Source organism: Anolis carolinensis, chromosome 4 (genome assembly GCF_035594765.1).
Source record: "Anolis carolinensis isolate JA03-04 chromosome 4, rAnoCar3.1.pri, whole genome shotgun sequence".
Lineage (NCBI taxonomy): Eukaryota > Metazoa > Chordata > Lepidosauria > Squamata > Dactyloidae > Anolis > Anolis carolinensis.
Window position 1 is genome coordinate 38,943,200 of NC_085844.1, and position 72,089 is coordinate 39,015,288.

The window sequence follows — 72,089 nt, forward strand, 5'->3', positions numbered from 1 at the left end:
TAGACTTTGGCTATTATTGCTCACCTCGGACCCAAATTATTATTATTATTCTGCCAAATTAGGCTCTGTGTAAATAATTGTGATGACTCATGGGCCTTGTAGTCCTGTTCCTAGTACTATTGTGGCAGACGAAGAGGAAAACATGGGGTTTTCGCCGGTCCAGCAAGAGCCGGAGTCTCTTCACCTGCAGGATGTTGATGTTTGTCCTCAAGAATTCAGCCAAACAGGCCTTGGGCAGAACTCCCCGACGTTTCTCAGAAAATAATCTTATTCCAGAGAAAGGGGAGTCAGGGAGGCCCAACGGAGGAGTTTACGCTTAGCTGCCAAACATCAAGCCGATTAGGTCTGCTTCCCTTGGGAAATTCTAAGGAGTCACACATCTGGACAGAGTTGGGTTTCGTTTCCCGTTCTCTAGGGAAAGAGTTCTGTTGGCGGGAAAACGAGACCCAATATAGGTGTTTAGCGCAAGGGATTCTTTGCGGAGTCAATTGATCAGCTTGAGGAGAGAGATCGCGTGTGGACTTCGTAATCCCAGTTCCTTGCTTCCCGGATCAAGCTTCAAGCCTTGCCCTGTCTCACGGTTTTACCACGGACTCTGTTTCATGCTTCATGTTTGCCTCGTTTTCAGTCAAGGATCTAGCCAAGAATCAAGTTTATTTCCAGCCTTGTTGTCAAGCTTCATTGGACTTTAAAGACTCTGTTATTTCCCCACACTATTGCTTGGCAAAGTGTGTGTTTCGGTCAAGTGGATTAAAACTTTGAACTCTAATATCTTATATTGGACAATACATTTCTGGACTATATTTGACCTCATCTGAAAGGTCTGCTTCTGAACTATATTCTTCACTTGTTTTTATTGATTTTATATATTTCTTTAATAAAGATATTAGATAGAGACTGGCCTCTGTGTAAGGTTATTGGTGCTCTGCAGCCAGGGTCCTGACAATAATATATATCCTTCAAGTGATTCTGCTTGAGTCCATAAGCAAAACCAGATGAAAGAGCAACAATTTGATGGAATAAGGAGAGCCAGTGAACTCTGAAGCAGTCGTCCCATATGAAAATATAGTCCTTAGGGGGGAAAAACTAAAGGAAAACCATGACAGAGAGTGTGTACAAGCATGCATATGGTGGTGGTGGGATTTGGAGCTTGTATCTCAACATAGTGATGGATTTGCCCTGGGTTGTAGTCTATACTTTACAGGAACTATCCTGTCTGAAAATGGATTCACCTCTTTGAATGGTTTCTTTAGAGTTCAGATTAAAATCCAAAATGGATTTGCCATTCCTTGGCACTGAAGCTGTGATGGACTACTGCTTCAAAGCAGGTTAACTATCCCTGAGTCCACTGAGACCTACCTCTGTGCACATTTTCTGCTCCCCTGAGAAAGCCCCCTAGTAGTTTAAAATACTTTTAGGAGAAGAATTGGGTCTGACCAAACAGCTGCTTGTTTGAAGTTGTCAAAACACCTTTCTCCAAGACTTATTTTACCAGCCTCCTCAATCTGGTGAATGGCAATGAAACTGATTGATGATAATCCTTAGTTTTACAGTACATGACCTTTCTGCCAATACTGGGGCATATAATTGCTCACACATGTAAATGTTTTCAATATAAAAATGATTTCATACAACAAGTCAACAATCACATCAAGTTAAACTATAAACATTATTAAAACAACTTTAAACACTTTAAAAGGATAAAAAGCCGTTATTAAACAGTTTAGTCTAAAGCAATGCTGTGCCTTCTTAGAGGTCCTTTTTAAAGAAAACCTTCAGTTTTCAAAGCTTATTGGAAATTTTAAAAAGTTATCATGCACAGGATGAAAGCAAGCAAGGAGAACTTCAAGAGTCATGGGGAAGCCCAAGCTCATGTGTCCATGAATTATGCAATTGCCTGTGAAAGTGGTGGGACTGAAAGAAATGCCTCCCCTCACCATAGCACTGAACCATGGCAGTTAAAGTGGTGCCAAACTGCATTAATTCTATAGTGTAGATGCACCCTAAGAAAGTACATTTTCCAAGGTCTACATCAGGATGAGGAAGAACAGTCTGCTTTAAACTGCGAGGAAAGATATCATTGGTTAACTGTTTCCTGAATGGCAGTTGGAGCTCTGAATTACATTTCGATTTTCCACCACTAAGGTCAATGAACAGAGTTAATATGAAATAAACCCTTATTAAAACATGCTTAGAGAGAGTTAGTGCTGTCCCAGCTCTGGGCCCTTCTACTCCTCATTGGAATGTAAACAAATCAGCATGCCTGACTCTTAATCCCTCTCTGTACAGATCAGAGACCAGGCACCATGTCACCAAGTGGAAAATAAAGCTGGATCATCTCCAAAGTTCATGAATTCATAAATGCAGGCAGGCTTGGCACGTGGGTGAGGGGACTAATTCTGCTTAAAATTATCTTTTGTAACTGATTTGCTGTAACTTCATCTTTACACAAAAAGATTGAAAGGGGTTGTGTCAAGATGTAATATTGCTAGAGAAAAGCTTTAATTTGTGGGAATGCTGGAACTACATAAAGTAAATTCTTCTGAGGGGATGTAAGTCTTCTGCTGATCTCTTTTCGTGCCTTTAAACTACATGTTTGGACCACAAAGGTATAATTTCTCTCCAACTTATTTATTCAAGAACTTTATGAATGTTTTTATACCTCATTTCATGTTTTAAAAATAAAGCAGTTTGCGATAAGAAGAGACACCTTAGAAAAGACAACTAAAGCATTTCAATTATACAAAAAAAGCCATTATTAAACCAGTATGTTAAGAACTAGGACAACTAATAAAGTCAGGAAAAATGCTTAGAAAATGTTCTAATGAAGCCATCCTTGAACATATACTCAGAACAGAAAATAATGAAATTGATCAATACCATTTTAGGTAAGAATGAACATAGAACAATTACACAATTGTAATTCTAGAAAAAATAAAGTCCCAAACACAATTAAACATACACAGGCTTAAAGGCCTTTCCCTTGCAAACAATCTTAACTTTGCTCATGAAATCAGTCAGATGAAATCAATTAGGCTTTGGAGTCAGAGAATTGCAGCTCATGAAATCAATCAGGCTTTGGAGTCAGAGAATTTCAGATCAGGAAAGGAGCTGTTCCGTTCTCATTTTAACATCTCCACAAAAGCAGTCTAAATAATCAGTCAATGCCCCAAAAGATACCTGATGTATAACATGCCTATATACATCCAATATACATTGTTCATATTAAAGCTCTTATCACAGTAGGCACATGAAGTGGAAGCTAACAGTCAAGGTCTATTGTATTTAATTGGTATTATTATTATTATTATTATTATTATTATTATTATTATTATTATTATTATTATTATAGGTGTTCACCTGTGGTTGAGTTTTATTTTCTTCCAAAAGTAGAGTCTTGATGCCACCATCAGTAAGTGAATGTAGAGAACTATTCTGGATGCACATGGTTTTTCACAGTGAGGACATAGTTTTCTAGATGGAAGGCAGTCATGACAGGGGTTTGGTTGAGGCACTTTCCTCTTCACATGTTTTTCCCTTTCAGCCTCTAATCATGCCTCTTCAAAATCCATGGCACCATTGGTAACAGCTGATCTCCATATTTCACCATCAAACAGTTCTGAATATTAGGACGTTCTTCCAATGTTTAAGTGGAATCTCTTTTTCTGCAATTTGAACCAAGTTCAAGAGGAGTCTGACATACATGAGAAAAAAATCAAGGAAAGAAGTTCACACTGCCAACATTTGGGAGAGCAGAGATCATTCTGAGTGCATGGCCACTGGCCAACATCGGCTACTTACTAAATCTCAGTAACATTTCTGAAAAAGTCAATCCGAGTTATTTCTAGTTGGGAAGACCCCTGAATGCTATGTAAATGCAAAGATGTGAGGTTAAATTAGGTATTGTTGTTATTTTTTTCCTCGTATTAGTAACATCCCCTCCCAGACATAAATATAGAGCTAGCTGCAAGCTGTTGCATACTCTTGTTATATTAGATGCACAGCCCTAGCTTTTCCACTCTCCAGATATTCTGTAAGAATTATAAATTGTTCCTTGACTTAATAGCATGATGACTAGTGCACTCAAATTCTAAGCAATCTCCTCCAATTTCCAAATACTGTATTAATAACTTGCTTATTGTGTTGTCGAAGGCTTTCATGGCCAGAATCACAGGGTTGTTGTGTGTTTTCCGGGCTGTATGGTTCCAGAAGTATTCTCTCCTGACATTTTGCCCACATCTATGGCAGGCATCCTCAGAATTGTGAGGTATATTATACCTCACAACCTTGAGGATGCCTGCCATAGATGTGGTCGAAATGTTGGGAGAGAATACTTCTGCAACATGGCCATACAGCCCGGAAAACACACAACAACCCAATTTGTTTCTTCTTTGTTAAACCTGATCTGATATGAACCTACTTCATATTTCTTCATACATTTCTTAGGTAAGGAATTATGAAGCCTTCAGGGCTCTAAATTTGGAATGACAATAAGTTTACATAAGAGATTGCATAATCCTCAATAGCAACACAATAAAATTATTGTTCCTCCCATTGACCAGAGAAGTTATGAAAGGTCCTGAAACAATAGCAACATGGAAAAAAGAAAAATATGATTATATCTCATATACAGTTGACAAAGGAATTTTCATGATGACTGAAAGAGATTTATATTTTTCTGACATGATTTGCTGATCATGTAAAATGTATGAGGTTTCTATTGTAACTGTTGTGTAGCAGACTGAATACAACAATACTATGATATGGTGTCAAGAAGTGCTTCTGTCTGTCGTCAGCCTTCTCTAATGCAAACATAATTTGTTGGGTGACTCCAACATCTGCTTATGGGAAAAAGGAAAGAACACTGATCTAAAATGAAAGCTGAAACTACAATGTCTATCATCAAATGAAGTACATTTCCGAATCCAAGAAGGAAAGAATGGTTTGCCCTGATGGCCATTAATTGCCATTTCTTAGGTTCTTATCTTAATTTTATTTTCATTAATGGTATACTTTTGTAGCAGATTGCATTTCAATTTTTAACCGAGTAGTTTATTTGTGAAAATACAATGAATTATGATAGGTATCACAATGTAAATACAGATATATTGCTAATGTGCTAACATTTTGCACTCTAATAAGGAGTAAAATGAGGACACTTAAGTTCTTTTGCTTGCATAAGACATTTCAGTTCTAACAACCCATACTGTTTTTACTGTAACATCAGACTTATTTTTAAATTCGGCAAAATACTTCAGCTTTTGTACACTTTATTATAACAGCAAACCTTTTTCTCCCTCAAGAAACCTTTTTAGGGAGTTATCTGGCTTTGCTGGCAAACCAGTTTGCTTATGTTGGAAGATACTTATTTACTTTTGCTATGCACATTAAGAAGGCTATTTTTGCTGTTTACACAAAGTGTGTAGTTAGATGATATTTTCCCTGAGATTGCCAAAGAACCAATATCAAATGTAAATTAGATTGCTTACATGTTTTATGTTTTTAAGGAAGGAATGCCCTCGGCAATAGAAAGAAAAGAGGAAACAATTCAGACTAATCCTTACACTCAGGGTGTTTGGTTATGCCAATTTTCAAGCATTATATAACTGGTCCCAAGAGAGAATGAAAGCTTTTTTGAGCAACAGAATCCATGGGGACAAAAACCCGTTATGATAACCTTGTATTGAAGGGATCTTACTCCTTTTTTCATCAGGGCATTTGGATTTGCTTTTGTTCAGAAAAACAATATTTTTGTTATGCAAAATATTCCCTGTGGATTTATTAATTTGTAAGAATGAAGTTATTGATCTGTATTTTTCCTTGTTAACTTTGGCAGCTACCCATTTAAGACATGGAAGCAGCATAAATGATGACATAATAGAACTCTTCACATGGCCCAGGGGGGCTGTGCCATTGCAGCAGCAGTCGCCGGGGAAAGTGAAGGTGTGGGGTGTGCCTCGTGGCTCCCCATGCTCCCTCCCTCCTTCCCCATCATATGGTGGGGACAGGACAGGACACGTTGGCACCCTTTTCCTGTCCCCATCATATGAGAAAAAGGGTGGCAACACACATCTAATTACATGTTTTAATATTTTATATTGTATTTTAATACTTTTTTTTAATTGATTGTACTGTTTTTGATAACTATGTTGTAGGCATTGAATTTTGCCAATTGTTGTAAGCTGCCCTGAGTCCCTTCGGGTGAGAAGGGCAGGGTATAAATGCTGGAAATAAATAAATAAATAAACAAGATGCATTGCCCCACCACCCTTTCCTCCATCAAATGGACAAAAGTGGAGGAAAGTGCAGGTAGCTCTGATGGAGCTACCCAAAATAACACTTTCATCCCTGTGGTGGGGGAGGAAGCTCCTTCTGATACTTCCCCTCCACTTTGGTAGGAATGTGGGCAGGGCCTGCTGAGCATCGTGTGATGGCACTTGGCAGCCCCCATCCAGGCCCCAGTCAAAAAGCAGCAAAATCGGGCCCCGAGTGAAGAGGTCCACAGTTTAAATATGGCAGTTAGCAGAGACTAGAAAATTAATCCTTGGATAAAAGAGTTCCCAGAATCTCCCAGATAGCAAAGCCACTGGACATAAATTCTGGAATATTTCAGCATGTCATAATTCTTAAATTAAAATGTTTTAATCTATTAGAATTCACTTCTCCATTACAGAATATTATGCCTAATTCAACATGTCAAAATTGTCTTCTACGTTTTCTTCTATATGTTTCATTATTACACAGCTGAATTCTCTAGCCCTCAGTCTTTCCTCAGTGCTCCTTCTTTCACTTTCTTGTCTCTGAACATCTCAGTTTATCAGTAAATAGTGTGGAAGAGATGGTTTCTCCAAAACAACAGATTTTAAGAAAATGACAGTCATCACACCAATCTCAGTATGAGAAATAACTAGGTCCATTTCCCTAAGATAGAAAATATACTCTTTGCTGACCAACCATGGAAATAACTAGGGTATGGCCACTTTATTTTAACTGTTAGCCTATTTAAGCCCTGGGAATAGTATAGAGCAGCTGTGGGAGCAGCTGGGACTAGTGGTCTCCTCAGACCTCATTTCCAGCTTCCCCTTATGAAAACACCTAAGCCCTGAAGGGAACCCAAAAGCTGAGTTGCTCCCTAGCTACTTTACAATGGAAGGCCAACTCCAAGGGTCTAGCCCTCAAGCCAGGGTTAGGGTGTTGTTGTGACTCAGCTTGGATCTAGGATTGAATCTGATGAGGAAAGAGGGATTCAGGTTCAGAATCGGTCTGAAAGGCCTGTAGTTTTGGAAGATGAGGAACAGAGGGTGCAAGTTCAGTTTCCCACAGAGAGGGCTAGAGTTGATGACCCTGAAACTACTGAAGCCAGCCAGGTGCAAACTGACATGGGAAGGGAGGATAGAAGGCTCCCAGCTTAATGATGAATCTCAGCTAAATAATGAGCAAGCTGACCTTGACAGGATGGGCTCCTTAGATAGAGCTGAGCGTTTGGAATTGAGGGTACGGCGTAGTGTAAGGATTGCAAACAGGTGGGGGGAGGTGCGAGGGCAGAGAAATGCTTTCATGTTTTGCAAAGAGTGTTAAAAGGGGTGCGTTTGGAGAAAAGCTTTGTCAAAGCAACTTTCTCACTACCGGAGAAGCAAGCTACAGTTTTTACTATCTATCTTTAATAAACTACAAAGACTCAAACCTGCTGGGGAGTTTGTGTGCTAGAGCAAGGTGAATTCAAGGCTGAGGTGCGACAGGTGTCCTCTTTCTCACCAACAAATCATGTGATTTAAAGAGACAGTTCCAGAGGTTTCCCTTTCACCAAAAGAGTGCCACAGATGTTCTCTGAATTCCAGATTCCCTCCCCCAAGTACCTGTCAAGTAACTGCCTATTTAGGGGTAGATCTTCACTAACTGGGACTGATCCAATGTGACAAACATAAAGTTGGCCCTAAAATGGTTTTGACCAAGAACCCCATGGCCATTGTGAAGGAAAAGGGAAGCCCTGACTGTCCAGTTGTGTTGAACCCAGTTTGGTACTGCTGGACAGCCACCTTTACCTCCTCACCCCTCTTCTTGTTATCTTGGCAGACAGCAGGCATCGCATGGGTAGCGTAAGTTGCTTGTCACCAGGAGCGATGTCAGCCAAATCGCCACATTTACATGGTGGAGGGAAGGAAGACAGATGGTGAAGGGGAAGGGGATGGTTGAAACAAGGAACTAAGGCAAAAAAGGGGGATGTGAAAATATTCCAAAGTAATTTGACACTAAAATATAGCATATGCCATGCCTGCTATCACTGTGGTATTGTAACAAGGCAGTCTTGATGAAAGATTTGATGCACTGCCAAGAGAGATGCTATAGAGATTAAATCAGATGACAGCATTGAAGACTAGACTACTTCTAGTAAGGTACAGTGAGCCCTTTGTATCCACTAGGTTTTGATTCCAAGACGCACTATAGATACTCAAATCTGTGTCCACTTATATAAACTGATGTAATAAAATGGTTTCCCTTATACTAAATGGCAAACAACTCAAACAAGTGACAGGAAGAAGCTGAGAATATGTGAAATGGCAAACGCCTACAGCATGGTATGAGAACACATTTGCTCAGTTTACAGTAAAATCAAGGTTGGCTTTTGGATTTTATAAAAAAAAATTCAAGGTATGATATGGATGCATAGACTGTGGATACAGAGGGCCATCAATATACATGTACAAATTGCAAAAAAAAAATGCAGTTCTTTGAGTTGCAAATGAATCTTCTTTGAAGCAGAGTAAGTGGCATATGCATTCGTGACATTTCTTAATATTCCACTTCTCTAATGGACACTGCAAAGGCTGTCAAGCCTGTAATAAGAATGTACGTTAAATTGAACTGAGACATGTGACTTGTCTAAGGCTTTATGGGTCAGTAACCACTTTGCTTGTTGTATCATTCTAAAATGCTCATCCATTCATAAGGTTCATCTGTAAAGGATTCTTCCCGTGTTTAATGAAAATCCCATCAGGCTCTGGAAAATGCTCTGGCCATTTGGCATTATCAAATGGATTGAATAAGACATGTTTTCCATAGTTGATTTAACAGGATTGAATACCGTTTCTTAATCCTAAATATTCCTTGTGCACACTAATGATCATTTTAAAGTTACCTTTCTTTTACCATTTTACAGTAGCACTGATATTACCAGAAGATCCTACATTCAGTTTATGATAAAGTGGACAAATACTTTCAAATGCCTTAAGAAAGTTCTCATGCTTTAACCTAGAGTTCAGTTGTGAAAGGCCCAATAGCTGCTTTTAGCCTAAAATCACTTGTTCATTAAAACACACATACACACACACACACACACATATGCAATTTAGCCCACAATTCATACTAGATTAATGAGAGAGGATCAGAGTATTCCACTAAACCATTTCTTTAGCTCTTGGATCAGTTATAGCTGTGCCAGGGTAGGCATATCGCCCCCAGTGCAGCAACTATTAAATTGGTCCACACAATAGAATCCTTTGTGCACTCAAGTGGATTTAATCCAGAACTGGAAACTAAGCCTTTTGCTTTTTTAAAAAGAATCCACAAAAATCATTTCTCTGTTTCTGTGCTTAATGTTGCTTGCTGCCCAGAAGATTTTGGAGCTGCCCTGAAACAATAATAGAATTGCTTATTCAGGAGGCAAGTGGTTCCAAAATAAATACAAATAAAACAAGAAACAGATGGATTTTCACAAATAATGAACAAAGGCTTCTTAGTCTAAAAAGCAAGTATTATTTAGTGAAACTGATCATTCTCATTCTCAGATTGCTTTATTTGTGAGACACTATATAGTTATTATATTAAAGAATAAAGAAACAGGGACACAAATGGAAGGTTAGAATGGAATTGGGTAAACCAGAAGTCATTCTTATTCACTCATATTAATGTGTAAAAATAACTGGCAATATCTTTCTATATTAGTGCTCCTTTTCAATATTCTGTTACAATCTACCAAGGAAGTGGGAACCTGTGCAAAGAAAAGGAACTTGATTATCATCTCCTAAGATAGTAGGAATCAAAATAGGGTCCATTTGAGTGAGTTGCTAAGCTTATACTTATACCTTTTCCTGAATAAATAAATGATCACTACTTATCTAACATGTTTCAGGATAAGGTAAGACCAAGGGAGAAAAAACTTTCTCTCCTTACTAACAGAAACCAAGTGGAGTAGAGAAAATAATTTTCAAGTACTGCCATGAGAATCCTGGAGAAATATGTGTGATACTTCCTGAGAGATTGCTTCAGGTTTCAGAGCGGCCTTGGTAAAGTACCCTAAATGGACCTACAGTCAACAGTGTTGTGCAGCTGCAGCATGGATCCCAAATGTAAGATACAGCTGGAACTGAGCAGAGGTTCAACAGCCCTTGTTTAAAGGGTTGTCCATAAAAAGAGAGTTGAAAGAGACTACCAGTCCATCTCTCGGTCCAACCCCCTGCCACATAGGAACACACAATCAAAGCTCTCCTGGTGGGTAGCCATCCAGGCTTTCTTTTAAAAACCTCCAAAGGAGACTCCAAAGGAGCTCCATTGCAGCTTGAATACATTGAATACTTCCTAATCTCCAGAAGAGCAGAAAATAAGCTGGCTCCATCTTCAATAAGATATTCTTTCGAATAATTAAATATGGCTATCATATCACCTTTTAACATTCTCTTCTTCAGTCTTAACATACCCAGCTTCCTAATTGAGGAACATCATTTCCACACATTTTACCATTTAGTTTGCCTTCCTTTGAACATGTTCCTGTTTTTCAATATCCTTCTTGAATTCTGTTGTCCAGAGCTAGACACAATATTCCAGATGAAGTCTAGATCAAGCGGACTAACACTTCCCTTGATTAGATACTGGGCTTGTGCAATATGAATAAACCTTGATTCATTTCGGTGTCCTGGATTCAGTGGGGGCTCCAACCTGTTTTGCAGGAGCCTCCTGAACTTGGGAGGACAGACATTCATTTTGAAGCTGAAAGATTCAGTTTCAACCTGTCCCATTGGCAGCAATGGGGGGAAGGGCTTCCCATGTTTAAGACAAGGACTAAGAAACCCTGCTTCCTGTGATCCTTTCCTTTCTGTATTATGAGGAGAGCCAGTTTTAAGATGAAGGCTTAAGAAACCCCGCTTCCTGCGATCCATACTGCTATTCCACAGCCTAGAATCACATTGCCTTTTTAGTTGTTTCATCACATCATTGATGCCTGTTCAGCTTGTGGTCTACTATGACTCCTAGATCCCTTTCACATGTACTATGGTCACGACAGCTGTCACCCATCCTATATCTATGCATTTCATTTATGTTTAGTGCCTTATGCTTCTTTCTGTTTAAATTCATTTTTTTAAGTTTCAGCACAACTCTGTTTAAGTCATTTGGATTCTGATTCTGTCCTCTGGAACATTATCTACCTCTCCTAATCTGGGATAATCTATAAATCTGATAATCATGCCCTCTATCCAAATCATTTATAACAGTGTTGTATAGCGCTGTGTCTAGGACAGTAACCTGTGGCACTCAACCAAATATTTATCTCTAGATTTAGAGACTAGTAAGCACCAATGAAAAATGTGGCATTGTCTAGCCATATTTTACTAGCTATTTTACTGACATCAAGGTATACTACATCCAAGGGATTCCCTCCATCTACCAGGCTTACTAAAAAGAGCTATCAAAAATGTTACCAAAAAGAGGTAAAATTCATCTGACACGACTTGTTTTTGAGAAACTCATATTGACTGTTACTGATCATGGCATTTCCTTCTTAATACTTACACACTGTCTGTTTAATGATCTGCTCTAGAACCTTTCCTAGTATTTTTTATTAAATTTTAAATTTTATTACATTCCAACAGTTAACAAAATTTTAGCGATGCATGTCTTATTTCAATATACATAATATCAAAAGTAACTAATGCTTAAATAGAACCTTTCCTAGTATTGATCTCAAGATGGACAGTAATTGTTTGGTTCTTCTTGTTACTCTGTAAAGATGTGGACATCATTGACCCTTCTGCGGTCTGCTGGGACTTCTCCTGTTCTCCAGGAGTTCTCAGAGATTGTCAGTCTGCAGCACTAGACCTGTACATAATACTCACTTTAATGCACAAGCCCATTAGGTGTGGAAACCGAGGGAGGTTCAGAAAAAGAAATAAGGAAGGAGAAAGAGGGAGTTCCAGAAAACAATTGAAAGAAGTGGGACTCTATCAGTTTTTCTTTTTTGGCTTGCTGGCTCCTGATAAATTGCTTCCAAAGCAATGCAGTGGTAGGCAGAATGGAAACCGAGGGCAGAAGCAGAGCCAGGTGTGTGGCCTAACTATGTTTGCTCTCTATGAGATAATTGTTTCATGAATTACTGTTTCTAGGGAACAAAGAAAATTGGTGAGATTATGGAAGGAGCTGAAATTCTGTGTTCATTTAGCCTGCCAAACCTGGTAGTTGGTTACATAATAAGATGTGCATGATGAGCTGCCTTAACCTGAGCTATAAATGTTGAATCTCTTTAAAAAGCACAGGCTCTCAACAGCAGAATCATTACATAATTCAGTTTCAGGTATTTCCAAGCTCTGCTGTATGATTTATATACTGCAGGGATAAAATTGAGATTTCTTACATGTAAAATATATTCTCTCCCATTGAATCACTGAACTTTCTTTTGTGTTGGTATTGGGGTGCAACTGTGCATGTGTGGAAGATGTATATGAGTGTAATATGCCAGTATATATTTATACAGAATCTGAAAAGGTTACTGTTTTGGACCACAGCTCCCAGAATTATAGAATTCCCAGAACAGGCTCAGGGAATTGTAGTCCAAAAATAATTACCAAACTCTGCATTAATTCCAGATTTAAAAAAGATTGTTTTTGTCATTTAATTGAATTTTATTTAAAAAAAAAATTTCTACAAAAAAAGATAACAATATTTGCCTAACTACATGAGGTAGTACATGTAGCACAACAAACTAATATTGTGATGCATATACATATCAATAGTATTTTGAAAGCAATTATAAAATTCAAATGAAAAAATACAAAAAAGAAAACACACACAACATATTTAGCAATTTTACAGCATGAGACAATACACCTTTTTCCTAATGTACCACAATATGGTAGAATTTATTGCAAAGGGCTATTTTACATAAATGAGATCAAATGAAATAATTGAGTTTGCATCATATCCTGCCCTGCAGGAATACATGCCAGATAAAGAAATTACGATTTGGGTTCTATGTTACACATTCATTTACAGTGCAGTTTCACTATTCACCGATATTATACATGGCAACATACATACTACGTGGTATTAATCCTACAAGCGATATCATGCTTGTAAAAATCATTTGTGGGAAATGACATCGCAAAAGGAAATATAATTTAGTTTATACTAAAGCTTTATCTAAATGTCAGTCCCAATAATGCCTGATACGCTTCTAAAATAAAACCACTCAGCTTTCGTGTCATCTTTTGTATTTCTTTAGGCAAATGATTATTTAGTAGCAAGTTAGTAACTATTGATTGTTTTTCCTTTTTTAAAACAAAAATGTATAGAAAAAAACAACCATAGCAATGAATATATTTTAAAATATCTATAAGCAGGGTTCCAAGATCTGTTCGAAGTTTTGTTTTCTTAAAGAGGTTGGGGGAGAGAGTTAAGACCCTATCATGGGTTTTCTTGGCAAGGTTTGCCTTTTCCTTCTTCTGAGACAGAAAGAGTGTGACTTGACCAAAGTCACCCAGTGGGTTTCAATGGCTGAGTGGGGATTTGAACCCAGAGTCCTACAGCACATCTGCACTGAACACTTAAGGTGAGGTAAATTCAGAAAAAGAGGAAGTGATTTTTGTATGGGGATGATTACATGCGAAGCTCTGAAACCAGGTGAAGATCTATGAGCACTGGAGAGGTTGCCTACAACGCGGTTCTATAATCAGCAGCCCTGTAGGATTTTTTTCAACTCCCTCCTTCCAAAGCCCATGTACAGAGCATCTTTCCCTTAATCGGATTCACCATGCAATGTGATTTATAACTATGCGCATTGATTATTACAGGCTTTATTTCAGAATATCTCCTGATTGTGTTTATATCAGTTTAAAAGCCCTTAATTTGCATTGTTGTATACATTCACATCATGCACCATTTAAACACCACATTTTTCAAGCTGCCTTCAATCCATGTGAAGTGGTCGTCAGTACAGATGTTCCCCAAGGCCAATGTTTAAACACCTACGTTATTCTAGCAGTAAAACTAGCAAACATGAATTTCTTTGGTTTTTTGTTCTGATAATTGTATAGTAACATCTGTCATTCCTTGCTTAAGGGCACCAGTGTTGTTTCCCAGTTTAAGCAACATAAACATACATACATACATATATATATATATATATATATATATATATATATATATATATATATATATTCTATCATACATATAACTTTACATTTAATATTAGTGGCATATATATAAAATATCATCATAATGTACTCAATTTTTTTAAAAAAATCTATGAAACATTTATGAACTTTGAACTGCATAGGAAATGTGCTAAGAAAATATAGCAATATTTAACACAGGATTCAAAACAAGTTACTTTTCATTGTAGTTCCTTATACGTGTTTTCCCATGTTTGATTTTACAGATTTTCCCCATGAACATTTACATGAAGTCAAACACTATTTTTCAGAAAATAGTAAATATCTTCTGTACAGCAATATTACACCTTTATACAAACTCAAGGAAGTAGATTAAATGGAATTTTCTTTCTCTTCTTCCAAAGAATCTTTTGATATTGTTTTTGCAAATTTTGTTGTTGCCTTTAAACCACAGCAAATACTCTGAATGCTTTACCTCCTGGAGGATTCTGTAAGCTGCAGAAGGAAATAAAGTGGAATATTGTTCATATAACTTAATTTATAAAATCCCAACCTCACAAAGCATCCTTTTTTTTAGCCATGAAATGATCCCTATAGTTAGACTATCTTGTTCAACTTTCTCTCAAGACCTCAGAAAATTTACTTTTTGATTACAGTGCCCTCTTACACAGGAAAAGTATCCTAGGATTTGTGGTGCTTGTATGGTCTTGTATTCCCATATGAGATAATAATAATAATAATATTAATAATAATAATAATAATAATAATAATAATAATAATAATAATAATAATAAAACTTTATTTATACCCCGCCACCATCTCCCCAACGGGGACTCGGGGCGGCTTACATGGGGCCATGCCCAAAACAATACAATGTAAACAGCATATAAAAGAACAGCACAACACAATACAATAAGCAATACAGTAAATAATATCCATTACAAAATAAAACAAGGAGACAATAAAAACAAGGGCAGGCCACATGAACATTAAGTTAAAACTCGGGGTGAGAAAGACATAAAAATAAAAACCACAGCGAACAGGGTCATAAGGGAGTGGGGTATTCTGGAGGATAGATATTAGGGGGAGAAACGGAAAAGAAATATAAAATGGTTACTCTCCAAAAGCACAGCGAAAGAGCCATGTTTTCAAGTCTTTCTTGAAGGCTGCTAGTGTGGGGGCTTGCCTAATCTCCACGGGCAGAGAATTCCACAGATAAGACATATAATTATGTGAAGCAGGATCTTTTTAATCGTAGCACCAAGAATGTGTAATTCCTTTCTGGCAATGTCTTTTTCTAGAGAAGTCTGTTATTCTAATCCACTTAAACTTTGAAAAAATATTAGACAAAATAGTTTTTATTTTAGAAGGCTTTCTGGAAAAAAACATATAATGCACTACTTGATAGGTTTTTATTATTTTGATAGTTTTCCTACTATTATTTTCCCACTATTTCTGCTTCATTTCTATTTTTAGCTTAGTTATAGTGTTTGTATCATTGCTACTTTATGTTACTTTAAAATATCTCAAATAAATACATCCACTATTTTTCTGTAACATGGCATGCTTAACTTCTTTGGAACGGGTTACTATGTTAACAAATGTCTTCTGATTCTTCCAAGAAAGTAATTGATAGATAAGTTGGTAGGTAGATAGATAGATAGATAGATAGATATCACAGCATAAAATTCTCCTCTACGATTTGGCAGTCATGATTGCATGCTAGGAAGCTATTATGTGCGCAAATTTCATCCAGTTCTGAGAAAAGAAAATAGCTATAGCCAAATTTGAATGTCCAGTTACAGTCAACAGTAGGCATGAATATTTGGATGTCCGACTATCAGGCCAGATTTGTGGTCCAAGTCAAAGTGTTGTGCTTCAAATAAAACTTAGCTTAAGAAAGCCACTTTCCAAGACTACATTTAATAGTTTGCATATGTACTTTCTAGATTATCTGGGCAGAAAGAGAAATTAAGTTTGAAATATATAAAGAAAATTAATGAATTTCTTTTATGAACTACCATTACCCTGTTTGTTACAGCATCATTGAACAAGAGAGTTGATTTATTCATAAGCAGCTTTTAGGGTTATAATTTTAAGTTACAGGAGACAGCTAGTTCTGGTACCACTGCAACTCTTCCTGGCAATTGCTACTGTTATGCAACACAGTCTGCTTAATTACCATGACAGATGGTCAAAGTACTTAAAAACGGAATGAAGGGCTGCAAAGAAAAGCAGGTGTATGCAAGTGGGTAGTAAACAATTTTCATTAAAAGTTGTGCTTTATACCTTTCTGAAAAAATGCCGTTTTGAGAGGAAGCAATGTACATTCTTCTTTTATCCACTGGCATGACATCAACAAAGCCCCCTTCATTGCGGATTACTCCAGCATGTATAGCTGCCCGGCAGATGCTAGATACCTGAACATTTGAAAGAGATTTTTTTTAATGGCAGACCTGCACTGGCTGAACTTCAGTAATCATTGGCTGTACTAATGCCACAAAATAAGCCAAATCAATCCTGCTTGAAACTTGCCAAGCAAATAACACAACAAGTAATGAAACTTCATCCATGTCTCTCCAGGGATAAGCCATGATTTACTACTTGCTTAGAGACCAGCCAGGGTTTTTTTTATTCACTCAATGTGAGAAACCATGGAACCATGTTTTATTAGGGGAGGGTCAACTTTGATGTTTTATATTGTTTTCTGTCAAGGGCATTGAATTGTTGCCAACCCTGAGTCCACTTTGGGGTTGAGAAGGGTGGTATACAGGGGCAGTTCAACCATTAGGCGAAGTAAGCAGTTACTGAAGGCACCATCCTCTAGGGAGCACCTAGGAGGTGCAGTTGAAGCACTTCCGCCCAGGCGTGGCCTTCCTGCCTCCGCAGCCTGGCCTGCCTCTGCGGCCGCGCCCTGGCCTTCGCCCTCGAGGCCAGGTCTCCAGGCTGCCTGGCTATGTTCCAGAAGCTTTCTCTCCTGATGGTAAACCCATACCTATGGCAGGCATCCTCAGAGGTTGTGAAGTCTGTTGGAAGCTAGATAAGTGGGGTTTATATATCTGTGTTTATATATCCTTGGGTGGGAGGCGTTAGCTGGCCCTGATTGTTTCCTGACTGGATTTCCCCTGTTTTCAGAGTGTTGTCCTTTATTCACTGTCCTGATTTTAGAGTTTTTTTTAATACCAGGGGCCAGATTCCCTTTCGGTGGCCTTTTAATTCCTATGGATTTCTAAGGATTCTCAGGGCTCTTCCACACAGCCATATCACCCAGAATATCAAAGCAGAATAACCCACAATATCTGCCTTGATCTGGGTTATCGGAGTCCACACTTCTCTATAATCCAGTTCAAAGCAGATAATGTGGATTATCTGCCTTGATATTCTGGGTGATATGGCTGTGTGGAAGGACCCTCAGTGCTGTTCCACACAGCCATATCACCCAGAATATCAAGGCAGAATAACCCACAATATCTGCTTTGAACTGGGTTATCTGAGTCCACACTGCCCTATATCCCAGTTCAATGTTTGGTGCTAAATTCGCAAATATAGTAATTCCTACATAACATTACCATGTATTGAACTGCTTTTTCTGTTGATTGATCTATATATATATAAATGGTCTGTCCGTTTTTATCTTAATCTAAACAAAGAAACTACAACACCTAGAACCATGAAACTTAACAACACAACACAACGCCCTTGCGGCTGGGTTTAGACAACTAAGCCACAATTCACATCAACATTCGTGGCCAACACAAACCCAAAAACCCACAAAAACCATGTGTGCTTGCGCGAGACAGGCTCAGCGTGTGAAACTCACCCATCACACCCCCTCGTCCACGCTCCCTTGCCAGCTACTGTGACCACCACCATCTTGGCCACCAGCCCCGGCACACCGCTGCTCGCCATCTCACAACTTCATAAGTGGCAGGGAAAGAGAACAGTGAAATCGGCAGTTTTCACTATCCTACAGATCCGGCAAACAGGCATGAGCGAGGTGCCTTCCCCACCTGTGAAGCTACTGACAAGGAGGAAAGGAGGAGAACAAAAGCAGCGGTTTCTTCTCTCCTTCTCCTCACACAAACGGCCAAGAGCTAGGTGGTTTCCCGTCTGAGAAGGTATCAGGAAGGAGGACGGCAAAACCGCCGCTTTTTTCCCTCCTTGACTTCGGACACCTATCGAACCTGGAGGGGGGAGGGAGGAAAGACAGCCTAACGGCAGCGGCAGAGCTCACCCCCAAAGGGGAATGCCAGAGATTTTAAAACGCCGTGCCGCCACCGCCACATCCAGTTCAACTTCCTTCAACCATACAAGAGGACACAATCCAAACACTCCTGACAGATGTCCATCCAGCTTCTCCATAATAATAATAATAATCATCATCATCATCATCATCAACATCACATCACAGAATCAAACAGTTACGACAGACCCCTAAAGACCATCCAGTCCAACCCATTTCTCCCATGGAGGACACAATCCAAACACTCCTGTCAGATGCCCATCCAATACCTCCACAACAATAACAATAATCTCATCAGACATTCATACAGTTAGGACAGACCCATAAAAACACCATCCAGCCCAAACCATTATAGAGGACACAATCCAAGCACACCCAACAGATGGCCATCCAGCCTGTAAATAATAACAATAATAATAACAATATCATGGAATCCTAAGGTTAGGAGAGACCTCTAAGGAACATCCAGTTCAACTTCCTTCTACGAATCCAAACACTCCTAACACATGGCCATCCAACCTCTACATAATAATGATAATAATCATAAAGATAATAAAAACAATAATAACCATAGTACAACCATACAATCCAAGAGTTTGGAGAGACCCCAAAGGGCCATCCAATCCAACCCTTCTACCATGCAGGACACAATCCAAGCACTCTTGACAGATGGCCATCCACCCTCTATATACGCCACAGCAACGCGTGGCTGGGCACAGCTAGTTTGTTGTAAAACATGATGTTTTGGTGCTTAATTTGTAAAATTGTAATGTAATGGGATGTTTAATAGGCTTTTCCTTAATCCCTCCTTATTATCCAACATTTTTGCTTATCCAACGCTTTTATTTTTCAGTGATTGGTTGGGGGGGGGGGGCTCCAAAATTCTGTTCGCTTACACTTGGAAATTAGCTAGGGCCGGCCCTGGTGGTATATAAATATCACAAATAATTATTTTAAAAATAGTAATAACATCCTCAGTCTTTTAAACACTCCTGCTTGCTGGAAGAACCAAGACAAAACGATCTAGCCATGGGCACCATCACAAAAGTTATGATAGTTTAGAATTCTAGACTATTATCTATATATATAAAAGAGTGATGGCATCACGGCGACCCACAAAACAACAAAACTACAGGCCCCCCAACTTCGAAATTTGACAACACAACCCATCATCCACGCCTCTAGGTTGATACAACAAAAAGAAAACAAAAATAAAGTCCTAATTAGAGAGAGAGGAATAATTACTTTTATCCAATTGCTGGCACTTAGAAGGCTAAGCTCCTCCAACTTGGTCTCCTAGCAACCCAATAAAAAATAATAAAAAACACTAAAAAAATAATTAAAAACACTAAAGAATTAATACAATAAAATACTATAATAACATAAAATAACTACAAATAATAGAAGAAAATAATAAAATATAATAAATAAAAAGATAACTTACAATAAAATTAATTTAAAAAAATACAAAAAACGTCAAATAAAAATTACACAACAATTTTTAACCAATACCACCACCACTTTGCCACAGCAACGCGTGGCCGGGCACAGCTAGTAATGTATAAAATACATAGGCCAAAATGGTGGTATCTTTTAATCAGGGTTCAAATCTCTATTTGGCCATGGAAAGCCGCTGGGTAACACTGGGCAAGTCTCTGGCCTCAAAGGAAGGCAAAGACAAAGGTGCTGAGAACAAATTTCTTCAAGAAAATCCCATTATAAGTGAGAAGCAACTTGAAAGCACACACCAATAACAAATACAACTGCTATTTTCTTCCTTAATTAGCATTTTCTCAGTATGATTTTGGTAACTGATTCAAAGCTTTATGAGTCTTGATCTCTTGTATTACAGCCCATAGGGGATTGGAAAGTGATTAACTTGCCAAACAGAGACAAAGTTGGGATTCCAGTGACATTAAAGAGGCATTTTAATTACAAATGATTCAATTTCAACAGAATTTAAATAAGATTAATTAGAATGTGTTCCATAATCTATTTCTTCCTTCAATATAAGGATGCCCAACTTCATTTTCAGTCCACAGACTATTAAAGCACATTCGTAAATAGAAAACAGACATATTTGTTTAAGGGACTTCTTACTCCTTCACTGTTGAAAAATGTGATTAATGCTGAATACATTTTTCTTTTTATAAATCAATTTTTGTTTTGAGGTCATTCTGTTTTTATAATTTGATAGAGTCAGATCAAAGAAAATCTCTGGAGTTTTCCAAGTTGCAATTATAGTGAAACCACCATGAAAATCATACTACGGACCTTATCACATTAGGAAAAGCTCAGTTTCTGAGACTGTTTGAGAATGATTTTGAATGGGTCCCATCACATGACGTTTGCCCCATCCATCAGCATTCTGTCAGAATCCGTCATAAAGAAACAATTTCTTCTCAAAGTCTAATCCACAACTTTGTGCTGAGATAAAACACATCCCCAAGCATACCTACAATAGCCTAATGCTAGCACAAACATTTCATGCAGTATTATAACACCTGACTTTACTGTTGTGCTGTGAACCCTTTGGCATGTATCACTATTTAACAGGTCACATAATCTGAATACCAAGCTGCTTAATAATTTTGCTACTCAGCAAAATGCCAAATACCTACTACAGCATAGTATTAGGCAGCAAAGGCACTTTTAAACATCCCAACTCCACAGACAGTGCTTGTTTCCAGTATTATTCATACCATGTGTAATTCCTAATAATTTTTCTTGTCCTGTGGCAGAAGATTACAGATTTGCTTTCATATATCTAGAAACATATAATCTAAACTGTATCATAATTTTCAGCTGTTATCAGCCCACATAGTAGCAACCAACTTCAGCAATCAATATACAGTACATATTGTAAAAAGGCATTGCAGTGATGGCAGAAGCCACAAAAATGAGCTGTAGAAACAAGAATTTGGCAAGAAGCGTGTCTAGCTTTTTTGACTGCTTGCCATGTCACATTCTTGTGACCTCAAAGTGTCGGAGATGGCTTAGAACCACAGCTCTTTCAAGCACCAAAACACAAATACACAATAAAGACCTAAATCCAATATAATGGAAGCAGTGCACATTGTGTATGGAGATTACTTGAGTAAAGAGGGTAATTGTTATGTCAGTGGAAATATCCTATTGAATTTTGCTAAGTTATCTTTTCTTTGTATCATCTGCATATAGATCTATCTGTCTGTGTACACACATATCAACCTAAAGACTGAATCAAGACAGCATTCTAAATTTTCATGTTGCATTAAGTATTACCAAAACAGAAAAAAAGAAAGACTCTTGAATAATTTGCCAGATAATTAAAACTGGTGAGAGAGAAAAGGAAAAAAGCAGTGCAAAATGAAATGTGTGAATTTAAAAATAATTAATAACATTCAAACATGGCTTTTAAAATGACTTCACAAACTACCAGGAAGCAGATGACAAGTAGTGTTTATCCTTAAATTCTGACCACATACCTAGATTAATTTTCTAGCATGTAAATACCTGTACCTGCAGAACTGTCGCTAATCAGATTAATAAGGATGATTGATCTTGGCTAAGTGCTATATTAAAGCATTTCAAGAAATCAGCTTTGCAGTTAAACCCTTTCATGCACCTGTCTCAGTGGCCAAGAGCATAGTTTTGACAGAGAAATCACCCTTATACAAAAAAAAAGGTCAATTGTCAAGTGATTTTTTTCACTTCCACAAATTGTTTTGGGGAGAAAAGGTGGTACAAAACCATTGCAGATGGCACTATTTTTTTCCTTTTGAGTTTTCCACGAAGGGGAGAGTAGCGATCTACACTGACCCACTATTCCAGGAAAGAGACAGCATGGCATATGCCAGATTGGCCCTGGGATGGGTTACACAGGCACCCTTCCAGCTGCTGCAGAGGTCCCTACCCCCTGGATGTCCCAACTTCCCAGTAGCACCAAATCCAGTTCAGTGCCACTGAGCAGCCACCTTTATCATTACTTTGAATTCTCCATGCATGGTGGTCTCTGGCTGTAACATAGGTCCCACCAGCTGGCCATTGCCCCCTCTTCTCACCCCTTTCTTTCTCAATTGCCCCAGCCAACCAATAGAAGCCATGTCACTGCGTGAACCTGTGAAACATAGGATGGAAGTGAAAATAGTATAAGCAAATTCCACCTCAGTATTGGCCCAACTGTTTACATGGATCCAAAGCTAGGGGATACTTTTCCAAATTTGACTCAGAATCCAGAGTATCCCCAACTTTGGTTAATTCAGGTTGCTAAAGTGGCCTTGCTCCCATGTTATCCTAAATAAGCTCTGTGCAACATCTGGCATCCAAAGGCCTTCCGCATTAAATGGTTAGTGTCAATGTTCTCAGAGTCCACTGGGGTTGGCATAAAAAGGTGTACTCTAGTCCCTTGCAAGGTTTCCTTTCTCATGGAGAACTTCAACTAAAGTTCTAGAATCCCCAGCAGGTTAAGCAGCAAACAGAACAAAGAAGCACATCAGACTTTTCCCAAGCGTTTACTTCAGTACTCAAACATGGGATTTTTTTTTTTAGATGTGAGACATCGCTCGGCCTTTTTTAAAAATGTGAAATGCAAGCCATATTTGAGTTACAAGTTGAGCAACCTATGGGTTGGGTGAGATCCAGTCCTCCAGGAAAGGGGGACGGAAGAGGCCTCTCATCTGCCTGCCTTCCTGCCCAAGCCGTGATGTGGGGCTCTGAAAGGGAGGGGGATTGCCTCGACTAACTCAATCCCAGCAAGGCTTGGCACTCAACTAAGTGGGTCTGGGGTGCCACTGCCACACAGGTTTCTCCTGCTGAGACTTTGGGTATCAAGTCAGTGAAGGGGGGTGGCCTCCTTGCCTGCCCCGGTCTTCCCAACATGGCCAAGCCCCACTGGATGGCAGTGTGTACCTCAGACCCCACCAGTTTATGAGCTGTGGATGATCCACTCCAGTGGAACAGCCAATGAAGAAGAGCCTTGCCAAGCCCTGTGAGGCCTACACTAGACGCAACAGGGAGGTCTCCAGCTTGGCCTCTGACAGGTACCAGCCTCCAATGGAGCTTACAGGGAGGGCAGGCGGGATGCTGGTGGGTGGTGAGTTTATAAGTCAACAGTACTGTATTCAATGGCATTGCCAATCAGTTCAAAAACTACCCTGGAAACAAGAAAGTATGCTTAGAAATGATATCCCAAACCAGCATCAATTTTAAGAGCAAAGGAGGAAACTGCATTGGTTTTTAGGAGGCTGGAATTGATTAATAGCATTTCAATGGGGAAATCTGTTTTGAGATAAGAGCAGTTTGAGTTAAGAGCTCGGTCACAGAAAAAATTAAACTCCTGATTCAAGGTAACCTGGGTAATCTGACCTAGTAAGCGAACTTAATTTCGCCTCGCCCCGCCCCCCCCTAAAAAAAATTTGCGCCCCCCCCCCCACACACACATACACAAACCGGCAACAACAGTGGCGGTGAAGCACAGGACCATCAGCTCACCAAACTGCCGAACGCCCTCCTGGCGAGGCCTCCAGGAAGGCCTCGCGAGAAGAGCATAGTCTCACGAGAAGAGCGAGGCATCGCCGAGAAGGGCGAGGCCTCCAGAAAGGCCTCACGAGAAGGGTGAGACCTTGCGAGAAGCGCACTCTCAGCCAGTGGAAGGAAGCTTCCTTACACCTCGAATGCACCCCCTGTTGGTGTGCGCCCCAAGCGACGGCGTAAGTCAACTCGCAGTTGGACCGCCTCTGGGTATGAATGATGGGCAATGACACTGGAGACTAGGGTTTGAATCCCTTCTTGGTCATAAAAATTTATTGGATGGACTACAGCAATTCTCACTTTCTCAGCCTTAAAGGAAGACAATGGGAAATGTCTTCTGCACAAATTTTGCCAAGATCTTGACAAGAAAATCCTGTGAGTGGATCACCTTATTTCATAAACAACCTAAAGGCTCACAAGAATAACAACGAAAACCCCCCCAAGATGTAGATCCCATTGCCACCAGTTCCTCACTGTGGCTACAATTTTTTGCCTTGCTCCCTTCTGAAAGTACTCAAAGGGGGCAGATCCCCAAAGATAGAAACTAAATAAAAGACACTAAATAAATTAAGGGAAAGAAACTAATTTAACATTATTTAGTGAGAAAATGTATTGTTACCAAAAGCATTCAATGTTTCTTCATCAGCAACAAGCACACCTCTGCCTATCCAAAGAACTGTTTTATATCCTTTTCTGTATAACTAACAAATTCATAAAGTGTAGTTTTAAAAATATATCTCTAAAATTAAATATTTAGCATCCTAATTCAGTTTTAAGAGCTATACTATAATCATAAGAATCTATTACCATCACCTGCTTGTATGAATACTGCTGAATCTGAACTTGTAGTGAACCTGAAATTTTAATATTTGGATACTCCACCCTTGTTTTATAGGCATATTACTACTAGTATAGATGCAATTATTTCAGGGTTCATCTTTTAAACATGATCTTTCACTTACATCAGAGTAAATCCGTGATCCAATTACTCTTGCATAGTGTGGATTTGCCTGCATGCAATTGTGAGGACAATACAACCTTAAATCATAGGAAAGAAGAAAACAAGAGAAATTTTCAGATACAAATATTCTATGAATTGATTACAAATGTCTATCATTTTACTTAATGAAAAGAAAAATAGATCAATGAAGGAAAAAGATTATAATTGAAATCTCACAATATGTAAGACTTCACGTTTCCCTTTCCCTTTCCCTTTCCCATGGAAATTTTCACCTCTCCTAAATCTGTTCCATAGCAGATTTTAATGAGGGAAGTGGATAGGAAAATTTATTGTAGATTCCTTTTTCACAGAGTTGAGGACACAATAAAACAATGGGAAGGATTGCTTTGTTTACCTTGGGCAATGTGTAGCTGGTTTGTAAAATGGACACAGTTGTTCCACAGTTGTTTCACAAGTGATTGCCTGTACTGAGATTTAAAACAAAAATTAAAATTCCACAAAAATATGCAATGAAATGGCAGAAAAAGAACTAAACCAACAGAATCATATAATATCAATAAATGCTAACCTGTTACTTTAGAAACGATGAAGGAATTAGCAGACTGGTATTTCCTGCAACAAAAACAGTACCAGCATTATTATTATTACATTATCATTGATTTCCACAAGCAACATAATACCATATCATGGTGATGGTGATGTACAATCACATAATATAGAACAGTACAATAATTCAAAACCATGTTTTGACTTGGGCCTTTATTTAAAAACAGAAATAATGAAATAGAAGCAAAATAAATATTAATTACATTTAATTTCAATTAAAATTGATATAAAAGTTTAGACATACGGAATATCTATTATTTGACATTTTCATTATTATACCACAAAAGTTTATAATTAGATGCTGGCTATCAACTAGTATATACTGTTCTATGGCTTATTAATCATAGAAGAATAGAGTTGGAAGAGATCCCATGGGCCATCCAGTCCAACCCCCTGCCAAGAAGCAGGAAATCGCATTTAAAGCACCCTCAACAGATGGCCATCCAGCCTCTGCTTAAAAGCCTCCAAAGAAGGAGCCTCCACCACACTCCGGGGAAGAGAGTTCCACTGCCAAAGAGCTCTCACAGTGAGGAAGTTCTTCCTGATGTTCAGGTGGAATCTCCTTTCCTGTAGTTTGAAGCCATTGTTCCGCATCCTAGTCTCCAGGGCAGCAGATAACAAGCTTGCTCCCTCCTCCCTATGACTTCCCCTCACATATTTATACATGGCTATCATGTCTCCTCTCAGCCTTCTCTTCTGCATGCTAAACATGCCCAGCTCCTTAAGCCGCTCCTCATAGGGCTTGTTCTCCAGACCCTTGACCATTTTAGTCGCCCTCCTCTGGACACTTTCCAGCTTGTCAACATCTCCCTTAAATTGCAGTGCGCAGAATTGGACACAATGTGATTCCAGGTGTGGTCTGACCAAGGTAGAATAGGGGGGTAGCATGACTTCCCTGGATCTAGACACTATACTCCTATTGATGCAGGCCAAAATCCCATTGGCTTTGTTAGCTGCTGCATCACATTGTCGACTCATGTTTAACTTGTTGTCCACGAGGACTCCAAGGTCTTTTTCACATGTACTGCTGTTGAGCCACAATCCCCCATGCTGTATCTTTGCATTCCATTTTTTCTACCTAAATGCAAATCTTGCATTTGTCCCTGTTGAACTTCATTTTGTTAGTTTCAGCCCATCTCTCTAGTCTGTTAAGATTGTTTTGAATGCTGCTCCTTTCTTCTGGAGTATTAGATATCCCTCCCAGTTTGGTGTCATCTGCAAACTTGATGATCGTGCCTTCTAACCCTTCATCTAAGTCGTTAATAAAGATGTTGAACAGAACCAGGCCCAGGACGGAACCCTGCGGCACTCCACTTGTCACTTCTTTCCAGGATGAAGAAAACACATTGGTGAGCACCCTTTGGGTTCGTTCGCTTAGCCAATTACAGATCCACTTAGCTGTAGTTCTGTCTAGCCCACATTTTACTAGTTTGTTTGCCAAAATGTCATGGGGGATCTTGTCGAAGGCCTTACTAAAATCCAGGTACGCTACATCCACGGTGTTCCCTGTATCGACCCAACTCGTAACTCTACCAAAAAAAGAAATCAGATTAGTCTGGCATGACTTGTTTTTGATAAATCTGTGTTGACTATTAGCAATGACTTATTTGTTTCTAAGTGTTTGCAAACCACTTTCTCAATGATCTTTTCCAGAATCTTGCCTGGTATTTGTTTGTAATTGTTTGGGTCGTCCTTTTTTTCCTTCTTGAAGATAGGAACCACATTCGCCTTCCTCCAATCTGCTAGGACTTCTATCGTTCTCCAAGAACTCTCAAAGACGATTGCCAGTTGTTCCGAAATAACTTCTGCTAGTTCCTTCAATACTCTTGGATGTAGTTGATCTGGCCCTGGCAACTTAAATTCGTTTAGAGCGGCCAGGTGTTCCTGGACAACTTGTTTCCCTATTTGGGATTGGATTTCCCCATATCCTTCGTCCACTCCATGTTGCTGAGGTTGAGGATGGTTTTCTTTTTGTGAGAAGCCTGAGGCAAAGAAGGCATTAAGTAGTTCTGCCTTTTCCCTATCCCCTGTCACCACTACCCCATCTTCTCCTTGCAGAGGCCCTATTGCCTCATTGTTCTTTTTTCTACTGACGTAAGCAAAAAAGTCTTTTTTGTTGTTTTTAATGTCCCTGGCAAGCCTGAGCTCACTTTGCGCTTTAGCCTTGCAAACCTTTTCCCTACAGGAGTTGGCTATTCTTTGAATTCTTCTTTGGTGATTTATCCCCTTTTCCACTTCTTGTGCATGTCTCTTTTTAGTCTTTGCCTGGTTAGAAGTTCTTTGGACATCCATTCTGGCTTCTTTGCGCTTGTCTTATTTTTTTAAAAATTTGTTGGCACTATTTGCATTTGCACCTTGAGTATTTCACTTTTTTAAAATTGCCATCCATCCTTAACTCCCTTGTCTTTTAATATTAGCGTCCATGGAATGCTGCTCAGTATTTCCTTCATTTTTTGGAAGTCAGCTCTCTTAAAGTCCAGAATACATGTTTGACTTGTCTTAGTTTCAGCTTTCCTTTGTATGGCGAACTGCAGGAGCACATGGTCATTTGCCCCTAAGGATTCGACCACTTCGACTGCATTGATCAGGTCCTCCGCATTTGTTAGGATGAGATCGAGAGTAGCCAATCCCCTCGTTTCTATAAACTGCATGACTTTTCCTTGCTACACATTCCAGGATTTTCTACTCTTTATTATTATGACCACGATTGTTGGAACTAAGAAAACACTTTTGCCTTTAAAAAAGCATATAAGTTGCTGAATCCTAACTATGATGAGTACTTAGCAACTTCCTAGCCACCATATTAAAAATACATAGGTTACATGAGGGGCAGAAAAAGCAGTTTGAATGTAGTTTCCCCTGATTTCTTGCACCCTTGAGCCTAATTGTCAGTTCAGATGCCTAGCAAGAATAATCCATCTCATCCCCCACTTGGGCAGAGAGGAAGATAGGGAAAGAATGACACAGTAAATCTTTGTAATTTTCATTTTCACTGGCAAGATCAAGCAATGTAACAGCTTTCACTCTCCTATGAGAGTATGCCCTTGAAAAATGCAGTTTTAAGGACTATTTGCAATTCAGCCCACATCTGAGGTTTGTGCAAAAAAAAAAAACCCATCCCACAGTATTTTCTGTACTGCTAATGATGTTCTCTACATAGAAAATTAAGTTTTCTGTGCAGAAAAAATATTTTTGATCAAGAAAACACCTGTGCAGAAAATGTTTTAGTGCGTGAAGTGCCATTTTCAATTTAATCTTCACTCCCTCCTTTTTTTCACTCCACTCCAAAAACTAGGATTATGATTGTTTAAATTATTCATTTCCATAGGGGGAGAATAAACAATTTAAACAATTTTCTCCCTGCTAAATTATCCTCAGTTTTCAAAGAATTCTTGCTGGAGGGGACAAACTCATCTTTTTCCTAACCACACCTTATAGTGGAATATCAGGAAAGGGACACTTGGAGCAGTCTAGTGAGGAGGTTTGTCCTCTGCAACTTATCATGTTGGGATGAAAAGGATGAGAATATTCATCTTGCAAGGAGAGAACCAAAGGGAAAGGAAAATGAAACAAAAAGTTCAGGCTTTTGGAGGGAAAGAGAAAGATCACAGTGCAAAAGGAAGGAATGGTGGTGTAACAAGGAGAGATCCATAAGTAATTTTGCTGGGTTGGGGAAGATCTACCTTGATGTGGGGTAGAGAAATACATCAGGAACTCTGTGGATCTTCAAAAGACTGGAAAGTGTTATAGCTATTAAATCGTCTTTCACCACAAACTCGATAGATCAATATTTGCTACAGGTTGAGTATCCCTTATCTGCGAGCTTGGGATCAGAAGTGTTTTGAATTTTTTTCGGGGGGGGGGGGGGGGGGTTGCATATATGCATGTGTGATATATATTGAGTTATCTTGGGAATGGGATCCAAGTCTAAACACAAAATTCACTGATGTATACACCTTTTACACATAACCTGATGGTACATTTTCACAATACTTTTAATAGTTTTGCACATGGAACAAAGTTTGTGCACCATCAAATATTTAAATTGCTGTCCTATCAGTATTGGAATTCCTAGCCCTACCCCCTTGTTTTATCATACATTGTTCCTCAAAATGTGTGTACAATGAACAAAGATGTCATTGCCTCAGCCATCCACATGGTCAATTTCAGATTTTTGTTCACAGAATTCCAGAATAGGGATGTTCAACCTGTATAACTGTTCAATGAGTTTACATTTTTTTACAGTCATCTACTGTTATAGAGGATGCATCTACACTGTTAAATTAATGCATTTTGACATTACTTTAATTGTCATGGCTCAATGCTACGGAATCATGGAAGTTGTAGTTTTTACAAGTTCCTTTACCTTTTCTCCCAAAAGATGCTGGTGTCTCACCAAACTACAAATCCCAGGATTACATAGCATTAATGCATGGAAGTCAAAATGCATAAATTCCACACTGTAGATGGATGTGTCTTAAGTAAACTATGACAAAACCTGGTAACAAAGTACTCTGTACAATAACTATCTTTTTACTTACCCGATAGACTGTACTCCATTTCTATAGGACTTAATGAAATAATGTTTCCTTCCCTGTCTGGTAACATCAACCCAACCACCATCATTGTCAATGATGCCATAATGTATTGCAGCTCGGCAAATGCTTGATTGCTATGAAGGTAAAAGAAAAAAACAATAATAAAATATTTTTCTCATTATATTTCTAAAAGGGAAAAACATCAATTTTCCAAATAAAATATTGAGATGTCTAAGAAGGTAACCAAATCAACCGACGTTACCTTCTATCTGACAAAGCAGAGTTATGTGATGATGTCAGATATTTCATGTTACTCCAACTATGCTTCTTAATTGTCATTCATATGAGGTATATATTCAAGTGTCTAATTCTGAATGGGACCATAAATTAAATTTGGTTTATTTTTTTCAAGGCAGAGCTGGGGGCAAAATTTGTTTCACTCTGATTTTGAACAATGTATCAAGTTTGCACCTCTCCTCAACTAAACATTGATTTTCTATTGAACATCTGTGCATTTTTGAGTATGCAATCAGATCTTCATATCTCAGATGGGTAGTTAATCAATGCATGGTTTCATTAAAATGCATAGGCATACATATGAAGTGTGAATACCTATGACAAATACACAGAAATTTATTTAAATTAATTGGAGAAAATGCATATATATTTTTAAAAAAACACACATATATTTGCATATAACTAGAAATGATAGAAATGATTGAAATAAATAAATAAAATAAATATTTAGAAAATATGAAATTGTCTATGAAAGGAGGGGAAAACTAGCAATATGATACAGATACAAATCAGAATTAGCTTCAAGGTAGAAATTAGAAAGCTCATCACATTTTCCGAATATAGTGTTTTGTCAACAATAACATTTGAGTTAACCTTCCTAGCTTAAAAATGAACTCAAATAGGGTTAGACTGAATAAAATTGTATTATTTTTACCATGTCATAATGAACACTTCCAACAACTTTGGCATGACTGTCCAAACAGCCGGCAGGACATTCATACCTAGAAAAATCAGAACGGAAAAAGGTTTGAAAAAGACAATAAGAAAATAAGCTTTCTTAACAAAACATGCAGTTGGTTTAATGGATTCTTGATAAATTGTCATGTTGATCCTACCTATTGCACGTTGTTCCTTTGCACTGATCTCTCAGTCGCACTTCACATGAAACGATTTGCGCTGAAGGAAAAGCAACCAACATTATTACAGTGTTTCTGTGCACTTGGGGATCCAGTTAAAATATTAAAATAGATTTTCCTTACACATTTGCTGTTTGCTGATGACCTCATTTCTTTCACTGTCATCAGAAGAATGAGACCTTAATCTGTTTTGTGATGTCTCTCGAACATGTGACTGCTGACGTTCAATTTCATTGGTTTCCATTTCTGGAGAGTAAACTCTTTCTGAACCTTCTGTCAAAGCAAATGAAAGAAAGAAATACTCTTTTTCTGAAAACAGGCACACTGAATGATTGAAAAATGCAAATGATCGTGATAATTTCTCAGGACTAAATAGCACTGCAGCCTTAAGCATTTCTGGAAAGCATTTTATTACAATCAGTGGCACCCATTTATCTTGAAGAAAGATTGATGAGGCTCAGTGAGGCTTTATCCCGAGTAGACATGCATAGGGTTACACTGTAAAGCATAAGTAGGTAATATGGGGAGATCCAGACGTCATTGACTGAAACAAAGAGCATTCCTCTCATTGCTTTGCTGGCTAGGATTTTTGGTAATTGCAGTCCAATGGCATCTGGACAGATGCTTTTTGCCAGGTTCTGATTTAAAATGGTTGTACTAGATACCAACCATTGTCTCACTCTCAGTCCTGACAGAAAGTGAATACTGTAGGCCATCTACTTTTGCAGTGCTATGACACAGAACCACTGCTAAAGTGAGGAAAATGCAAATTTAAAAAACTATTTTAATTTTACTCTTACTTCTCTAAGAATCTCTATGCTATCCAGTGCAACTCTAGAACAACAGTACAAGGTAGGTGTCATCCCATCCCAGGGCTGCTTAAGCCCTGGGAAAACAGGATGGTGGTGTAAACAGCCACAGCTGCTTCCCAAATAGGAAGTAGCACAACTGTTTACATTTGGCCAAAACATGGGTAAGTTTCAGAACTTCAGGGGAGCTCTGGAGAATGCTACAACTTTTGTTAACATGGTTCAAGGCCACATTTAGTAGCTTTGGCCCATGTTAACCCAAATCAGATGTGTACATCATGAAGCCCCCACAGAGTTGATTTACATCCCATCCCCCTCTTCAAGATAAATGGTCCATATAAATGGGCCCTAAAATAACTATAAAATGGAGATGTTATTACAGAAAGCAAGTTGTCCTCTTTTTTTTCACAGTTATTTCCAGCTCTATTAGTAAAGGAATTCTGAGGCAGATAGCAAGACTTACTTGAGCTACTGACATAATCAGAAAAAAGAAGACCTATTAGAATATAACTGCCATCAGTTATGCTTTTCTTCTCTGCAAAGTCTCTTTGCACAGCCAAAGCATATGAAGAAGCCCTTGTTCAACAGACAAAATCCCTCATCAAGTCACAAACCACCTTCCCCTTTATATAACACTCTGACAATAATGGAAAGCTGGCAGTTTATATTATTACTGAAATTATTTAATATTATACAGTAGAGTCTCGCTTATCCAACGTAAACGGGCCGGCAGAACGTTGGATAAGCGAATATGTTGGATAATAAGGAGTTATTAAGGAAAAGCCTATTAAACATTAAATTAGGTTATGATTTTACAAATTAAGCACCAAAACATCATGTTATACAACAAATTTGACAAAAAAAGTAGTTCAATACACATTAATACTATGTAGTAATTACTGTATTTACGAATTTAGCACCAAAATATCATGATATATTGAAAACATTGACTACAAAAATGCGTTGGATAATCCAGAATGTTGGATAAGCGAGTGTTGGATAAGTGAGACTCTACTGTATTTATAAATATTGCACACAATAGCACAGTAAAGTCAGTTAACAATATTAACAAATTTATACCTTTATAACAAAGATTTTCTCTACAGCCTCCTCCAAAACTAGGTGGGCAAGCAGAACATGGACGGCCATGTTTATATGGAGCATGTCCCCACCAATTACCCCTAGGAAAAAAGAATATTATTTAATGAAATAAATTCACAATATCTATTGTGTTTCACACAGCTAAAATTGCTCACCACTGACTTAATCAGTACTCATATAGTAGCCACAGCAAACCCTTTGTCATCTGCTGTAGCTGTCCATTTCATGAGGACTGCTTTTTTGAGAACACTAGTCATTCTCCCTTTAAAAGAATATCAAGAACTGTAGATTGCAGCCTAGAGCATGAGCTATAGATAAATTAGCAAAGAGTTACATTTAATAAATGGTATGTCTGTAATATATTATACTAAAACACAGGTGCAAGTTAGCCACTGGGGAGATTTCGCTGAATGACAGGCACTTTAAGTACCCTTTGTAAACAGATAAGCATAGTCAATATTTGGCAACATCCACATCTGATTCTAAGAAGAAGGGTTAACATCCAGTCTTTCCCGTTATCATATTTGAAGGAAGTCACACCATGCAAGTAAAATGCTAGATAGGCCACTGTTACAATAGAGCTAAACCAGAACTCTCCAACAGCAAAGTGAATTGTTACTAAGGGAGAATAGAATAAGGGAAGCACAAATTCAAATGCATATAATCTTTCTGTTGGCAAAGTTTAGGCATTCTGCCACAACTGCACTTTTGCCTGTCAGGACCACAACATGGAAATGTTTTGCCAAAGGCAAAGGTTCTCTTTGGATTCAAAGGAGGTAACACACAAGTGGTTAAGATTACAAGACTTCAGTAACAAACAGGCAAAAGTATCAAAGAGAAAGCATCAAAGAAATGTGAACCCAGCAAATCTCCTTTCTTGGAGCAATAGCGAGGAATGCCCAAGCCAATGTGCAGCACTTTTCTGATATCAGCCTGCAGTGAGGTTCAACATTAAAAAAACGAAAATTTTCGGCCTCTTGGCTTCAAAGGAAGGTCTTCCTAGGCTGACCCCTCCTTGGTTTTTGGGCTAGAGGGGTGAAAATTGCCCCATACACGGACGGCATTTCAACCCCATTTAGCCCACCAACTTTTAAAATGTTTGGGTCTTCCCCAGAGTACTATTGTTATTATTATTATTATTATTATTATTATTATTATTATTATTATTACTACTACTACTACTACTATTAACACCCATTGGCACATATCAGCTGTTATGGAGAGGCACTCCTTTTCCAGATTCAGCTTAGGGTCCCAGAGTAACTATTGTTATTAATGTGTATATTAATATTATTATTGAGACCCATTGGTCCACATCCAATGTAATGGAGAGGCACTAGTTTTCCAGACTTAGCTTAGGGTCCCAGAGTAACTATTGTTATTAATATATTATTGTTGTTGTTGTTGTTGTTAAGACCCATTGGCACACATCCGATGTAATGGGGAAGCACTCCTCGCCCAGACTCAGCTTAGGGTCCCAGAATAACTATCATTATTTATATTAATATTATTACCAATACCCATTGGTACACATCAGCTGTAATGGGAAGGCAGCCCTCTGTCAATACTTGCTTATTGTTATGGGGTCGAAACGAAAGGAAAACGAAAGCAAGCACAATGACTGTGCGGCTTTCATTTTCATGTCGTCATTCATTTTGTGTAGACGAACGGTCGAAACAAAACGATAGCACAAAGGAAACAAAGGGAAAAAATTTGTGCACATCTCTACTATGCATCCAGTTTCAGGGATTCTTTATTTCATGCATATCTTATTGCTTTGACAGTATTTTCATTTATTCTAGGAGCAACTTTTCTTTTAAAAAAAATTTAGGAACTTCTGCTGGTTTTCCTCTGCTTCTTGGGATGGATGGTTAAAAGATATAGTGTCAATTCTACAGATGTAACCAGCATATGCCCCCTATCACCACAACCTGCCTATAAGATCGCTCTGTCAAAGCTGTTCCAAAGCCAAGGCCTTTCACAGCTTGAGTGTAACCTTATTTAACACCATGTAAGATCACCATAATTCAGCTGAATTGCTGCCAATCAGATATCTTCTAATAATCTGTTACAAAACAAGCAGATTATCTTCATAAATAGACTTGGCAGATTGTAAAGAATGCCTGGAATGTTGTGATTTTGGACTAAATGATATTTAGGTTGGAACACTTGAAATCCAAACTGCATTAGTGTTGCACTGTGCCAAAATTCCACGAGAAGCAATGCTGTTTATCCAACATGACCTACTGGTCTTATATTGTCTGACACCATGTAAAACAGTGGTTCCCAAATTTAGGTCTCCAGTACAATTCCCAGCAGAACTAGCCATAGCTTTTGTAATTGCACTGCAATAACATCCAGAAACCCAAATGTAAGAATGAAACACGTGGGTTCTGTTATGATCATTGAGACCAACTCCCATTTAGCAGGCATAATATGTATACAGTGTTCCCTCACTTATCTCTTGGGTTAGGTTCCAGGACCACCCGCAATAAGTGAAAATCCGCAAAGTAGGGACACTATATTTATTTTAATATTTATACATTATTTTAGTAGTTATACACTATTTTAAGTCTTTATCAACCAATTGTGTGTTGATAAATTGACGACTCCTCCTCCTGTTGCTGCTTGGGCCCCTTTTCTCTCCCTTTGGCTTCTCCTTCCTTAGGCTGTAAATTGTAATTTTTTATGATTTATAATAGTCTTTTAGAGTTTATTGAAAAACCACGAAATAGCGAATCCGCGAAAAGTGAACTGCGAAGTAGTGAGGGAACACTGTATTAATCCCACTTGGGCAGCAGTTGATCTCTGAGGTCTTTAAATTACAGAGCCCACTGCTTTTAAGAAAAATAAGATTGCAATGAAAATCTTGGGAAAAGAAGTAATGGCAGGTGAGAGAGGAAATTTAACATTCACATATTCACAAGGAAGCAAGGGACAGGGGCAAAATGTGGAGTTTATAAGAGACAGGCAAATAAACCCCTTATGTTGAAAAAAATTACAGCAATACTGGCACTGGGGGGATTTTGGAATTACAGATTAAAATTTTGATTTTTCCAAGCTTTTTGAAATATCCTCCTGCTTTCTCTAGTTCAAACTGGGACTTTCACATGCACTTCTGTGTTCCATGTAGTAATCAATTTACCTGCTCTCTATGTATACTTACTTGGGGGAGTAATTGCACACCAGGTAAATTGCTTTTGGCCATATCTGTCCCCAGACGTTCATATTATGACACAAGTTAACAGCACAACCTATTCTGCTACTTGTTGCCCATACCACCTAGAAAGACAAAAAGATCAGAGAGTTAAACATCTGATTCAAACTAAGACAAATGAGTATAATAAAAACAAACACAGAAAAGCAATCATGACTAATATTGCTCTTTATATTATATATTGGCTCTCTCTGTATGTGTGATGAACCCAGACAGAGAAAGCCAGGATAATATAAAGATCAAAATGAACTTTTATTAATACAACTAAGCAATCACCATTTTAGGGAAATTGGCCGGCATTGGATAATGTATATGTGACTGATGGGATCCCATTGATTTAGATTGCCCAAATTTAGTTACAGTCATCCTTAAGCGCAGAGATAGGTTGTAGACAGAGGGAAAAATTACTGTGCAGATTCAGACAATCACTGCTGATTGATGCTCACTATCTTGCATCCTGGCCCAATTATGGAAGGAGAAAGAAGGGAAAATGGGGGACATGTAGCAGTAGCTTCACATGCAAACTTCATCTGGTCCAAACATCTGTAACCAATTAGCTAATTGGGACTAGCTATAGGGAGCACCCAATTCCATTATTGCAACTGGCTGCCGGTCCATTTCCAGGCACATTTCAAGGTATCATTTTTTATGTAGCACCTGATATAGCTCAAGTTCAGTTGACTTCATGGGCCAGTTCTTCCTTACAAACCTGCACATGCTTTGAGATCTGCTGGAAAGGCCCTTCACTCTGGCCCCTTCTACACTGCCATATAAAATCCAGATTATATGCTTTGATCTGGTTTATATGGTAATGTAGATTCAAAGCAGATAATGTAGATTATCCAATTTGATAATCTGGATTATATGGCAGTGTAAAAGGGCCCTCAGACCCACTACCTTCCCAGGCACTGTACAACTAGTAGGAACACAAAAAAGAGCTTTCTCCTCCCTTCCCTGTGGAGTTTCGACTGGCACTCTATCCAATTTCTTATTACAAATGAGTAAAGTCTTTTCTGTTTTACAAACATATGATAAATCATTGTGTGAGGCTCAACCTACCTAAACAATGTACTAGGTTTTCCTAATTGTTGTGTTGCTGTGTGAAGATGTGTGTTGTTTAACTGTTTTAATTGGCTTTTATTTTTGATAATTCGTAGTTTTAAGTTTATATTTTATCATTTATTCTTTTTTAAACTTTTATATTTGTGGCTTTTAATTTATTATAAACCACTTTGAGTCCCAAACTGGGAGAAAGGTGGGGATAATCATCATCATCTTCCAGTTGATTTCTGTTTTTTGTAAAATATCTGTATCAAATTACCACAATACACACAAAGTAATTATTAAGTTTTATAAAAGCTTACCCACCTGTGTATAATGAGTGCACACAGGACCAGTGCATCTATATGGGCAATAAGGATTGCATTCTTGAGGATAAGGATAGCTAAAATCTCTGACTTCATCATACCATGCTTGGACATGAAATGTTAATGGTCTGTATCTACAAATAAGAGTGAAAGAAATTCCAAAATCATCCCACTATCTGCTTTGATTTTTTAATAAAAACAAATTGCATGTGTTTAAAACACTCATATTTTCACATTGTTTTCTACATACCTCCCCCAATGTGCTCCCAAGTTCTGTCCAATGGATGGGAGAAGACTTGCAGGACCATGTTCCCAAAGACATGTCTCAGCCCAGGACTGTGCTGATCTCTCCAACTCTACATCCCATGTCTGGGACAGGGGACAAAAAGAACGTTAATTCATGTTAATTATGTATTTTTCAGCTTATGGAAGGCTGATCTTTTCCATTTCTAAAATAGTTTTATACTTGAAGGAATCATTTTGATTTTTTTAACCCTACTATGAACCATATTATGTTCCATTCCGTACAGTTTAAAAGGACAGGTAGCCATTAAGGACACTTCCACACAGGGCTTAAACCCACAATGAAGCTGGTTTAAGAAATTTTCAGGAAGGCCCAGGTCTAATGGAGTATCTAGTTAATTCGGGACAAAGCAGGGTTTTCCTGCTTTGACCTGAAGTAATCCTCTTTTACCTGAGGTATCGTTTGGATGCCTCAGGTAAAAGTCTGATAGGGCCAGCATTTTGGACCCTGCCTGGAAGGGCCCTTAGCCTGATGTTTTGCATCAAGACAGGCTCTCTGATTATCCACATAGACTATCAATAACATTATATGCCACAAACAAATAGCATTATTGCCACAATATGGTAGCATGCATGCATACAACCACACCCAATAAAAGATGGGACATGGGGACACACGACAAACAAAAACATTCTTCTGCAAATGTAAATAAGGATGAAATTGAAAAAAGTGACTTCTCAATGTGGTGTCACTTATGTTCTGCCTTTTCCAAATCCTGCAACTCTTTATTTCCCAGACTCATCCATGTGAATCTATGCACCTAGCATCCCTTTTCTAGATGTAGCAGTCTTTAATCCTACTTCTTCCCATAATGAAGTAGGATATCATAGACTGGAGATATTTTTTTCAATCCAGGCCACAATTGATGCTGAAGAATGAAAAACCACAGATTATATTTCATAAATCGCTGAGCTGCTGAACTTGCTGACCGAAAGGTTGGCAGTTCAAATCCGGAGAGCAGGGTGAACTCCTGCGGTTAGCCCCAGCTTCTGCCAACCTAGCAGTTCAAAAGCATGCAAATGTGAGTAGATCAATAGGTACCACTCCAGCAGGAAGGTAACTGCGCTCCATGCAGTCATGCCAGCACATGACCTTGGAGGTGTCTACGGACAACGCTGGCTCTTCGGCTTAGAAATGGAGATGAGCATCAACCCCCAGAATCAGACACAACTAGACAAGGGCCATCCAGTCTAACATCCTGCCATGCAGGAAAATACAATCAAAACAGTTCTGACAGATGGCCAGCCTGTTTAAAAACCTGCCAAGAAGGTGACTCAATTATATTCCAAGATAGCATATTCCATTGCCCTGACTGAAGAGAAACCAGAGTACCAACATTTTTACAGTCAAAATGTTAAAGTGTAATATTGTATATATGTCTACTCAGAAGAAAGGTTTACTAAATTATTAGGACTTATTCCTTTTATTTGAGGAGGTTCAAATGGACATACTCTTAGGTAGGGGGTATAGAGATTTGCAGGTGAAGTAAGTTAACATAAATTAATATTTCCAAACAGTAACATATTCAAACAAGTAAAAAAAACTTAACTGAAGCAAGTACAGTAGAGTCTCATTTATCCAACGTAAACGGGCCGGCAGAACGTTGGATAAGCGAATATGTTGGATAATAAGGAGAGATTAAGGAAAAGCCTATTAAACATCAAATTAGGTTATGATTTTACAAATTAAGCACCAAAACATCATGTTATACAACAAATTTGACAGAAAAAGTAGTTCAATACACAGTAATGCTATGTAGTAATTACTGTATTTACGAATTTAGCACCAAATTATCATGCTGTATTGAAGTCATTGACTACAAAAATGCGTTGGATAATCCAGAACGTTGGATAAGCGAGTGTTGGATAAGTGAGACTCTACTGTATGTAGAACAATATAGGATTCTCAAAGTATGGCTATGATAGTCTGTGGATAGACAGAAAAAAACTCTCTTGCAAAACACCCTCCAGTGCCAAGAATATGCAGCTACTTTTCCTGAACTGTTGGTACCCCCTTGATGGCAGAAAGGAGGCATTACTTTTCCACATGACCCAAAGCCTTCTTTTTTTCACTGGGCTGGAGACCAGAAACTTTTTAGTCCTGGATCTGCCATAATGTATTGTATGCATTCCCTAATGTATTCAAGGCATTCAGAGAAACATGAAGTTTTGTGAATTGAGCTTTTCTTTTCTCATCCCCACTGGATTGCTCTGTGTATTAATCTATAACTAATTTTACAAAAATTAAGTAATTTCAATGAAAAAAATAAAATAGGCTTTAAACAGTACATTTCAAAAATATCAGTGAGGTCTTAAAAAATAGCATGTTTGATTTCTCTCCAAACAATTTACCAGTCATGCTATTTGTATACCATTAATTTTCATGTAAGGTGCTGGTACAAGAAATCTTTTAATCTGTACTAAACAAATCTCTGACAAAGAATCAAAGAGTCCTTATGGTGAGAATCCTTTTAAAGCTAAATGCAAAAACTTGTAACATAAACTAAAAAGAGCAAAGTTTCAGGCTCAGTAAAGACAGCCATGCATACTATTGGCACCAAAAAAGTAAACATTTACTGTGGCATGATATAAAACCTCAATGCTGTATTCATTCTAAATATAAGGAATAGACTGGTAAAGTAAATAACACAGAACAGTATGGTACTTATTTACATTTTAATAGCACCCACTATGTAAGAAATTACAATTCATAAAGAAAAAATACATTTAAAAACTAGATTAAAAACCATATAAAAGTATCTAATGTATACACAAGGAATCTGTCATAAAAAATACACTTCCAATTATGGTTAGAACCATTATATGTTTAAATCTGAATGATGTCACAAAGGAAGGCTCATGTAAGCAGTTGATAGTGAAGTTTCACATAGACTAAAGCTTAGGAAAATTCCTTTTGGAGGAATGGGGCGTTATCATGGCAAAAGTAACTTTTCCAAGCTCAGATACTGATCCAAATTTGCAAGAAATTGGCATTTAAAATGCTGATTTCATGTGAATTTGGCACACACACAGAGGGCCAAAACATTGAATCTTTAGTGAGGGGGTGGCCACATTCCCACCTGTGCCCATCCACAATAATCATGGGTGAGGTTTGACCACCAGCCGCCTGCTCTCCTTCCTTTCCTGACTGTACAAGTTTTAAAAAAGGAAAAGTGCCTAAATGACTTGGCTGAGTTCTGGAAAAGGAAGGAAGGGAATTCCCCCTCCAGAGCTCCATGGGTCATTTAGACACAAAACAGAATCCTTAGAAGCCGCAACACTTGGTAAGGAGCCTTTTTAACCTTCTACAGGCAGGAGGGGGGAGAGGAGGGGAGACCAGCACTGCCATCCCTCCTCCATGGGCTGCTTGAACCATTGGAGGCAGGATTGCTATGGAGACTGCTCCTGAGAGCATGCATGGCAATTTCAGAAGCAATCTCCACAGTCTCCAGACCTCCAAAGATGCTGACCTTCCTGGAAAGTACAGATCTTTAGAGGTTTTTTAACCTGGAATAAACCTGGATTTCCTGATTTATTCTAGGTTAATTGCATTATCATGAGCCGTCATTTCAACACCTCATAATAATGCATTCCCTATACCACATTTTCATGCAATGTAGATGGAACCATAGAGACATACTAGACTGCAATTTATTTGTTAAAAAGTCAGTACTCAGAAAGATATACAGGGTTCCCTCACCTATTGTGGGCAGAGCCGGCCCTAGGTATTTTTCAAGTGTAGGTGAACAGAATTTTGGTGTCCCCCCCCAACCAATCACTGAAAAATAAAAGCATTGGATAAGCGAAAATGTTGGATAATAAGGAAAGATAAAGGAAAAGCCTATTAAACATCAAATTACATTATGATTTTACAAATTAAGCACCAAAACATCATGTTTTACAACAAATCAATAGAAAAAGCGGTTCAATACATGGTAATGTTATGTAGGAATTACTATATTTGCGAATTTAGCACTAAACATTGAACAGGGATATAGGGCAGTGTGGACTTAGATAACCCAGATAGCCCTCAATATTTAAAAAAAACTCTAAAATCAGGACAATAAATAAAGAACAACACTCTGAAAACAGAAGAAATCCAGACAGTAAACAATCAGGGACAGCTAACACCTCCCAAAAAAAAGATTCTTCCAGACAAGAAGAAGCCAGGCCTTGAAGCCACAGGGCCATTAAATGCTAATCAAGGTGATTAATTACAACATTCACACCTGCTTCAAAGAAAAGTTCTTTCTCCCACCCTGGACCTTCTACAGATATATAAACGCCACATACCTAGCTTCCAAGTTCTCACAGACCTCACAATCTCTGAAGGCCCCAAAGGTGGGCTCCCGTGGTACGAAGGTGGGTCTGCGCCAGCCGGAAAGCCCAGCACGGGCACCGGAAGGCCCAAAAGAGAAGGAGGTGGAGAGTGGTGCCCTCCTCCCAGGACGATGGCGCCCCTGGGACGATGGCGCCACAGGCAAGTGCCTAGTTCGCCTTATGGTTGGACCGCCTCTGATTGTGGGGGTTGCATTCCAGGACCACCGCTAATAGTGAAAATCCGCAAAGTAGTGACACTATATTTGTGTTGTTTGCAAGTAGCTTCTCTGTCCCCTCCTTGCCTCTCAAGCATGCACATGCACACTCCTGCTGCTACCGCTGCCTTGAGCCCAGTGGCGAAGTGTGTTAAAGCACTGAGCTGCTGAACTTGCAGACCGAAAGGTCCCAGGTTCAAATCCCAGGAGCGGAGTGAGCGCCTGCTGTTAGCTCCAGCTTCTGCCAACCTAGCAGTTCGAAAACATGTCAATGTGAATAGATCAATAGGTACCACTCTGGAGGGAAGGTAATGGCACTCCATGCAGTCATGCTGGCCACATGACCGTGGAGGTGTCCACGGACAATGCTGGCTCTTCGGCTTAGAAATGGAGATGAGCATCAACCCCCAGAGTCAGACATGACTGGACTTAACGTCAGGGGAAACCTTTACTGTGAGGCGAAAATAAAGCTGCTTCAGCCTCCTTTTCTCTCCCTTCCTTAGGCTTCCCCTTAGGAAGGAAGTAGAAAGAGGGATTTATAAGGGATTTATAATATTATTTTATTATTTATACTATTATTTTAGTGTTTATTAAAAACCCACAAACCAGCGAGGGAGCGAAAAGTGAACCGCGAAGTAGGGAGGGAACACTGTAAATAACTAGGACCTGGAGCAATGGGTTCAAATTCCAGGAACATTAGAAATAACTTCCTAGCCTTGAGAGCTGTCCAACAGTTGGATTCTCTGCCCCAGACGGTGGTGGAAGCTCCTTCCTTGGAGGCTTTTAAAGCAAGGCAAGATGGCCATCTTTCAGGGGTGCTTTGATTGTACTTTTCATGCATGGCAGGGGATAGACTAGATGGACCATGTGGTCTCTTCCAACTCTATTGTTCTATGATTCTAACATCTCTGCTGTAGTGTAACACATTTAGTGCCAATAATGTAGACTTTAAAAGTAAATCATACACACATAAATTAGATGCACCTCTGTATCCACCTACCTGAGAGCAAATCCATTGGATCTAATTTGACTTATGTGTGAGTAAACACATATTGGAATGCACTGTAAATTTTAAGGATAACATTAAACAATCACAGTGTCAACTGATCTATTTTAGCTTGTTTATGAAACAGAAAACAGAAAAATATGTGATTTTCACTGAGTCAGTAGAAATATTGTTCCTTTGCACTGAGTAAATTTACATACTAAACTATCTGTGCATTACAATCCTGGATGTATGCCTACTATAAACTTCAAAAACCCAAATGCTATACTAAGTTTATAAAGCTATATACATTCTTGCCTATTTCTCAAAATCTATCTTGTCCATTATGAGGAGTATCAAGGACTATCAAGAGCAATGAAACCCACTCCTTGGTGTTTAGCACTGTATTTATCTGACTCTGATATGTTATATTAAATAGGCATGTTCCATATACTGCAAATTAGGCATTCACAACCTTCCACATATGTAAATTTCAGTTCCCATCAATCAAAGACAGCATGGTCTTTGGCAATTATGCTGACAATTACTACAATTAAAGTCTAGTATATCTTAGGCCATCAGATTATGGAAGGCAGCTATACGTCTTTATTTGCGGAAGTCTCAGTATCATCTAATTGCCATCACAATTAGTCAATAGGTCATTGGAGTTGGCTAAAGGCTTCCAGCCATTACTTTTACTACTAAAATGATTTAAGTAGAAAACAAATACTGTACACAGAAGGAAAGTTAAAAAAATAATGCCCATGTATTTTAAAATGGTTAGTTTTATGAACATCTTGTGTCTATAAATTTGTTGCTGCTTTTGTATTTCTGTCACATGTGAGTGTTGTGTCTGACTGATTTTGATTTCATATCTTAGCCAGTTTCACTAGGCAGAATCTACTGATGAAAACTCTGATAAGAATAAAAGGATAAAGCTGGCATTGCACAAGCCCTTTGATACCATGTCAATAGCCTCTGGGTACGGGCATGGAATCTGGAGCACTTCCGCCAAGCTTTGAAGTAGAGCAGGAAAGTGGAAAGCCAGAGAGGAAGCACTTTCACTTTGAAAACTCTAGCTAAGTTCTTGGTTAAGTGCTCCACTTATGAAAAACAACCACTTAAAACATCCCACAGGCCACAATACTCTGTACTTTAAAAATGGGAATTGTATTCATTAGGTCTGCTTGAAAACCGCTGGCAATGTGGATATGAGGAAAGAAAGCAGAATAGTAACCTGTGAAAAGCCAAGGATTTTCAGTAAGTGAAAGGCATATAGTAATCCTTTGTATCTCGACTCTCATTAATTTTTATTAAACTTGTTCCAAGATAAATGGATTTCAGATTGCAGCCCTAATACTTACATCAACTTCCTACCTCTTGCCTTTTTCAATTCCTCTTAGCATCTATAAATTTTCATTATATCCTTCAAGAAATATGAGCATGCATACATAGAATATGAATCCTATCAGGAGTGAGCTGACAGGTGTCAGCCCCAATCCTCCTCCTTACTCTCAAGTTTCTTTTGCACTATTTGTGATTTCACATGGCACCTGTGTTTTTCAGTCTTCCTCTTATAATTCATTTTTTCTTTTGCCTTTTTCTTGGCAAATACCCTACCAGAAGGATGACATTTTATGTCACAGGAGCAAACAATACCAGGTTCACTGAAAGGTAATTTCAAGTGAGGCATCACCATCACACCATTTACAGAGCACAACTAAATAAAATCAAGAATCTACACTTGGGGTATTTTTATGCTATAAACAATTCCTTTTAGAAAGAAATTGCAGTTTTATTTTATTTGCTTTCAGTTGCTTCCCTTCTTTCTCCCTAAAGATAACTTGGCCACTATCAACCTTTCAAAATTATCCAACATTATTGCTACCCTGAAGTTACAATGGTTGCTCGCAAAATAGCCTGCTCAACAGCACACGGCCAGGAGCCAGGAAATTCCTGGTTGCATTAAGAAAGCACTGATATTAAACAGAACTGGGAACAAATACAACTGTGGCACTTCAATAAAATGAGGATCTTGTGGGAACTGTAATTAATCTACTTGTTCTATTTTTTCCCTTTGGAAAGGACTACTTGTTGCAAATTAGAAAATACATGAAAGGAGTCAGTCTAGGGAAAGAAGTTCAAAAGTTCAGTGTTGTAATGCTACCGCATTATAATAACTTCAAGCTCCAACCATTTCCCTGGAAAGATGCAAGTTGGGCAGGCTCATTTTAAAATTCCTCAAAGTCAGGTTTTGAGCCTATAAACAAAGGAAAACCCAAAACTTAATTACATGTTCTGCACAGGATAGTGACAGTTCATGTGATATTGGATTGGACACATTTAGGACAGAACTCAATGAGAGATCAAGTTATTTCATGGACTCCATTTTAAAGCATTTTTTTCTGCACGTAACAGTTTTCTTTCATCTGCTCTTCTAGAATGAGTACCGAATTTACCATTGCACATAGGTGTGCTTAAACACAGGGTCCCATTGGCCAGTGGGGCCTATCTTCCTATCAAAAAAATTATTATGGATTTTGCTTATGCGGTGCAAATTTAAATTTGAAAGCATTCTATTTTCAGAGCAATTTCAGGTATAGAGTTGATAGTGGGTTCCTATGAGTTTTCTGAGCTGTATAGACATGTTCCAGAAACATTCTCTCCTGACGTTTCACCCACATCTATGGCAGGCATCCTCAGAGGTTGTGAGGTTTGTTGGAAACTAGACAAGTGGGGTTTATACACCTGTGGAATGTCCAGGGTGGGAGAAAGAACTCTTGTCTGTTTGAGGCAAGTGTGAATGTTGTGATAGATCACCTTGATTAGCATTGAATAGCCTTGCAGTTTCAAAGCCTGGCTGCTTCCTGCCTGGGGGAAGCCTTTGTTGGGAGGTGATTAGCTGGCCCTGATTGTTTCTTGTCTGGAATTCCCGATTTTGAGCGTTGTTCTTTATTTACTGTCTTGATTTTAGAGTTTTTTTAATACTGGTAGCCAGATTTTGTTCATTTTGTTCATAGAGTTGAAAGTCTGTGAGAGTATGCCACAAAGTAGGCCTACCAGGCTTACCTCCTTCAGGGCCCAAGTAAGGGGCCTTAGGGCATAACTAGTACAGGGCCTCATTTGTCCTAAATCCTATTACAGGTACACAAGATGGGGACAAAACTTTGATTTGGGATACTGGGGCTATGCACCCCAATATTCTCAGTGAGAGAGGAAAACAACTTGTATCCATTGCTGCAGCCCAAAGAAGCAAAAATCAATGCAAACTAGTATGGACACTGTTATTTTCATGCTGGGACACTGATATACATCATTTTAGTGTGCTCTCCCCAGCAAGAAAAGGAACTCCACTGGACAAGTGGAACTGATCCAAGCCATGGGTTCCTTAATGTTAAAGTCTGGAAAAAGGAGAAGATGCTGGCACCTGAACAAGGCAATCAAGGTGCAGTTCAAGTGGGCCTGCAATCTGCAGGGCCCTACTCAAGACATGTCTCCTCATAAGTAATCAATCATGGGAGCTTACTTTTTATAATCCCTGCCTTTGGCTTCATTATGGAAATCTCAACCAAACTTTTTTGTAACTGTTCCTGCTTGACTAAATTTCCACCTGTCAGACACCTCATTGATGATAGTAATAAACAGAAGAAGAGAAAGTTTCTACCAAAAGAGACACCATTTTTCAGGGCAATTTTTGTTTCCTATCTTTCTTGCTATTAAGTTTAAAAAAGCAGTGATCAGCATGACTTGTGGCACCTCTGAGATCTAGATCAAGAGTGCACAGGAAATGAACAAATCAGTATTCCAGTCACCTGGAAAGCACTATGCTCACTGGAGAAAAGAGACATTGTCTGGAAGCTTTCTGCCTCCTTCAATTTGGTATGCTTCCCACTATCTATTTGATACAATTACGGTAACTTTGTAAACTTAACAATTTATTCAAGAAACAGCACAGTCCATTACTCAGCTATAAAACTGCAATAATGATTTCTGAATCTGGCAATAATGAAATACAACATGATATAATTCACCACAAAACCCTGTAGATTGAAACTTTTAAATTATCATTGTTTAAACCATGTATATTGCCCTTTGCATCTATACAGAGTGACACACACAGGCTGATGCAATTTAAGAACTGCTTCAAAGCATCTGGTTTCTGAACTATGGGCTATTAAATAAACAAAATTAGATAAAAGTTCAAATCTCCATCCAATGAAGAAAACTGATGCTATCTACTTCTTTACTGTAGTGAAACTACAGTACTCTTACCTCAGCATCTGTATCAAGCCTAGTTACTTATTCCCTTAAACAGCATGATAACTGATGGGAAAAAGCTTTCACTTACTGTCCTGGCAAAAGGCCAAACTCAGTCATAGCCATGTGGTTTGCTTGCATAGGATTAGTCCCTGACTTGTTGAATTTAAAAGGATTCAGGGAGAGATGATATGAAAGACTTTTGCTTGAGAATCTAAAGAACCCTGACACTGAGAGTAGGCAATACAGTGCAATCCCTGGGACTAACACCTGCAGTTTCATTTATCCACATATGACAAAATATGTCCTATAGGTCCTCCAGCGTGACTCTATGGTATTCATGGTCTGGAAATCATTCATTACAATAGGGTTTGTTATCATCTGTGGTTCACACATTCACACAAAGTCCAGGAATGTATTTCCTGATAATATTACAGTTGTATTGTACTATACTAGATAGAGAAAGGTAGCTTGTTCTCTTTAGATAACATATCACTCATGCAAAAGCTAAAAATGACCAAAATGACAGCAAACTTTTGAAATGGCATTAGCAGTTCAGAAATCCATGTCCCATAAAGAGCTGCATCCAAACTACTCCTAAACTCAGACCCTGCTCATAATGCTTTTGCTGTCACTATCAATTCTCAATTCCAACACAGTAACAAAAGGGAAGAACTGGTGGAAAGGAAATCCACTTGCAGGCATGACTATAATCTGGACATTTCTGAGCATGTCAAAAACAATAATGGAAACACGTGACTTACATTTTTGTAAGGCCTTCAATTCCATGAATTGGGCTGGAAGGCATACAAAATTACAATTCCAATGATTTCTGGTTGAAAATAATGCTTTTCAACATACTCAGAGATACTTAACCTTAAATACAAGAACGTAAATCAGATGTCAACTCTGCTGTCTCGATAACTGCTTAGTAGGTTTTTGTAGTCCTCTGGAACACATCTTTAAAACATAAGGAGAGAATCTACAGTGTAAAAAAAAGGCTATCTCATCCCATTCCTGCTTGATTCCAGTGTTTCACAAGTAGAAGTTCAGAATGGGATCTTCCACAACATCTCTCTCATATCTCCATCCCATCAAGCTCTCCCAGCTGCCCTTTGCAGGAATATGTTTGGCAGTGGGCTGGCAGAAATGACTTAGGGCAAGCTCTGTCATGCTCAGATTTTTAAGCTTTCTCAGAAAAACTGAACTTATTATGAAGCCAGCTGGGGAAATGCGTCCATCACTAGGCAACAGTAGCCTAAGGCTGCAATCCAATATATGCAAGTCCCCTTGAACACAGTAGTACTTACTTCCAAGTGGATGGCTATTCTGAAAAGTAAAATATTTGCAGATGCTACAAACAGGACATATGGATTTCAAATGTGGTTATTAAAATAATTTGTAAGAACATAAAATTACAGACAACAGTGCAATGGCTCAGTTGGAAACAAACAGTTCTAAGGAATAAAAAGTTTAATGAGAGAGTTATACACATGCTAAAGTTTTCCCACTCAGGAAGAGTGGGAAAGTACGTGTTTATCTTTCAGCTCTATCTCATATATCTCTTTAATATCATTTTAAAAATAATTATAATGCTATTGATAATTGAGAGAATCTTTCAGTGCTCCAAGACCTGTGCTGATTCCACAAGAAATTATGTGCTGCTTTGTTGGTTCCATATCTTTATGAAAAAGCAAGCAGGAAACATACAAATGTAAAGTGGGGAATATTTCTATGCTATTCAGTGACTGAAATCATAGGAGCCTTGTGACTTGAAGGTTGGGTTGCTGACCTGAAGGCTGCAAGGTTCGAATCCCACCCGGGGAGAGCACGGATGAGTTCCCTCTATCAGCTCCAGCTCCATGTGGGGACATGAGAGAAGCCTCCCACAAGGATTGTAAAACATCAAAACATCCGGGCGTCCCCTGGGCAACGTCCTTGCAGACGGCCAATTCTCTCACTCCAGAAGCAACTCCAGTTGCTCCTGACACGAGAAAAAAAACCTGAAATCATTACACCATTATTATTCTTTTCCCTTCCAGAGACTAGATGCAATACATTCTTACCATATATTCCATATTGGAAGCTTGTGGATACACCTGACCTCGTAGCTTGTTATGGAGATCCAAGATACTCTGCATATCACTGTCAGTGATCGCTCTTTTTCCTCTTTGCTTGGCAACCCACCATTCACCATCTTCATCCATGTACTTTTCCAACATCTCCTCAAACAGTGTTGCATTGGGAAGTACCATAGCAGAAACTGCTTGAGCTATGAATAGGAAAGCAGTTACTCTGAACCCTCCTTCTGCTATGCTCTTCATGTTGAATGGTCTCAAACCTTCTCTGTGTTAACTCCAAGACAAAGACTTCTTCCAGGCCTATTGGCTGCAACAGCAAAAAAGAGTGAAGTGGTTTTGAGGTTGTGTTACTGCTATGAATTGATTTACAGAACAACAAAAGTCAAACTGTACTTGAAAGAGCAGTGTCACAGTGTGGGATGTTAAGAGACTGACTAAGGAGCCAGCTAATGCAAACACTCAACATTTACACTGTGGGTATGAATGATAACTTATCTTCCTCCTCATGAACTGAAGACTGTAAGTGTGCTATACAAGACGATGTGAATGCACACTTGAGAGCTTGTATGAAAGAACTTCAGTTTCCCCATGAAGGCACTTAAAATGGGGTGGTCACAGAATGACTGATTAATTCTGGCTTCTTGCAAAGAAACTCAACAAAAATACTTTTGCAACTTCAAAATGCACAGTGATTCTAAAATAAGAAATAAATTAGGAAAGCTTTCTGAAAATCAAAATTATTAAAAAATAAGTCACAATTTAGCCAAATGCAAGTATTTTAAAATTGTTCTCATCACATTTAGCGTGTCATAAACTTTATTAAACACAGTAGGACTGAACTTTTCAATAAACATGCATCCAGCCATACTGTACATTTCATTCATTTCAGTGATAGATAACTTAAACATGTATTCAACTCTTCCACTGAAATCAATGAGATGTAAATGTACTTACTGACTCATTCTATAAGTTATTGAATAACTATTCAGAAGCCATTCTTCCATGAAATATATATTGAAATATATACAGTATGGCCCTCATATCAACAGGACCAGTCCTTGAAGTTTCATTTATCCTCATCCATCAAAGTATGTCCTCTCTAGGTAGTTTCTAAATCCTCCAGAGTGATTCTATCATAACCTTGGGCTGGCAGGCCATCATTTCAATAGGATCCACTGTTATTTAGAGTTTTGTATATCCACAGGAAGTCCAGGAATGTACCAACAGAGGATATGGAAATACCTTATTTTCCATTTTTTCCATAACACAATTCAAGATTTTTTTTTTTTTAAAAAAAGAAAACTTATAAACCAGGCCTTCAGTGTAGAATACTGTTTGAATAATACATTATTTGTGAGCATAACTTAAATAATGTATGGTAATTCCAAAGATACTAACCCACTAAAACAGGCATGGGCAAACTTCAGCCCTCCAGGTGATTTGGACCTCAACTCTCACAACTTCTAACAGCTGGTAGGCTGTTAGAAATTGTGGAAGTTGAAGTCCAAACATCTGGAGGGCTGAAGTTTACACACGCCTGTTCTAAAACCTAACTGAAGTGAAATGCCCTAAATAGTCCTGCAACAGTCAAGAAACACAGGCTTCACAGCAACCAGTGGCAGTTGCATGCATATTTGTTAATACGGGACTGCTTGGTTTGGAAAGGGGCCATAACCATGCAGATGTGTCATAATCTCCTTTTCAAAACCACAGAGCAAAGTTAGGAACCAATTTATCAAAGGGGTTGGACAAGATGCAGGATGCATTTATTATAAAAGAAAAGTATCTCTGACATCTGGAAACTGACTGCCAATCACACCAGAAATTTTGCCATGTTCAAATCAAAACTTGCTTTCTCCTTTATTGTGGTCAAAGAAACGGGAGCAAGCATCAAGGCATATATATGTGTGTGTGTTCCCTTATGCTAACAAGCCAGCATGCTGTAGTGGTTTGAGTGTTGGACTACCGCTCCAGAGACTAGGGTTAAAGACTCCTGCTTGGTCATGGAAATCCACTAATAAGGGCTTGGGCAAGTCACACTCTCCCAGCTTCAGAGAAAGGCAAAAAACTCACATGAACAAATCATGCCAAGACAAGCCCTGTAACGGGTTCTCCTTAGGGTCACCTTAGGTCAGAAAAGACTTGATGACACGTACCACAATAATAAAGGCAAATCGGCTTTTGTACAGAGAAAGATAAATTATGTTTATGATTTTCTTTTAAAAACCCATTTGCTTCTTTGCAAAATGAAATTTTGTCGGCCCTTCACGCACCACAGACAGGTCTGGAGCTGAAAGCTCCCACGTTGGAAGAGGTCCCAACAGATGGACATTCAGTCTTTGTAATAATGATGATAATAATAATAATAAAAATAATAGGAGCAACGTCAGGGGCCATCAAGGCCAATTCCCTTCTGCCATGCAGGAAAACCAAAATCAAAGCACCCTCGACAGGTGACCATCTAGCCTTTGTAATAATGATAATAATAATAACCGGAGCGACCCCAGGGGCCATCCAGTCCAACTCCCTTCTGCCATGAAGGAAAAGCACAATCAAAGCACCCCAATAGAGGGCCATACAGCCTTTGTAATAATAATAATAATAATAATTGTGCGGTTTTCTGGCATTGTATATTTTTGCCGCTTCTGTGACTGTTCATTTGGGTTTTGATGATTCCGTAGCCCACTTGTCGATGGATGTCCAGAATCAGCAGCATCCACCGCGGTCCTTTTTATCCTGGGCGACGACCGAGCCAGTATAGACTTCGTTTGGGTTTGATTCTCCATAATGCTAATGGGTTAGGTGCTCTTGGTTGTGCTCCTCAGCTGAGGCCTCTCTGGCTTGGTTGGACCTGCCGGTAGTTACACTACCGCCAGCACAGCCCTCAGTCATCATTGGAGCAGCTAAGCCCCCCCACCACGTCAAGGTGGCACCTGCGGGGGGGCATTTGGAAGATCTCAGCCGGCATTTGGAAACAATAGACATTGACAAAATCACCATCTGCCAACTGCAAAAGGCCACCCTACTGGGATCTGCACACATCATCAGAAAATACATCACACAGTCCTAGACACTTGGGAAGTGTTCGACTTGTGGTTTTGCGAAACGAAATCCAGCATATCTATCTTGTTTGCTGTGCCATACAACGTCGTTGTGTTGATAATAATAATAATAATAATAGGAGCAACCCCAGGGGGCGTCCAATCCAACTCCCTTCTGTCAGGCAGAAAAAGCACAATCAAATATTTATACCACGCTCCATCTCCCGAAGGATTTGGAGCGGCTTACACTGGGACAAGCCCAAAACAGTATTACATCAATAAAAACAGTAACACAATAAAATCACAATATCTTACAAAAGTTAAAAAAACTTAAAACATAGACAGTACACAAAGCACCCCAACAGATGGCCAGCCAGCCTTTGTAGTAGTAGTAGTAGTAATAGGAGTAACCTCAGGGGCCATCAAGTCCAACTCCCTTCTGACATGCAGGAAAAGCACAATCAAAGCATCCCCAAAAGATGGCCACCCAGCCTTTGTAATGAATAATAATAATAATAATAGGAGCCTTTGTAATAATAATAATAATAATAATAATGCCAGCGGCCATCAAGTCCAACTCCTTCTGCCACACAGGAAAAGCACAATCAAAGCACCCCTAACAGATGGCCATCCATCCTTTGTAATGAATAATAATAATAATAGGAGCAACCCCAGGGTCCATCCAGTCCAACTCCCTCCTGCCCCAACAGATGACAATCCAGCCTTTGTAATAATAATAATAATAATAATGCCAGTGGCCATCAAGTCCAATTCCCTTCTGCCATGCAGGAAAAGCACAATCAAAGCACCCCCAACGGATGGCCATCCAGCATTTGTAATGAATAATAATAATAATAATAATAATAATAATAATAATAATAGGAGCAACCCCTGGGGCCGCCTAGTCCAACTCCCTTCTGCTAGGCAGGAAAAGCACAATCAAAGCACCCCCCACTGATGGCCATCCAGCCTCTGCTTCAAAACTTCCAGAGAAGGGCACTCCACCAGGCAATATATTCCACTGCTGTACCATGGGGAAGTCCCGCCTGATGCTGAAGAGGACTCCCTTTGAATCCACTGCACGGGGTGCTGGTCCCAGAGCAGCAACACACGAGCCTGCTCCCTCCTCGATGGGGCACCCATTCAGATATGGCTCTTTCTCTCTCGCTCGCTCTCTCTCTCCACCTTCCTTCCCTTCCAGAGTTAAGGGGGGCCCATGGGCTTCTTGGGCTGGGACTGGGACCACCAGGCAAAACGGGGAAGGGAGAAGGAGGGGAGCCATGGAAGGGAGCGCTTACCTCAGGCCTCTTTTGATACAGAGAGGGGTCTCGGGGGGCAAGATCCCGCCAAGAAAGTTGTCTGCGAGGGAAGCACACTTTGGTGGCCCGCAGTGGCCTGCCCGCGCCTCTCCTTTCCTGCCCGCGGCTGCTGTGCTGAGGAGCCTGCTGAGCGCCTCTGCCCTGGCCCGCCTCGCCGGCCGCCCTTTAAAGCGCCGGGCTGGAAGCGAGGACGACCCCCCCCCTACTCCGCCCTCCCTGCGTGACGCGCCCGCCCGCCCCGGCTGACCCCGTCCGCACGCCCGGGGCTTCGGAGGACTGCGCTCCGGAGCGGGTCAGCGGGCAATTCCTTGGGAGGCGATAGGCGGGGAACCCAAGCCACCAAAGGGGACCCGCCAGGAAGTTCTGTCTTTCAGGCCGAGCGAAGGAGAGGCCGCCACAGAAAAGGCTGGCCTGGCAGAAAAGTTGAAAGCAAAAGAGCCTTCCTAGGATGAGCGCAGCAGCCCTTGAGGCCCCAAGCTTGGCCCAAGACGTTTGGCTCTCTGAAGCGGAGCATACATCCACCTCCAGGCGCCGAACTACGAAAGGTCAGCTAAGGTTGCCTGGTACATAAGACATAAAATCCCACACGTACTTCTTCTCCGACCAGGTAGGGGGAAATGCAAATTCAATGAGTAAATATTGGAATCACTGGCTCTATTAGAGCACACAAAATCCAGTGCCCAAAGTTGCCTCGCTCTGAATGATAGAATCCTAGAGATGGGGCTTCATCACACTATAGTTTGGATCCACTTTAAATCCACTTTAGGGAGGGGCCTTTAAACAGCTCAGCCAGACAGATCATGGGCCTCCCCAACTGCAAACCCCAGAATTCTGCAGAAGACAGAAACCGGATTTAAAGTGGATAAATGCTCAAGTATGATGAGGCCCTTGGAAGAGGCCTTAAAGGTCATCCAATCCAGCCCAGTTTTGCCAGGAAAAAATACACAATTAAAACCCACCTAACAGATGGCCATCCAGCCTCTGCTTAAAAACCTCCAGAGAAGGAAACTCTATTAAACTGCAAGGCATCAGCCACTATCTAACAGTTCTTACCATTCGTTGTCGAAGGCTTTCATGGCCAGAATCATTGGCTTGCTGTGAGTTTTCCAGGCTGTATGGCCATGTTCAAGAAGCATTCTCTCCTGTTGTTTCATCCACATCTATGGCAGACAGTCTCAGAGGTTGTGAGGTCTGTTGGAAACTAGGCAAGTGGGGTTTATATACCTGTGGAAAGTCCAGGGTGGAAGAAAGACCTCTGTTTGAGGCAAGTGTGAATGTTGCAATTAATCGTCTTGATTAGCATTGAAAAACCTTTCAGATTCAAAGCCTGGCTGCTTCACGAGAATAAAGACAAAGATCCACTCAGAGGAAAAGTGTTCTTACTGTACATCAAGGGAACCACTGACCACATTGCAGTTAAACATTAAGAAAACCAAGATTATGGCAACCAGACTGATTGATAACTGGCAAATAGAGGAGAAAACATGGAAGCAGTGTCAGACTTTGTATTTCTAGGCACAAAGATTACTGCAGACGCAGACTGCAGCCAGGAAATCAGAAGATGTTTACTTCTTGGGAGGAGAGCAATGACCAACCTCAACAAAAAGACATCACACTGGCAACGAAGGTCTGCATAGTTAAAGCAATAGTATTCCCCAAAGTAAACTATGGATAGAGCTGGACCATAAAGAAGGCTGAGCAAAGGAAGAAAGATGCTTTTGAACTGTGGTGTTGGAGGAAAATTCTGAGAGTGCCTTGGACCACAAGAAGATCCAACTAGTCCATACTCCAGAAAATAATGCCCAGCTGCTCATTGGAGGGAAGGATATTAGAGGCAAAGATGAAGTATTTTGGCCACATCATGAGAAGAAAGGAAAGCTTGGAGAAGAGAATGATGTTGTGGAAAATGGAAGGGAAAAGGAAGAGGGGCAGACCAAAGGCAAGGTGGGTAGATAGTATCCTTGAAGTGACTGGCTTGACCTTGAAGGAGCTGGGGGTGGCCACGGCCAACAGAGAGATCTGGCATGGCCTAGTCTATGAGGTCATGAAGAGTCGGAAGTGACTGAACGAATAAACAACAACAACTGACCACATAGGGAAGCTGATGAAGAAACACAACACACAACGGGCGGGATTTTAGCCTGGGACCTTTTGGTACGCAAGTTCAGCAGCTCAGCGCTTTAACACACTGTGCCACCAGGGGCCCCTCATCCCAGTTTAGCCTGCATTAAAGATTGGAAATCCCTGCACATCATCTAGGCAACCAGGCACAAGGTTTGGCCCACTTAGTTTTAGGACTAGTAGAGAAAGTGGTTCTGTTACATCTCTTGATCTAGACCAGTGGTTCTCAACCTGTGAGTCTCCAGATGTTTTGGCCTTCAACTCCTAGAAATCCTAACAGCTGGCAAATTGGCTGGGATTTCTGGGAATTGTAGGCCAAAACACCTGGAGACCCACAGGTTGAGAAGTTCTGATCTAGCGATATTATATTGATGTAGCTTAGAATCATGTTGCCTTTTTAGCTGCTACATTACACTGTTGACTCATGTTCAACTTGTGGTCTACTAAGATGTCTAGAGCCCTTTCACATGTACCGCTGTCAACCCTAAAATCACCCATCCTGTATCTCTGCATTTCAGTTTCTTGGCCTAAGCAAACCTTATAAAAATGAAAAATGTAGAGATAGCAAATGGGCAATATGTTATTTTTGTTACGAATAAAAACAACTTGTTACCAGTACTTACGTATAACTTGTTTCTTCCAAGCCTTTACCATGTCTGTATTCATGTCACATGAAAGGGGATTCTGGTATGGAAGGAGTATGCATTTCCAAAAATCCCTGTTCCCGACGAAATAAATATATGGCAAAGTATAGATGTACCAGAGAAGCACCAGCTATGCAGTGAAATATTTGTGTTGAGGACATTAACTTTACAATCTTAAAGAACTCAGCACCACATTTGCAAAGCATAGGTACCAAAGTACTGCAATGATTAGGGTAATATGATCATAACAAAGCTAGCTCTTTATATATAGTCAGTAATGTTCTGTGTACATATTTTAGTGATATTTATTTTGGGTGACATGCAACCTTCCAGGCTCCTACACCACCAGAATTTAAAACAAATAATTCACTTTATTCTGGTCTGATATAGCTGAACTCTTCTTAGGTTTCTTCATACTAATTCTGAACCTCATAAAAATGCACAGTAATGTTTATAACTATGCATATATAATGGAAATGATAGATTTTAGCATGATTACAATTTCACTCTGGGCTATGAAAAATCATAGGGTAAACAAGCACTTAAAGTTTATGATTATGCTCCAAAGGCATTTACAGGACTTAATTTTCAAGAACATAGCATTTTTGCAATTTTGATAACCATGGGTTTTTCCAAAGCTAGAATGAGCTTCCATGTAGACAAATCCTATGCACACTTATATGCTTCAAATAAAAAACTACCTTATGAACTTAAGGTGACAAAGAAAAAGGTGTTAAATGATAATGCTCCAAATTTAAGTTTGGCCTTAATTTCAAATATGTCAGCAAGACTTTAATATTCTTACATGCCCCTTTTCCCTACCTTCTTGATTGTGGTAACAAGTTCTGTTATTCATAATTTCTCAGGATAAATCAAATTCTGAGAAGTTATGAATAAGAAAGGAAACAAAGCAAGAGCCAAGTAAATCCTGTCCTGATATTGTGCAGGAGCCCCCCAAATCAAACAATTCAGAAGGCAATATGGACTATTTCAGTAGCAAAACACACATTGCTCTTGTATCCTTCTTTCCACGTTTATGGCTCGTTCCACCTTCCCAGCAGACTGCAACAAACCAAATAAAACCCAAAAATCTGAATACAGAAAATTCCAGAAATAACAAATTAGTGGCATACATTCGAGTAAAAGCTTGTTCCGTTTCGTTTCTGGCTTTCGTTGCGGGGCCCGATCCATTTTCAGAAAGCCTCCCGAAATTGGGAGGATTGTTTTTGGTTGTTTTGTTTCGGGGCCTGAAATCGGCCCATTCTTGGGGGGGGGGGTTCCCGTCCATTGGCTCCCTTTCCTGAGGTGCTTGGCTGCCTGGTAGGCAGTAGGCACTCCAAGTAGTGGAGGCTCCTTCTTTGGAGGCTTTTAAACAGAGACTGGATGGCCATCTGTCAGGTGTGCTTTGAATGCGATTTTCCTGCTTCTTGGCAGGGGATTGGACTGGATGGCCCACGAGGCCTCTTCCAGATTTATGATTCTAAGTTGTTTCTGATTCTGTAGAATTAATGCAGTTTCACTCCACTTAACCTGTCATGGCCATATACAATGGAATCCTGTACAGAATTGTAGTTTTACAAAGTTTTACAAGGTCTTTAGACTTCTCTACCAAAGGATGCTTCGCCAAATTACACTGAGTTGGGGCAAAGTTGTGTCAAACTGCATTAATTGTACACTGTAGATGCACCCTGAGAAAGTGTGACTGCACAAGCACTCTATTTGCAAGTAAACATAGACACCTTCCAACATGAAATTTAAATATCCTATACTATACATAGACACCTTCTTATACTATACAGACATTCTGACTGAATGACCTCACAATCAGCAATTACATTTTCAATATTTGTCTTTGCAACCAGAATTATTTTGTTCTTCCCTTAATCACTATCAGCTGGCATGTGTCTTTTATGCTACTGGTAGTAGTAGTGACTTCAGAGAATAACATGAAATATAGTATTGTGGGTCACCAGTACCATTTTTCCACAATTATGTGCAGACATAATTACATGATTGGGAGAGACCACACTGCTATCACATTTTCACACATCATTCATTTGGGATTTTGGAAAAGGGGGGCAGGAAGAAGAGATAAAAATCACAGTGCAGTGGTTCTACAAAAGGACAATTAATCTGGCTACTTTCCTAGTGCATTTACTTGCATCATATGGATGAACTGCAATAAAAATAAATGCAATAGCTGAACTGGAACAAAGAATGAAGTCACAATATGCAGTGAAAAGATTATGGGGATCAGCCTATTTTGAAAGCAATCTTTCATTACTAACACCAATTATAATATTAAACATTTCATTTTAAATTTGTACTCCTCATACAACCTTGGATACCTTTAGATGGAAAATCATCAGCATTCATGATAAATTTTTGGTGGCATTAAGTCCCAAAGAGATTTTTTCACAATTACTTAATGCAGAGTGAATAAATGAACAAAAGTGTGGTGGCAGTCAATGGATCTTCAGTACTATGCGTGAGCAGACACTCAACCCTCCGCATTCACTGAGTTTGGGGGGAACAGAACTTCTGCAAAAGTAGAAAAATCATGTATGCAGGGCTGTAGCTAAAGGGGGGAGGGTTAGGGGTTCAAACCCTCCCCCCTGATTTTTTTCAGATATTTTTTTTTAAAAAAAAAACCTGGTTTACTCGTGAATTTTACCTGGTTAACCAAATCCTCATGAGTGTCCACTGAAGTTTATCTGTCTTGAGTGACCACTGAAGTTTATCGATGGAGCCTGATTTCTAAATTATTTTGCTTCATGGAACTACTCTTCATGATTTGCTAAAAATAGAGTTTCTCACACACACGCAATTTTTTTTCTGGCTATGGCCTTGCATGTATGGTATTTAAAAACCTTTTTTAACCTTAAGAGAACATATTGCTAGGACCTCTAGGTCATTTGATGCAACTCTACACATCAAATCCATGAATAATCAAATCCACAAAAGTTAAACTTACAAATGTAGAGTGCTGACTGCATTTGCACATCCAATGTGCATATCTAGGCTGATCTCATGACAGCCCAATACTTCATATTCTTTACAGCTCAAGCTGTAATAGACACACAGCCTGCACACCCAAGTCAGGGCCCACCTTCATGATCCCATTCTCATCACTACTTCTGTGTGCTTTTACTCATTACTATCACTCAATTGATTTGATCGGCTGCAGATTAGCAGTGGGACCAGTTGAATATTCAGGCCGGAATATTTAATTTCCCCAGTCTTTTTGGAAAGTATATTAATGGATACTGTTAATGCACAGAACAATATCTTGTAAGCCTGGGTAAGCAAAACCTCAGATAAAGGAAATCTGGAAACAGGGCTCCTGGAAATCGAGGCCAAAAGCATGATATTATATAGGCAGTATTCAACCTGAGTGAGGAAAAATTAACACAAACATACTCAATGCCCTTGCATGCTTTGTTGGAGCCCCCGATGGTGCAATGAGTTAAATCCTTGTGCTGGCAGGACTGCTGACCGAAAGGTTGGCGGTTCGAATCCGGGGACTGGGGTGAACTCCCGTCTGTCAGCTCCAGCTCCTCGTGCGGGGAAATGACAGTAGCCTCCCACAGGATGGTAAAACATGAAACGTCTGGGTCATCCCGAGCAACGTCCTTGCAAACGATCAATTCTCTCATAGCAGAAGCAACTTGCAGTTTCTCAAGTTGCTCCTGACATGAAAAAAAAATCCTTGCATCTTCTTTTGAGGGAGAATTTGGAGAAGCCAGTGGCAGGAGAACTGAGGATTATGGGAGTCCAAAAATTGAAAGCTGTGGTTTTATCCCTTACAATTGAAATTTTCCTTTTCAATGCTTTTTATTTCCTGATCTCTTTTTGCCCTGTTTCATAAATTAGAATGAAAGGAAAGGAAAAGAAAGAAAAGGGGAAAAAAAGGAAATGACAAGAAAGTGTCTGTGATCAGACATGGTTACCTCAGGAATTTTGTTCCACTTTCATAATCTGAGGGTGCTCTAGCTCTGGCAGTCTAGACAGTTTCAGAGTGGTTTCATTAAAAGCCAAACCAAAATCCTGTTTAATGTGGACAGAGTACTAAACTCTGCCAGTGTACCTACATGGGTATCCAAAATGGCAAAAGAATGACAGAACTCTTCCTCAGCCTTTCAGTGGCCATTGGGGTTGGGAAGATGGAGTCAAATCCCAGCACTGACCATTTATCACTCCATTTTATCAATTTCAGTGACAGGCATGCCTCAGAATGGAAACTACGATCAACAGTGAACAGAAAATACATGTTTGAAAAGATTATGATTAGCAGCTTCTCAGTATTGTCCAGCCACAATCTGACTAGACTTGTTCATATTTTATTAATGTTTCAAAAAGTATGAAGAAAGAAATCATTTCAATTATTCAGTTAGATTACACACAAAAATTAAAGTACTGCTTCCAGCTAAACTCAAGGAGCACTCAGAGGAAACCTCATGAAAATCAGATTTCTCCCGTAAATCCCATAAGATGGATTCAATTTCCATTTTAATTAATAGCGTATTTGCTAGTCATTTACAATTCAGCTTATGGGCTTGAGTGTTAACATGGCTAAACAGTACTTCCTTGTATTGGGCAAATTACTTTATAGTCCAGTATAGTATGTGTGTGCATGTGTGCATATACATATCTATTTGGCCCGTTTCTGGCTTTTCAGAAATAGTCCAAAGAATAATGGTTATATATATATATATATATATATATATATATATATATATATATATATAATCTCGAATTGCACCTGCTCTCTGCTTCTGGTGGGCAGTAGACTGGATTTGTGGTCATCTGCTAGTTGAAACAGGTGATTTTGTAATCTTTTCCAGAGCTTAAGACCATCTCAAGTGCTTCTCCCTCTCTTCTCCTCTTTCTCTCTTCTTCTTCTTCCTTAGTCTCATCTTTCCAAGGCTCAAGGCACATTTCAACATAATTATAATAAAATATTATCAGTAATATTATTAAATGTTATGTATTAAGTATTAACTACGGTTGCTTTTAGTTTCTCTTTCTATCACACATGTTTACAAAAAGAGAGACATGAAGGGAGGGAGAGAACATATTTCCCTGTTTAGTTTTTGAGGTAGCTTTTTTCCCCACCTGTATATTCATTTGACCTGTACCCATGAATTGGACACTCATCAACTTGTTCTGCCATTCGGTAGAACCAGAACTCAATGGTCAAACTCTACCCTTATACTCAGAAAGGCTGAATCTACACATGGGGTATGTTCTTAGCTTTAGCATGAAGTATATTGTACCAGTTTGACTCCAGTTTGTGTGACATGAATCCATTTTATTCCAAGCTTCTCTTTGTATTTGATCACTTTTTTTGCTTGGCTAACGTCAGTTCAGAACAGAAGGAGCATTGCCAACCTTTTCACTGAATTCTCATTTTATTGGGTTATTGTCCTGGAATTGTATTGGATATGGGTTTCTTTATTGCTGCCATGTTTGTATGCATATGTATTTCTGCTTTAATTCAGTTGTACTATAATCTTAGTTGTTCTGCCCACATGCAATCCTATTGGCAGTGCCTAGCAAGTGGATGTTTTCCAAACATTTTCCATTATTATTATTATTATTATTATTATTATTATACTTTATTTATACCCACCACCATCTCCCATAGGGACTCGGGGCAGCTTACAAAATAGCATGCAAAGATGCCATATATAAAATACATAATACATCAACATGCAAACAATAATAACATTACATAAACCAGGTATATAAATTGGATAAAACCACCTTTATTATCACATTTCCCTGAACATAAAACATCCCCTGAAAATAAGACGGTTTTGCTATATTGCCAAATATAAGACATCCCCTAAAAGTAAGACCTAGGAGAAAGGAGCCACCCCCACCGAGGAAGGCACATGCGACGTGAAGAAGGAGGGAAAGGTGCGTGCCATTCCCTCCTTCTCCTTCGCACTGCACAAAAAGGAAACAGAAAAAAGCTCAAAAAGAAAGAGCTATTCTGTTGAGTACAAAAAAGGAATCATGAAAAAATAAGACATCCCCTGGTGTCATACCCTAGGCAGCGGAGCACTAAGAACCAGACACGGAGGCCAATAACTATCTAATATCTTTATTAAAGAAGTATATAAGAATAATAAAAACAAGTAGAAAATATAGTCCAGAAGCAGACCTTTCAAATGAGGCCAAATATAGTCCAGAAATAGTTTGTCTAATAAATGATATTAGAGTTCAAAGATAAAATCCAATAAACCGAAACACACACTATTGCCAAGCAATAGTGTGGGGAATGTCCAGAGTCTTTCAAGGCACAAGGTAAATCCACAAGAAGGCTGGGAACGAGGCTTGAATCTAGGTGACAGGGTCCGTGGCTCAAACAAAGCAAGGCAATCCAAAACTTGATTCTAAGAACAAAATCCGTGGCTAGAGGCAAGGCAATTCCTGGATACTTGAATAGGCAAGGCAAGGAAACTGGAACAGCGGGCTTAGCAAAGTCCGCACTGGAAGCATGAATTCACTCCTGAAGCTGACCTGATGAATTCACTCCTGAAGCTGACCTGTTGTCTCCGCAAAGAATCAACAGAGCCCGATACTTTTATCTGGGTCTCGTTTCCCGCCAAACGGGTGTCCAGCGTTCTCTTTCCCTAGAGAACAGGGAACGAAACCCAACTTGCAGGTGTGAGACTCTCTGGATTTTCCCAGGGGAAACATGACTAATCAGTGTCTTGCTTGGCAGCAATTCGGGCACTCCTGCGAATTCTCTCTTTCACTCCCCTATCTGCCGAGAAGAATTGCTTTCTAGCGAAGGGAGGTGAGCATTGGTCAAGGTCAGTTTTAATTGGTTCTTGGACAAGAACATCGGGCATCTGGAAAGACTCTGGCTGTTGATCCGGAGAAAACCCCATGTTTTCATCCTCATCTACCACAGTGACACTAGGCACAGGACTACAAGGCCCATGAGGCATCACACCTGGAAATAAGACCTAGCACATCTTTGGGAGCAAAAATTAATATAAGACACAGTCTTATTTTTGGGAAAACACGGTAAAATAGAATCAGTTAAAAGATCCATGTAATCAATATTACTGCCCAATTACTAGAATACTGCAAGAGTATTCTAGTAATCAGTGGGATGTTGTGAAAGCCCATATTGCAGTGGTCAAACCAGAAACAGGTGCAGCTGGCATAATAATTTTAGCTGTGCTGATGTACACCTGGTCACCATAAAAACCTGGGATCCAGGCTCCTGCATTCAGGAGTACAGCCACAAGCCTAAGATTTCAGCACAGGCAGAATCACTGATCTGCTTCTAAGCTGACCAGAAGCAATTTGCCTTATCTGGATTAAGCTTTAATTTATTCAGTCTACTATAGACAGCAGATGCCAGTTTAGTATTGAAACAGCTTCCTCAGAATTCAGGGCATTTTAAAGAAGATGTCTCCCATTCAAAAGGTTTGTGCTTAAATGCCACTACGTACAGTCCTGACAGGTGGTGTTGAAAGTGATTGTTTCTTTTTTATGGAGGAAGTAATAGAGTTGCACAGCCATTTATACATAGTATTACAACAATTTATAATAGCCTGCCAACAACTAAAATGTAATAGCTACGGGGGAGGGGGGAAGATAAATAAATTCTATAATTATTATCCAAGTGTAGAAATAATTGTTTAAAAGCATGTTTGGACAGAAGTGCAGAAAAATGTATTTTAGGTCATTTTTTAGAGATAAAATGGAATATAAATTATTATTATTATGATTTGTTTTTTTTTATTTGTGGTAGTTATTAAAACAAGGGTGGGCATCAGGTAAGCCTCCAGATGTTGATGGACTGTGCCATCCAGCAGTTCTTGCCTTCCTAGCCAGTGGCAAGAAATTCTGGGAAATTCTGGCAAGACATGTCACCCCTGCATTAATAGTCATTGACCTTTATATTATATCAAATAGGGTTTTCATGGATGATGACATGTATATGAGTCCATTTGCTCCTAGTTCTAGTTCTATTTGGACAGATAATGCTTATTAAAAATGACTTGTTAGAATTTGATGGAAAGTAGAAACTGAGTTGAGTATCACTTGTACACTAGCAATATTGAATCCTAAAACTCTGAATACGGTAATCTATTCCAGAGGTTTCACACATATGTTAAATAGCACCATACCCTGAGGGTCTTCACAGGTAAATGGCCAGAGTGTTGAATAGAAATCCCATTATCCCTTTAAAAAAAAGAGCAAAGCCTCTGTAAAATAGTGCCCTTAAGAGGTGGCCCAGAAAGATATCATAAATGGCAACAAATGTTGCTGATAGGTCTGGTGGAACTGAACACTGGCATCTTAAAGCCAGATTGGAATGAATCTACATAACTTGTCCCATGCAGGAACAGCTGCAACTGGGAGGTTACCATGCATTCCAGTGTCATATCCAATAACGAGATATTGGAGAATGATGGTACCCCAACTATGCTGTGATTCAGAGATGACTTTAGTGAAATACTTCCTAAATGTTTACACTAGAAAACAACAGGAGGTTTCATAGTAATCCAATATATCACAGAGTCTTTTTGACTTTTATTTGTGAAATTTGTCATACAAGTCTCTGAATTTTAGATTATAGCATTGAATTTTCTGACCTCTATTGTATTATACTCTAAAAGAGGTGTGATTCATAGCAATATAATACGGAAAAAGAGAAAAAAAACAGATGATGAATTATTAACATCCTCTTGGTTTCTCCATGTAGTTCATGTTGAGTGGATTATTAAATGTCACACACACAGTAAAACTAACATGCCATATACCCACAGGAACTGTGTGGTAACCCACTTTATACTGTACAAATCTGCGATTGCTATGTGTATTCTCCATTGATTTCCTGAAGAGACCACCCACCTTTGGATGATAATGTTCTCAAAAATGGCCTGTCAGCAAGACATAATATATATGTTAGAAATCTGTGTCTGACGAATTTTTTTGTTCCAAAATGCGGGGAAAGGGCCTTATAAAATGGAAGAGGATGTATTCATTCCAGATGTTTCACAATTTTCTCATTTCTCTTCAGAATGTTATAAAAGCAATTTCTTGTCATGCATAGTCACAAGGAATCCGATAAAAGTACATAAAGCAAACTGTGCTACCTAAACAAATAGGAGGTTTGAGAAAAAGATGGAGTAGTTATAAGCATAAGAATAAGTATTTTAGCACAGTAAATCCTAGTTTCACAGCAGGAGAGCATCAGGCCTGAGAAAAGCATTCGAGACAGATAGGAGGAAGAGAAAGTGGTCAAACAGATAAGCAGACCAAGAACCAGAAAGGGAGGTTTTATCAGTTCTGAGTTGCAAGTTAACAGAGAACAAGAGCTAGGAATCAGGAGACATGAATCAAGCACAGTTGAACTTGTTGGTCCAGCAAAGTTTCAACCCTCTTACATTTATAACACAATGCATTGATAGTACTGTTACCAGAGCTGTGAGACTGGAGATTTCTAAGAGGATGAAGGATATGAAACTCTTATTTATTTATTTATTTATTTATTTATTTACATCATTTTTACCCCGCCTTTCTCCCCAGCTCTCTGAGAGCTGGATAATGAAGAAAGCTAATAGGAAGAAAAACAGTGATGGAGAAAAGTCCTATGGAAACTATGCACTTCTAAAAAGACAAATCAGTAAGTCCTAAAGCAGGTCAAGCCTGTACTCTCACAAGAAGCCAAGAAGACTACACTGAAAAACTCTATAGGAAATATGTTTGCCTGTATGCAGTTAAACAAAATGCTTTCCTTCTGATACTGGAAACTTTGAAAGAAGCTCTTCAGTATATGTTATCAGACATCTCTTTCACTGCATCTGTCCTGTAATAGATGCTGCAACAGTCTACCACTATTAATCAAAATCTCAAAATGTTCTCCAGAAAAACCTCATCTGTTTTTCTTCTTATACTCCCAAGACTGTAGTTACCATGAATAAATAGTTTGCAATAAAATAACAACAGAGTATTTAATGTGTTCTCTGGAGCAAAAGCTAATCAAATATGTATCCACATCAAGAACAATAGAAAGGTGGATTTTATTGTTATTTTCAAAATTTAATAAAAATTATTTTAAAAAAAAAGAACAATACAAAGTAGAACTAGGACTTACTTCATCTTTATGTAACTTTTTCAGGCACTGTGACTGTATTTTTGGACTAGAGATATAGATCTAGTGTAGCTTTATCTCCTCACATCAAGCTTTCTCTGCCCCTTTTTTGCTGCTTTGTGAGCAGATATTTGTCAGCAGTCCAATCTGCTAGTAGGTTTCTCCAACAATATATCTCTGATATCCACCAACAGAAGAGGATTCTGCATGCAGAACAGAATTTCAGCCAAGAAAAGAGGCTTCTAACCCTAAACTGATGCAGCTGATACATCTAGCTATGCATTTTATTTGTTACTAACCAAGTTTACAATGTTTGGGGTCGATTTTACTACCATAAATGTATTCACATCTTGCTAGAAAATCTTTTGGAAAAGGAGTTGTAAATACTTATAACATATTTTTGATGATGTCATTAGTCATGTTCAGGTCAGATTTCTGAGTCAAATAGTCATATAATGATTTGGTGGAATTTGGCAACAGTTGTTCTCCAGATGCTTTTGGATTAGAACTTCCATCTTTCCTCATCTCTGACTATTCTGGGTAGGGTTTTAGAAAGGCAAAGGCCACAACATCTGGAGTGCCTCAGCTGCCTATTTCTGTATTAGAGACATTAAGCAAGAAGTGACATTTATCAGGAAGGCTGCACATTATGTGCTACTGCATTGTTTTATTTATTTACTACATTTATATCACACTTTTTACTATTTCAAAAAGCCCCCCAATCTTTTAAAAATACAATTTAAATATTGAATAAAACTATTACATGTGATATAAATTAATCATTATGAAGCACGAACAAGCTGAAGTAAATTAGCATTCTGATTTCACATTAGACGAGACTATAGATTAACTGACAGCTTTCCTGAACAAGGCACCTTCCAGATGTTTAGATGTCAGCTCCCATCAGCTATACTGTCAGAGCTTGGAAGTTTACTTTTTAAAAGGAAAAAAAATCACATATAATGGTATAAAGGCATGTAGAAGCTATTCATAATGGAGCAATGGGAGGATTACATTCTGAGTCCCATAGTGATGCTCAAGAATCCTGGGAGCTGTAGTCATCTGGTTGTGGAAGACTATAGTTGAACTGTAAAGAATCGACTGATCATGTACTGTGGCTTCCCACCTGTTGTACTCAGAGTTTCTAAATGGTATTTTTGGCATACTATGCTTATAACCTTCCTCCCTCAAAATAAGCTATACAGAGTACCCTGAGTTTGTACTCAGAAAAGCTGAAACAGATTGGTTGGTAGAAAAACATTGTGAAGATACTATATTTCAATAGCTGTATACTGACTGTAAATATGAACAAGAGAATGATAGTATCAAGTGACAAAAAAGAAGGTACAATTTCACTAGAAATGAAGAAAGGAGCCATTCTTGTTCTAAATAAAAGCAGAGGTTATTGATGCTAAATGAGGTTGTTCCTGTTATGTCCTGTCCCCTTCATTGGCATCATACTTCTGTGCAAGTTATCCCTTTTCTAGTTTACAGACTAATTATAGCTCAATATGGTAAGAAGAAATTACACAGAATTGCTTTCTGTATATTGATTGGACTTGACGCGTTATCCTTTGGCTGCTAGCCCCACCACAACATCAGCCTTCTTGTTTAAGTGGTCAAAAAGGCATGCTAGGCAGTGAAGAGAACTAGTAATCACCACCGAAACCACAGTCCCACAGTGGCACAACCACAAAACTAGCATATATAAAACATTTGCTTTACCCATGAGAACTCCCACACTGAGAAACACACTACTCCAAAATGCTAAATGCACTACAGTTAAAGAAAAGTGAGAACACTTCGCTGATCAGATTCATAAATAAACCTGCAAGAATATATTATGGCTGTTTTGAATGTTAGAGGGGGAAAGTAGGCTATGAATAAAAGGCCAGAAAGTCCTTGTACAGTACAGTTTATCCGTAAGGCCTATGGCCGTTTCTCATTTCATCTTCACCCATCCAAATGCTGTCAAACATTTGGAAAAACATTCATAGTTAAGTGTGTGTTCTATGAGTAATGGAGGAGAGTAGGACTTGTCGAAGCCAAGTTATTAACATCTGGCCATATACTTATGGTTTGCCCTGTCCATACCTTCACAGAATCTACTTTATCAAAGTAAAACCTTCAATGAACTGAAGCCTTTACTAAAGGCAGATCTCTTTCTCAAGCCCTCTGCTATCTCACAGTGATTTGACTTTTTAAAGCAAGATCAGCAAGCAATTAAAAGACAGCAAACAATGTGCCAGTGTTGTATATTCAAACTATTTGGAAGCATCTTGGAAGGCCTGATCTGTGACTATCTTATTTGTGGAAAGCAAATGTTGCTCTTTCTGTGAACTGAACCAATTTATGGACAACAAATATTGGTTAAACAAAAGCTATATTTCTATTAGCTGAAATAGCTTCTTGCAATAACAGAAAAGTAAACCATACATTCTCCATTGACGTTCATGCAAGCTAGAAAGGTTAAAGCACCAGCAAATTTTTAAAAACCACATCATCAATGAGTTCATGCAACTCAAGGAATTGATGAACATGCTTAAATTATAGGGATTAGCATAAATCAATGCTCTTTTCTATTAAAATAATTCAAATAATTCAATTGGTACAGAAAACAACAACATAAAAATGAAAACAAGAAAGAAACTCCTGGAGAAAACATTTCTGAGTTCCTCCAGTGTTGAGAAGTTGCAGTGCATATTTATTCTATACATCTATCTACCTACCTATCTCTCTATCTATCTGAAATTTTATATAAGTAAACATAAAAAGAAAAAATAGTGAATGGTGGAAAAACAGGTAAAAGTGAGAGGGAGAGTAAAACCAAAATGTGTACGTCCATTCTTCTTCTTTGACAAGTTCGTACCGAGTATTAGAATAAAAGTAAAGTTTCCTCCCAGTCTCTCCCCCTTTTCATATTTATTATGTAATTAGAGTCTTATTTTCTTTCTGTATATAACATCTGAATAGTTGCCAATCCGTCAGTTTCTTAGGTTTTCCTTGATATTCTGGGTTATATGGCTGTGTGGAAGGGCCCAAGGACTGGTGATAAAGCTTTAGTTGCTACATCTTTTCCCCATGGTAGTAACTCTTTCAGGAGTGAATTTCCCTTCCAAGAGGTAGATTTCTCTCACTTCCTGTTTTCTCACCCCATTCTTAACTGTGAGTCATTTGTAAATTGGATGTTTGTAACTTGGGGACTGCCTGTTCTTTTTCCAGTTGTATGTGCGTTATACTATCTAATTTATCACTAATTGAATTATATTTAAAAAATACAGTACAGAGAAGTGTTATGAAAGAGATGGTGTTAAAATTAGACTAATATTGAGCCTGCCAGCAAGCCCTTTTAATGCAAACCTATAGAAAATCTCTAATCCTGTAGAAAATATTTTTCAGATTTGCAGAATCATTGTGAATATCGACCTGCCATAGAGGCCATTCGAGGAAATGTATATTTGACAAAAGCTTCTAAAGAGAAACTTCAAACTAGAAAATGTTGGCCATTGAAGAAAACCATATAGAGTAAAACATAATGCACTTTCATTCCCAAAGGAATGTTAACTTCATGTTTTTTATAACATTCTTGTCTACAAAAGTCAGACACTGACATTCTCATTCTCATCTCTGTCATATGAGTGTGTTTGAGGCTGAGATGTCCCTGTTCCAATTCTCCAGCAACTAGGGACCTTATCGCATGTATGTTCATGGGGGGGTGGGTATGTGTCATGAAATTGTGATGTTTAATTCATTAGCATTATAAATAGAAATGTTCAGTTAGTTATTACTTATCACATGGCTTCAGAATTTCCTGGTTTTGCCATTGCTGTTTTCATCCTTATCCCATAAGTGAGTGAATTGTCCTCCCTCTCTCATTTTTTTAAAAAAAGCAGTAAACATCGAAAATTCAAAAGATTGCATTAAAGGAAGAGAAATTTGGCAATCTAACAAAATTGCAATATTTCTTATTTTAATTATCTATTTAAAAATTACCTAACTGGACTGAGTGGCCATATTTCAGCAGTGTACCAGAGAAAACTCACTGCTGGTTAAGGGACCAACCGCAGGACAGCCCATTTGCCAACGTCATCATATTCAAATCAATGAGGGCGATTTCCCCCCCCCCCTTTTTTTTTTTTTGACACAGTTTTCAACTATTACATGACAAATCCTGAGGGGCACAAACAGGAAGTCCTACTGTGTCGTGAGATGGCTCTGTAGCTTTTAATTCAAGAAATTGATTACAACTGTTAAAAGGGGGATGTCTTCTGGGAAAAGGTCCTAAGCCCTGGGATTGAGAAGAGAATTGACATGCACTTATCCAAACTGCTAATTATTTCTACCTGTCCTCTTGTTTATCATAACCTGCTATTAAAAGTGAGTACAGTTGGCCCTCCATATCTGAAAGGGGTTTGTTCCAGGACTCCCTGCAGATATGGACATTCACAAAGGATATACAACTAGCTTTGCTCAGCCACACATTGCTGTGGCTTATAGAAATCATTTGTTGGCCAGATGGAATAGCAGTGAGTAGCCTTGCAGCCTCAAAGCCTGGCTGTTTTCTGGAGTAGCACCCTCAATCAAAGAGCCGCTTTGAAACCTGGCTACTTCTTTTCTAGGGGAATCATTGTTTGGCCAGATTGAATTGCACTGAATAGTCTTGCAGCTTAAAAGCCTGGCCATTTTCTACATAGGGCATCCTTGCTAGGCCAGGTTGAATGGGATGGAGTAGAGTAATGCCCCATGGGCCTTGAAGTCCTGCTCCCAGTGCCACCATGGCTGATGAAGATGA

The 72,089-nt window shown here is 39.0% G+C and overlaps 1 protein-coding gene across 1 annotated transcript; it reads right to left on the reverse strand.

Moving 5' to 3' along the window:
• Positions 1-14,394: 14,394 nt before the first annotated feature.
• crispld1 (cysteine rich secretory protein LCCL domain containing 1) lies at positions 14,395-54,559 on the reverse strand. The gene is made up of 15 exons (XM_003219584.4): positions 54,386-54,559; positions 50,032-50,353; positions 38,136-38,254; positions 37,887-38,019; positions 36,468-36,583; positions 33,281-33,381; positions 31,515-31,664; positions 31,371-31,431; positions 31,190-31,256; positions 30,241-30,371; positions 25,662-25,705; positions 25,488-25,560; positions 25,095-25,170; positions 16,668-16,798; positions 14,395-14,873 (listed from the first exon to the last, which is right to left on the reverse strand). The coding sequence occupies exons 2-15, from the start codon at positions 50,287-50,289 to the stop codon at positions 14,822-14,824; spliced, it is 1,512 nt and encodes a 503-aa protein (XP_003219632.1). The 5' UTR covers positions 50,290-50,353; positions 54,386-54,559; the 3' UTR covers positions 14,395-14,821.
• Positions 54,560-72,089: the final 17,530 nt, after the last annotated feature.

Excerpts from the sequence above, each read along its gene's own strand:
- crispld1 (XM_003219584.4), bottom strand. The coding sequence starts at position 50,289 with ATGAAGAGCATAGCAGAAGGAGGGTTCAGAGTAACTGCTTTCCTATTC. Across the intron at positions 30,372-31,189 it reads GAAGTGTTCATTATGACATG|CAATCAAGCATTTGCCGAGC; the intron begins GTAAAAATAATA and ends TTACCTTCATAG. Across the intron at positions 25,171-25,487 it reads CCAGCTACACATTGCCCAAG|GTTGTATTGTCCTCACAATT; the intron begins GTAAACAAAGCA and ends CTATGATTTAAG.